Raw genomic sequence first — 72,089 nt, 5'->3', positions numbered from 1 at the left:
GGGGCTCAGACTTTCCCTGGCAGCCCCGCCCTCTCCCGAGCACCCCCCCCCCCCCCAGCTCCTCTTTCAGTGCGTTCCAGCCGGAGCTCTGTCTTCTCCATCAACGCGGCTTTTCTACCCCCCGCGCGCCCCTCCTTTTGTCCAGTGCATGCTTCTCATCTCCGAAGCTTGAAAGGGAGGTTTCTACCCAGTACTGCTGGACTCCACCTTTGTCCTTGCGTTATTGCAGATTGAGGACAGAAGGAAGTATTGAATCTGTAAATGGCATGACGTTGGGAAAATGAGCAGATGTGGGTGACGGGGTCAAGAAGAAAATGCTCACAACAAGCTGTAAGGAAAGACTGAAATCAATATGATTAAATTTAATAGGAATGTATTTGTGCATTAAGATAAAAATGCTAGATGTTACAATGCTAGATTATTCCATTTATATGAATTTCAAAAACAAACTTGTTTTTGCAATACTATTCCACAGAGCTAGAAATAAAAACAGTAGTTACTTCCAGGACTTCACGGAGGACACTGGCTGGAAATGGGCTGAGAGACCTCTAGAGTGAGAGCCATGTTCTATGTTATGATTGTTGTGTTGGTTGCAGTAGTGTATTCATTTTTAGGACTTATCATTTGACAGTTGAGATCTGTGCATTTTATAGTACGTAATTCTAAATCATATGGGTCATAAGGTGACTTCACATTTAATCATTTGAAGACGGGCCAGGCTGTTTTCCACAGCGGCACCATATTTCATTGCCACCAGGGGTGTACGCGGGTTCCGACTTCTCTGCTTCCTCACCAACACTAATCTGTGTTGTTGTTTTTTTAAATTATGCCTACTTTCCTTCTTTTTAAAAAAAAAAAAAATATATATATATATATATATATATATTTTTTTTATCCTCACCCGAGGATATTTTTCCATTTTTTTGTACAGATAGAGTGGGAGGGAGAGAGAGGAAGGAAGAGAGAGAGAGAAACATCGACGTGAAGGGACACATCGAGTGGCTGCCACCCGCACGACCAACCAGGGCCAGGGACAAATTGCAACCGAAGTACGTGCCCTTAGCGGGAACCGAACCCAGGTCTCTCCGGACCGCAGGCCGACGCTCTAACCGCTGAGCCAAACAGGCCAGGGCTAAAAAAATATTTTTATTCTTTATTGATTTTAGAGACAGAGAGGAAGGGAGAGAAAGAGAGTTAGAAACATCGATGAGAGACAACATTAATTGGCCACCTCCTGCATGATCCCCACTGAGGATTTGTCCCACAACCTGGGCATATGTCCTGATCGGGAATTGAACCTGTGACATCTTGGTGCATGGATCGATGTTCAACCACTGAGCCACACTAGCTGGACTAATCTGTGTTTTTGATGATAGCCATCCTAGTGGGTATAAAGTTATATCTCATTGTGGTTTTGATGTGCATTTCTTTAGTGGCTAATGATGTGGAGTATCTGTTAATGTGTTTAGTGACCATTTGCATATCTTCTTTGGAAACATGTCTATTCAGAGGCTCTATTTTTTTTTTTTTTAATCCGCACCTGAGAACATTTTTCCATTTTTTGTTCAGATAGAGTGGGAGGGAGAGGGAGGGAGAGAGAGAGAGAAACATCGACATGAAAGGGACACATCGAGCAGCTGCCACCCACACCACCCAACCAGAGCCGGGAACAAACTGCCACCGAGGTACATGCCCTTAGCAGGAACTGAACCTGGGTCTCTCTGGACTGCAGGCCGACGCTCTAACCACTGAGCCAAACCGGCCAGGGCCTCGGTCTATTTTTAAAGTGGGTTATTTTTCTTTTATTAGTGAGTTATAATACTTTATATATTCTAGATAAAAATATCTTATCAGATATAAGATTGCAAATTTTTCTTCCATTCTGTGGATTGTCAATTTGCTTTCTTGTTGGTGTCCTTTGAAACACAAAAGTTTTTTATTTTAATAGAGAATAAGTCCAGATTATCTATTTTTGTCTTTTGCTGCTTTTGCTTTTGGTGTTATATCCAGGTAACCATCACCTACCAAGATCATAAAGATGTACACCTATGTTCTAAGAGTTTTACAGTTTTCGCTCTTACATTTAGTTCTCTAATTTAATTTACCTTTTACATTTAGGTCTTTAATTCATGTTGAGTACATTTTTGTATGTGGTGTGAGGTCATGGTCCAGCTTCATTTTTTTCTCATGTTGCTATGCAGGTGAGGCATAGTTTGCTGAAGACTCTTTAATCCCATTGAATTCTCTAAATACTCTTGTCAAAAATCAATTTACCATAAATTTGAGTCTTTATTTCTGGATTATCATTTCTATTACATTGATCTATTGTCTATTTTTATGCCAGTACACACTGTCTTGATTACTGTGGTTTTGTAGTAAGTATTGAAATCAAGAAGCATCAGTCCTCCAACTTTGCCCTTCTTTTTCGTGACTGTTTTGACCTTTCTGGGTTCTTTGAATTTCCATAGGAAGTTTAGGATCAGTTTGTAAGTTTCTGCAAAGAAATCAGAGGGGATGTTGATAGAGATTGTGCTGTCTCTGTATTGCTACTTTAATATTAAGTCTTCCATTTCATGAACATGGGTGACCTTTCTGTTATTTAAGGACTTCTTTAATTTCTTTCAATAATGTTTTGTAGTCTTCAGAGTGTAAGTTTTGTACTTCTTTTGCTAATTTATTCCACTGTATTTTATTCTTTTTTATTGCTTTCCCTATTTTATTTTTGTTTACTTTTACTTTTTAAAATGGAGCTATACTAGGGACTTCTGGTCAAGATGGTGGCGTAGGTAAATGCAGTATCGCGTCCTCCCATAACCACATCAAAGTTACAAGTAAACTACAGAACAACCATCATTCAAAACCGCCTGAAATCAAGCTGAATGGAAGTCCTACAACTATGGAATTAAAGCAGCAGCTCTATCCAGACTGGTAGGAGGGGCAGAGGCAGGGGCAGAGGCAGAGGCAGACGGGCTGGTCCCACACCCACGTGTGGCGGATAAAAATCAGGAGGACAGCCCTGGCCGGTATGGCTCAGCAGTTAGAGCGTCGGCCTGCGGTCCGGAGAGTCCCGGGTTCGGTTCCCGCTAAGGGCACATACTTCGGTTGCAGTTTCTCCCCGGACCTGGTTGGTCGTCCTGGTTGGTCGTGCGGTGGCAGCCACTCGATGTGTCCCTTTCACATCGATGTTTCTCTCTATCTCTTCCTCTCTCTCCCTCCCACTCTATCTGTACAAAAAATGGAAAAATGTCCTCGGGTGAGGATTAAAAAAAAAAAAAAAATCAGGAGGACACCTCAGCTGGGAAGGTCCTCCCTGAGGACTGAGGGGTCCCTGTCCCACACCAGGTGGCCCGCTCATGGTTCCAGTGCCAGGAAGAGAAGTCCCATAACTTCTGGCTGGAAAAACCAGCGGGAACTGAGGCTCAGGGAGGCTGAGGTGGCTGGAGCCCCAGGCAGCTCCTTAAAGGGCCTGTGCACGGACTTGTTGGACTCTCTCCCTCTAAGCTTGGAGGGGAGGCAGCTTGAGGGGCACCAGAGACACACAGGGAAGAACTGAGCTGTTTGGCACTGGAGCGAGGGCTGGAGAGGGGGCTTTCTCTGGGACAAACGTGCTGTCAGAGGCCTCTGTTCCTTTGGTGAGCCCTTCCCTGGGGCGGCAGACAGTCACCATATCTGGGACTCCAGCAACCTGGCTCACACTGGTAGCCCCGCCCAGGTGACTCCCTGAGGCCCCGCCCCACCCCACCCCACTTTCAAGCCCACCCAAGCTGTTGCCACTTGCTTAACCATAGGATTGGCCGGTCTTGGATCCTGCTTCAGGTTTTTCCTAAATTCTTTCAAACGAGCAGCATCTGGTCTCAGCGAGCCCCATACCTCGTGTTAAGTAATACACAGAAACAAACACAGGGAGGCAGCCAAAATGAGGAGACAAAGAAACAGGTCCCAAATGAAAGAACAGAATAAAACCCCAAGAAAAGAGCTAAGCGATATGGAGATAAGCAACCTAACAGATGCTGAGTTCAAAATACTGCTTATAAGGATGCTCAATGAACTTAGTGAGAACCTCAGTGAAGTTAGTGAGGGCCTCAAGAGCATAAAAAAGGACCAGTCAGAAATGAAGGAGGCACTAACTGAAATAAAGAATAATTTACACAGCTTCAATAATGGAGAATGTAAATCCAAGGAGCAAACCATCGATTTGGAATATAAGGAAGCAAAAAACGCCCAATCAGAACAGCAAAAAGACAAAAGAATCCAAAAAAATGAGGATAGTGTAAGGAGCCTCTGGGACAACTTCAAGCGTGCCAACATTCACATCTTGGGGGTGCCAGAAGGAGAAGAGCGAGAACAAGAAATCGAAAACCTGTTTGAAATGATAGTGGCAGAAAACTTTCCTAACTTGGTGAAGGAAACAGACATACAAGTCCAGGAAGCACAGAGACTCCCAAACAAGATGAACCCCAAGAGGCCCACACCAAGACACATCATCATCAAAATGCAACAGGTTCAAGACAGAGAGAATCTTAAAAGCAGCAAGAGAAAGGCAGCTAGTTACCTACAAGGGAGTTCCCATAAGGCTGTCAGCTGATTTCTCAAAAGAAACTTTGCAGGCCAGAAGGGAGTGGCAAGAAATATTTAGAGTGATGAAAAGCAAGAACCTACAACCAAGATTACTCTATCCTGCAAAGCTGTCATTTAGAATCGATGGCCATATAAAGACTTTCCCAGACAAGAAAAAGTTAAAGGAGTTCATCACCACCAAACCGTTATTATATGAAATGATGAAGGGTCTTTTTGAAGAAAAAGATAAAATATATGAACAAACAAAATGGCAATAAATACATATCTATCAACAATGGAATCTACAAACAAAATGAACAGGTAGAACACAAACATTCTCATAGATACAGAGAACATTTTGTTGGTTGCCAGTTGGGAGGGGGGTTGGGGGAATGGGTGAAAAAGGTGAAGAGATTAAGAAGTATAAATTCATTGCTAGACTGACAAACCTCAAAGGGAAAGGGGTTGGGGGGGAGAAATAAACCAAAGAACTTATATGCATAACCAATGGACACAGACAATAGTGTGGGAAAAGGCGGGAGGGGGGCGGGAGTGGGGAGGAGGGGATCAATGGGGGAAAAATGTGGAACATCTGTAATACATTCTACATTCAACAATAAAGATGAAAAAAATAAAATAAAATGGAGCTACTAGAAAATTTAACATCACATAAGTGACTCACATTATATTTCTAATGGACAGTGCTGTTTTAGAATAAAAAGGCTGAGATTAGAGGCAACAAAGGAATATAAAACAATGGGAGATATCCAGGCTGCTCATGGCATTATGACTATATTTGTGAAACCTTGTCTAAAATTTTGGGTTATTACGGAAATTACAAGTCTTGACGAACTTCTGACCACCCTCAGAGATAACGTGTAGCCACTTGTCCCTGTTCTACATAGAGGGAATTTACTCAGATCAAACCGTCAGAGTCTTCTATGACTTCGCAGCCCTTGGGCCTGCAGGGTAGTAAAAATGACACTGCTTGAACTCAGGCATGAAAAACCAGGTGAAAGATAAGAAGAAACAGCTCTTGATCTCCAGATCTCAAAGAGCATTGCCACTGACCCTGGGCTGGAGTGGACTCATTTCTCACCACTTGTGCCCCACTGGTCAGCACCCTCCCAGGGAAATCTTCCCGATCCTCAGAATGGGCAGTACATGGGTTTGCAGGTGCCCGTTTACTCTTTTCCTTCCCTATAGACTGTAAGATTGTCAGGCAGGAAAAATACCTTGTTAACCATTGAACCACCTATACTGAAGTGACTGGAATGATACATATTGAGTGAGGGAATGAATGAATGAGTACTATGCTCCTTCTTTCTGTCATGTATATAGATGGAGGCACTTTAAAATGGAGTTGGAGCTGCCATCCCAGAGGGTTGAACCACCTTGGGCCTCTTAGGCCTCAACCCTTTGGAATACTGAAACAGCAAAATCACCCTTGGACTGGGCCTGAGGCAACACTGTGTCCCAAAGAGCTGTTTGCAAGGATAACAGGAAAGCAGATACAGCTCCTGGGCTGATGGCTACTGTACCGAAAATTGAAAACATTGTTTGAATTGGTGTCACTATGCAAGCTTATCCACACCAATGGAAACGCCTTCCTTCAGCTGATGTAATTGTTCACCTTCCTTTTCTCATAAATACCCCTTGTCTTTGTCTCCTAATCTGAGGAGTTTGGATTTGCATGTCTGCCCAAATCTGTTTGGGTTTCTACCTGAATCAGTGCTCTTGGAACAGCCATTCTTCTTTAAAAATCTCAAATAACTGCCTTTTGCCCCTTACTTTGGCCTTTTATTTTTAAGTTAATGTTTCTTTAGAAGAGAATAATTTCATAGCGTTACATTTTTTAAAAGACGGATGTGTTAAGGGTGTGTCAATTCAGGGGAAGGAGTATTACGTCTGTTGTCAGAAAATTGATATGAGTTCCATTTCTGGCTTTGTTACTTACTAGCTGTGTGACCTTGAGAAAGTCACTTACCTTCTTTGGACTTGATCCTTCATCTGTAAGCTGAGCGAGATTCAGGATTCCTTCCAGCTATGACATTCCGTGAAATGTTGAAAACAAGGCACATCTAGCTTTCAAACGTAGGCTCGCTTCCAGAAAAGCAATTCCACGGAACAGCTGCAATCTCCACCCTTTTGCAGGAGCCTCTACCTCCTCCCCCTCCTCCATGTCTGAGCAAATATTAATAGCCAAGGGCCTCAGTGAGTGTGGTTTTTAATAGAATCCAATTTCAGTCCATTTAGAGTGGGACTTTTCATGCTGACTCGGTAATTTGAACTCTGTCAGGCCTGAGGGACTGAATGCATTTTCCTCGTCTCTGCGGCCAGTCCTGGGCTGGTGGGGAGAGAGGGTGCAGGCATTGGGAGTGGGAAGCAGGGGCACCTTAGTCAAAGTGGCTGCAGATGAGCTATTTGACCTCACATCCAGTCTTGTCTTTCCAACTCTGAGGCAAGGGTTGAGGATCCCAGGGCATTGGAAGGAGACCAGACAATGACTCCTCTCTTTTCTGACCATCACCTTCACCTTGGAGCTCAGAAGTCATTGGCCTCTGCCTGGAACCGCAGGAGAAAACTGTGTTGATCTTTGGCTGTGACTTAAAGACAACTGGTTCTGGAAAGCACCAGAATTATTCCAGTTGATTGCTATAGATTCTCTGGTATGCTTGGAGAGAGCATGAGGTGGAATGGGTGTCCTCAGCCCCCTCCATCACCCAAGTACGGGTCCTGTTTGATCAGAGTAATCCAAGGGCCTGTTGAAAGCTCTCTTCCCTCTGGAGTTCAGTGTGGGAATATGGAGGACAAACATACAGGTATTAGCAGCCACATTACAAATGGGAAAACTGAGGCTGAGGATGGGGAAAACTGAGGCTGAATGTTTATTTCATGCTTGCTTTGTGCTGGGCACTGAGCTAGGAGACAGGTCTTTCTTCATCCTCCCACCACCCTTTTAAGGGATACGCGACATTACCCTTGTTTCAGTGAGGCTCGAAAGGATCTGAAAAGTCAGGCAACTGTCCCAAGGTCACAGCTAGTAGATGTCAAAGCTGGTATTCGAACAAAGTTCCATCTGTCCACGGCCAGGTCACATGATTTGAAATAGTGGAGCCAGGAGCTCTGATTTACCTGCTGGTCTTCCTCAGCAGCAGTTTTTTAACCTGGCTGGTCATCAGAAACACCTCAGGACTTATTTTTAAAATTACAGTGTCTTGAGCATGTTATCATTGAGTCTGATTCAACGGGTCAAAGGAAGAACCTGAGATTATGCATTTTTAAAAAGCCACTTCAAGTGACTCTGGCGTTCTGGAAAGCACAGCAGTGGAGCACATGGCTTCTCCTATAATCTCCTAGGATTTCCTCAGTTCTCACAAGCACGGATCCAGTCCAGCCCTGCATTTACCTCAAGTAACATCTGCCACTGAATTCATTATTCATTCATTCCAGGCTCAATGCTCAACATTTATTACTATGTGCAGGCATCGTGCTAGACATTTTGGCTGCAAAAATGAACAAACCACAATGTCTGCCTCGAATATCCAGGTAGTGGGGAAGACAAACATAAACAGGAAAGAACTAGCAATTCACCGTAGCAAATGCTAGCCAGAGGTAGGCTCGTGTTGCTTTAGGAGTGCAGACTAAGGGGTCGAGGAGTGATGCTTAAAGCCCTAAAGGAGTTAGCAAGGCAGGAGGGAGTTGGACGGTAGGCATGGGCAGCCAGGCAGAGGGAACCGCGCAGAAAGGCCCGGAGACCCAGAGCCGTGGCCCAGGGAATGACCAGAAGCTGTGCGGCAGTGGAACGTAGGGTACCTTGAGAAGACAAGGGTGAGCCTGGAAGAGTCAGTGGGAAAAATCAAAGGAAAGGCCCTGGCCGGTTTGGCTCAGCAGTTAGAGAGTCGACCCATGGACCAAAGAGACCGGGTTCGATTCTGGCCAAGGGCACTACCTAGTTGTGGTTTGTTCCCAGCCCTGGTTGTGCGGGTAGCAGCCAGTTGATGTGTCTCTTCACATCGCTGTCTCTCTCTCCCCTTCCCGCTCGGTCAGGAGATTAAAAAATCAAATGAAACCTTTGTGTGTTATGCTAAGGAGTTTGTATTTTAAGGTGATGAGGAGCCACTACAGATGTCGAAGCTATGGAGTGACATCATCAGTTGTGTTTTTCAAGGGCCATTCTGACAGGAATGGGTGAGCCACAGGCGGAAGAAGCTGGCCACAGAGGAACAAATAATTTGCAGAATTAAGAGTTTATGTATGTCCAAAAAGCACCATAAACAAAATGAGAAAGCAAAGCACTTGGAAAGCACATTTGCAATGTTTCTTGACAAAAATAATATTCTTAGTAAAATTACATGTTGATAATAAAGGTAAACATACCAACATCAAATAAATAGAAATGTCACAAAGAAATAAGTACAAATGACCAATAAGCATATGAAGATGTTCATCAGTAATCATCAAAGAAATGCAAGCTCGAACAACATTGACATCCTGTTATTTTCCTATCAAATTGGTGAAGATTTGATAGGTGCCGACACCCACCACGGTGAGGGCGCAGGGGACAGGGCACTCCCCAGGCTGCCAGCAAGAGTGTGCTTGGGCACACGCTCTCTGGAGAACAGTTGGCAATATACACAGAAATTCTTAAAGATAGACAAGCAATTTTTCTTTCGATCTTTATCCTAAGGAAAGAGTCATAGATATGTGCAAACTTCAGCTACAAGAATGTCTGTTGCAACCTTATTTACAATGAAGGTTGGGAACAAATAAAATAATCACTATTAGGAGATTGGTGACCACGTGAGGGTCCATCTATATGATGGGGATGCTACTGAAAAAGTTTGAGAGACATGCAAAAAATGTGGTGTTCCTGATATAGTAAGTAAAGTAGCACAAGGTGCAAAAAGGCATGTCCATATGCTGCCATTTGTGTGTGAGAAAAGAATATAGATACACATGTTTGAAAATGCTTAAATGTCTCTGGAAGGATAGACAGGCCATGGGAACGAAACTAGTTGCTGGTAGACGGGGTGGGAAGGAGATTTACTTCTTACGATAGAGATTTTTTGTAATTTTTAAATTTTGTGTCTGTGTATGTATTACATATTCTAAAATATAAATACACATTTAAAAAAGTAAGTTATTAAAGAGTATATATATATCTACAGTGTGAGCTAGTTTTTGTTGAAAACAACAAACAGTCTATCTGCATGTGTACATTTACCCCACAGAGAACCAACAGATACATGCGAAAGGGTTATAGTATTTGTCTTGGGTGGTAGGACTGTGAATTGGAGTTTGTCTTTTTCCTTTGTCCCCCGACAATTCTACATTACACATGTGAGGCTTTTATAATAATTACAAGAAAAGTATAATGTTTTTCCCCGAAGAATCTATCCCCAAAGTCCAAGCAGGAGATGACAAGCTCAGATCCGGGTTTAGTGCTCCAAGTAGTGTTCAGCTGCGACATCCACAAACACAGTGTGTAATTAAATGACAGTCCCTGTTTGGGGCAGGGATGGAGAGAAAGAAGACGAAGGGAAGGTGAACACACCTGATTTTGCTTAACAGCTTTCTGAGGTCTGTTAGACAAATGAACAGAAAATTCACCACTCACCCCAAACATCAGCTAATACCTCCCGACAGGTTTTTCCGCTGGGACCATTTAACTTTGGGGCATAGTGAATGGAGTTCCAATGGAGCATGAGGATCTGAGCCACCACCAGACAAGCAGACAGCCTGTGCACATGTACTATGAGGTCCCACGACATTGTCCTCACCTACTTCTGGTTTTCAACCTTTCTGTTTGGAAGGATGGCAACAATTTTATCCCCATCCTCCAGTCCTGCCGCAACTCACTCTTTGAGACAAGACCTCTCCCCTGATTCATGGGATGGTTACTCTGAACCCTTCCTGAATGCAGATCACAGGAAGACCCTGCCCGTTGGGACAGGTTCTCCGGGCCACTCTGACGCCCTCTTATCCTTCAGGGTCTAACAAGCAGACTTTCTGGGCTGGAGGCTTGGGGACGGGAATGTGCATGGTTGCCTATGCAGGGTGGTTTTGAAATGGGGTCATGTGAAACCATTTTTAATTAAAATTTTTTTTTCTTAATATGTTTTTATTGATTTTTAGAGAGAGAGAAAGGGAGAGGGAGAGAGAGATAGCTACATCGATTGATGGCCTCCTGCACACCTCCCTCCGGGGATCAAGCCCACAACCCAGGCATGCATCCTGACTGGGAATCGAACCGGTGACCTCTTGGTCCATGGGTCATTGCTCAACCACTGAGCCACACCGGCTGTGCACGGGAAACCATTTTGGATGAAGAGGGCAAAGAGAAGAATATGGTAGGGGCCGGGGGAATGTGGCAGCTCCAACAGCTTCCTCCTTTTCCTCTTCTCCGGAGGCTGACTGTAGGCAGCACCGGTGGCCCTCGGACATCCCCAGCACTGCCTTCCAGTCCCAGTTAGAAGCCTTCGAGGAGCGATGTGAATATGTGAATATAACCTGTGCTGCTGGCTTCTGGCCCCTCAGCAGTGATTAGATCCTGCAGTGGTGGAGCGACTGATTAAACAAATAACCTATAATTAACTTTGTATTCCCTTTCAACCTCTGACTATAATTGCGACTCTTCCCCAATGCTGGGGATGAGGTGAGGAAAGCTAGGTAGGTCGTTTGACGTGCTGGCCCTTCAGCAAGCAGAACGAAAACAGAAATAACTGCTGGGTCTCAGCTATCCTCTCCTGGCCTGTCACCTTCCTGTCCACTAGAGAATCTAGTGTTAGGGACCTTTTTTTTTTTTTTCTTTTGCCTTGGCCATTTTACTAATCCTCACCTGAGGATATTTTTCCATTGATTTTTTTAGATAGAGTGGAAGGGAGAGAGGGGGAGAGAGAGAAACATCGATGTGAGAGAGACACATCCATTGATTGCCTCCTGTATGACCCCCAGCAGAGCCAAGAATTGAACCTACAACCCAGGTATGTGCCCTTGACCCTTCGGTCCGAGGGCTGAAGCTCTAACTGCCAAGTCAAACCAGCCAGGGCTGCTCTGGGCACTTTAAATACAAGAGGCAGCTTATGTACCATCATTGACATAGTCAAAGCTTTTCAGCGTATTACACACGGTCCTGCTCTTGAATGTTGTAACAGCTCAATACACTTTGTAGAGAAGCAACTCACTTTTGAGCAGTTCATAGCTAGAGCTCTGGAGTCAGACAGACCTGGTTCAAATCCCAGCTATTCCACTCAAGGCCATGCAACCCTGGGATAGTTCATTTTTCTGCTTTTCAGTTTTCTCATCCATCAAATAGAAATGCTATCTCATAAGGTAATTGCATGAAAGAAATGAGATTATACATGTAAAGATCTGAGGATAGTGCATTTAATAAATGCTAACTATTAACATTATTGCATCTGTATATATTTTAATTTGTACAATACCGTCTCTTTCACTAATCACACGAAAAATACATGAAAGTGCTTTGAAAAACGTTAAAGCGTCATATAAATTAAAGGTGTCATTGGTAACCATCTCACATGAGTATTTCTCACTCTTCCATAGGACTCCGTCTTGTGTCCCACAGAGTATTGCACAATGATAGGCAAACGATAAGCCCTCGGGAAATGTTTCTCACTGGACTGAAGCAACATGGCATAAAGAGCATAGATATCATGAGACTAGGCTGGGATAAAATTAGCTTAAGGCAGGAGAGCCAGTCTGCAGTCATAATTTATTCATTCAACAAATATTTGTTGAACACATTCTCTGTGCTAGATATTGAGTCCAGCTAATGTCATCAAACAGAGGCAGTTCAAGGCCCACGAAGTCCCGCGAAGCCAAGTCCCTGGGCAGCCGCCCCATCCCCAGCCTACTCGAGAAGCACAACGGCAGCAGCCTACATTGCGCACCTTGGACAAACGGCCCACTGCTTTGGGGAACCCCATCCTGCCTGGCCTTCAGTAGCTCTGAGCACGTTGGGGGAGGGAGTAAAAGTGGGGAAGTGGGCTGCTTCCAACAGAAATGACAGGAACGGCTGCCCATTCATTTATTTTTATTTACACTTAATTAGTCCACAGTTTAGTCCTCGTCTCTCCAATGCTCTCTCCTCTAGACGTCATCTCTCCCTCCCCACATCGCCCACATGGTCAACCCTTGGCCCACTTTGCCCTGCCCTTCTGCTGTCCCAGCTGCCTGCTAGGGAGAATGGCATGTGTGGTCACCAGAGGGCACTGAGAGTGGGCTTCAGTGGCATGTGAATCCTGGCACAGTCTCAGATCCCCAGCGGGAGAGAAGAAAGCACAAGCCAAGACAACAAGGGAGGGAGGGGCTGAGGTTACTGCGGGTAGGGGTGGGGAGTCCAGTGCACAAATTCACAGTCTCTCTCCTGGCTTAGCCAATGATTCAGGTGTTTGTCTCATCCCTGGATTGGTCACAGTTGTCTCGAGATGCCCCGGTCCATCAGAAAGGTGCGGAAGGGTCCAGCCGTGGGCTCCGTGCCTGCTGCCTCTGGGGGTACACCTGCCTCTGTCAGCAGCCAGGCATTGCTGGCCTGGGAGAGTCCTCCCCAGCTGTCCCCGAAGAAGTTAGGGCCCTCTCAGTGGCTGACCTCCTAGAGAAGAGGGTATCACCATTGTCGGGGCAACCCACCAGATCCCAAATTTGCATCTCCTTTCACACTAGGAGGAGACAGCGTTGAGGGGCAATAGAGGAAGAGATGAGGGGGGCTGAGGAAGAAGTTGGGAGGAAGGACTAGAGCCCAGGGAGGGGCTCTCCACCAGGGGATGCCTGCAAGTCCAGGGCTGGGCGCCAGTCTTCTCGAGAGGTGCTGCAGTTACATGGCTTCCTTCTCTCTCTGGGAGCATCGGCTGAGCTTCATCTCTGTCAGCTGGATGTACCGAACCACGTTGGTGTCTGAGGAGAGAAACACACCTTAGGGACCACTGGGTGAGGGCAACTCCCAGGTCTCTGCAGATCCTGGACAGACGGGTCAGACGCACTCGGCCAAGGTCCGTGGCGGCCGAGGGGAACCAGGACGTCGGCGTTCTCCTCCAGGGCCTCTCCCTAGCTAATGTGGACGGGTCACCCCGACCCAGGGACAGACAGGAAGGAGAGAAGAGGAGGATGTGTTCTCCCTCCATTTCTGGGAAACGGCGTACCCCAGTGCTCCTGAGGCAGCACAGTTAGTTGAGGCTCTGTTTAGAGTTTAACCCCAGGCACGTCACCAACTTCTCTGAGTCTCCTGTCTTGTCTGCAAGGAACAACCTCCAGCCCTGGTCAATTTGGCTCAGCAGTTAGAGCACCGGCCAGCGGACCAATGAGTCGTGGGTTCGATTCCGGTCAAGGGCGCGAACCTCGGTTGCGGTTTGTACCGGCCCTGGTCGGGGTTGTGCAGGAGGCAACCAGCAATGTGTCCCTCTCACATCGATGTTTCTCTCTCTCTCCCTCCCTTCCTCCTACTCTACCTGAAGCTAAATAGAAAAATATCCTCTGGTGAGGATTATAAAAAAAAAAAAGAAACAATCTCCATTTCTGAATGCCTACTTTTTGTGCCATGTTAGCTCATTTAACCCTCATTAAAATCCTGCAAGGTAGCCCTGGCCGGTTTGGCTCAGTGGGTTAGAGCATCGGCCTGCGGTCCAGAGAGACCCGGGTTCGGTTCCCACTAAGGGCACGTACCTCGGTTGCAGTTTGTCCCCGGCCTTGGTTGGGTCGTGCGGGAGGCAGCCACTCGATGTGTCCCTTTCACGTCGATGTTTCTCTCTCTCTCTTTCCCACTCTATCTGAACAAAAAATGGAAAAATGTCCTCGGGTGAAGATTAAAAAAAAAAATCCTGCGAGGTATGTAGCATCACCCTCACTGTGCCGCCAGGGAAAACTGGGCCCCAGAGAGGTGGAGTGCGCTGGCCAGGGAGACACGCGGTGACTGACTCCAAAGCCCGCCTGTCCTGGGCTCACAGTACCTTCCTCATGAAACTGCTGTGAGGGCCAACAGTCGAAAAGAGCTTAATCTAATGCTAAATAAATATTGGTTGATTGTAATTTTTAAATTGAAGAGTTTAAAATGACTTTTGCTTCATTGTCTTATTTTTGTCCTTATAAGTAGAGTCAGACCACCTCACCTCAAACTGGGGAATTCTCCCCAATCCCAGTTCTTAAACGAGTGAGCGGGTGTGACACGGAACAGCGGCCCCGCTCTGCACGGACCAGCGTGCACGTTACAGGGCTGCCTGCGGTGTCTACTTCCGGAAGTAGACATGAGTGCTGGGGAATACTCAAAAATGCCAGCATGGCATGCAGAACAGGGTGGCATATAGTAGGTGTTCAAGAAAATTCTGTTGAATGAGTCCGGTTCTTAGTCCTCAAGTGGGTTACAGTACTGTTGGGGGAGCACAAGTGATATACAGAAAACTCATCAACATATAAAAATAAAGATATTTGTATTCTTACAAAAAGGAAGAAAAAGGTGCACATTTGGAGATTTGCAAATTGATCCTAAAGTTCTTAAAGACTTCTTGAAAGAAGTGCATTTAAAAAATTGGCTCCACGAACAACCATATCAAGGCAAAGTCACCGCTGAAATGTCACCTCTTCGAGATGCTCTGTCGTACCGCCAGGACTACAATAGCATCCCATTTACTCTCCGTCCTTTTACTCTGCTTTATTTTCTTCACAGCACTGAACACACCGAATATTACGTTATCTGTTTGTCCATCTTCCTCTGTTATAACATAAACTCCTTGAAGGTCACAGCTTTCTTTTGTTCAGTGTTATCTACGCAGCACCTAGAATAGCTCCTGGGCCATTGTAACTGCTTAATAAGTATCTGTGGAACGACAGAATGGCTGAGCGAGTGGACATGAATTTAAGTGAATAGTACAGATAATGCAGCCTTAAGGACTGGGACCTGACTGCAGAAGTCAGAGCATGCTTCTTGGAAGATACTGGGCTCCACACCCAAATGATTCCTCTGTATGCTGCCTTGTCAACCAGAGTGTGAGCTCCTCAACAGGAGGGGCCACATTTTCTCATCCACATCCCTGGTGCCCAGCACAAATCTTGGTTTATCATGAGAATTCAGTATGGCCTGGCCAGTGTGGCTCAGGGGACTGAGCATCGTCCCATGGACTGAGAGGTCCTGGTTTGGTTCCGTCAGGGCACATGCCGGGATGGGGGCTCAACGCCCAGTGAGGGGCGTGCAGAAGGCAGCTGGTGGATGTTTCTCTCATGTCAATGTTTCTATCTCTCTCTCTCTCTCAAAAAAAACAACAACAATAAAAGCATATTTTAAAAAAAGAATTCAGTATGTATTTATCGAATAAGAAAGCTGAATCCTGGGTTAGAAAAGACAAAGAATTCCATATTCTATTTGAAGAGAAGAGGTGCCCAAGCTGTCTGGAATCCAGACCCCCAGATGCATGGGCTGTGTGCTCTCCCCACTCCAGGTCCTAGCACCCAACTGAGCCCTGTGCTGTCTGTCTCAATGGGAAGGCCCCCACGCTGCCAGAAGAGCTGACGATGAGAAGAGATCAGCCTTGGCCTTACCTGTTGGCTGTCGGGTCCTTGCTTCTTTCAGGTAGTACAGTGCTTTGTCATAGTCCCCAAGGTGGTAGAAGGCCACACCAGACCGGTAAAGGGCCTTGAAGTTCTCCCCTTCCTTCTTCAGGACTTTGAGGCAATACTCCTTGACTCGTTCATAGTTCACCAGCTCAGCCTGGAGCAGGCAGGCTGCAGAGAGAGCAAGAAGGGAAAAGCCATCAACCCAGCAGCAGCAGCAGCAGCAGCAGCAGCAGCAGCAGCAGCAGCTCTGAATGTCTCTGTGGGCCTTTCTCTCCATCCAGAGAAGGGTTAGGAGTGTTGGGGCTCTACATGGGGGTTCATGCCATAAAATGTGTCATCACATAATCCTGGGATCTAGGACCCAGTTTCATCACCAACAAGCCGTGTGACCTTGAACATGTTCCTTAGTCTTGTATTATGGGTTAAATTGTGCCATCTACCTCTGCTGAAGATATGTTGGATTCTGAACCCTCAAACACCTCAGAATGCGACCTAATTCAGAAATAGGGTCTTTACAAAAGTAATCAAGTGAAAAAGGGGTCATTAGAGTGAGTTCTAAGCCTTATGAAAAGGGTGCTATAGGTTGAATGTTTGTGTCCCCTCAAAATTCATATGTTGAAAATTAATTTCCAATTTGGAGGGTCCTTTGGAGGTGACTAAGTCATGAGGGTGAGGTTTTCATGATTGGAATTAGTACTCTTATAAAAGAGACCCCAGAGAGCTCCCCACCACCTCTGCCTGGTGAGGGCGTCCCCTTGGGAGGCAACGCTGCTCCTTCCTGCGCAGACCTGGCTGGGTGGCGGGGTGCGGGCACACTGCCCCTCTGTGCCCCTCTTCCACGCCGGGAGAACTGTCTTCGGATAGAGGCAGGTCACTGATTTTAATCGTCAGATGTTTTGATCCCTTAAATTACTTCCTAGGGATCATAGTTCAGGGAAAGCAGGAGAGGGGTGGGAGCAGGGAGGAGGGGGTCAACAAGGGGAAAAGGTGCAAGTGTGGGAGAAACATCTGTGATACTTTCAACAATAAAGATAAAAAATAAAAACTACATTAAAAAACAAAAAGAACTTCCTGGGGATCAGAATGGCTGATTAAGAGACCAGACTTTTCATTGTGGACAAGACAAGACAAAACAAAACAAAACAAAACAAAACAAAACAAACATCCTTTTGCAGAGTTGGGGGGAGGTGCACCACAGTTTTTCAAGTTGAAGGTGTGAGAACCAGGAAGTGGAAGAGAATCGGCCCAGATCTAGAAACTGACCCATCAGGTTTCACTGGCCACAGGGCAGAAAGCCAAACAAGTCAACAAAGCAACAGGCTGCTAGCCCCATGGGCCTGGGCGTGGGCGGCTGTCGTCACAGAGGATCTCTATCCGCGGACATGCAGGGGGCTGATCCTGAGCTGAGCCACCAGCTCCCTTCCCTCTCCTCCCCCAGCTGTGTGTCTGCCCCCCCCCCCCCCCCCCCCCCCCCCGTGGGTCTGCCATGGTGCTCACACAGCTCTGCACAGGGAGGGTTTCTGTCAGGAGGTCCTGCGTGTGGACCTCTGGCTGCCACCTGTGGGGGCCTGGGCTCCCCAGAGCTAACAGACTTCCCGTCTGTAGCTTCCCCGTGCCCCATCTGATGTGATATCGGTCTTCTTCCGGTCCAGCTTTCCACCCAGACGCACTTGTTTGCTGACCTGAGCAGTGGAGGAAATGGACCTTCTTCTTTTGTTTTTTATTTTTTAAGTTTGTGAACATCTAAAATGGTGGGGCAGTGGGGAGCAAAGAGGCCTGGAAATGGAAAAGATCCCCCCCCTCCCAGGCAAAATGAATGATAGCAATCAGTTTCTGGGACTCATTCCATGGAAATGTCATGAATTCCCCTACAGATCCGGTGGGAAGTGTGATCCCGGCTATGGACTAGGGCTTAGGCCCGGTGGGAGGTGGGCCCGGTGGCACAGGGTGTGGCGTGCCAGGGGCAGAGCCCAGGGATCTAGAGTCGGCTGGGCTGCCACCCAGATAAGGAACCAGGGGAGCCAGGGTGCCAGGCCAGAGCGCTTCAGAGGGTCTGGGTAGAGGAGGTAAGAGAGGGTCTGGAAAGCTGCCCCTGCCCTGCTTACATGTGATTTTGGGGCACCTCTCTAGTTTGGCTTGAGAGCTATTTGGGGTCCATGTAACAAGCCCATGGGATAGATAAGCTGGGATGTTTTAAGGCACATTTTAGAGCTGAGGAGGAGAGGTTGATCAGTAGTTTTCTGATGTTCCTTCCAGGTTCCTGTGCCCATTATCCAAGGTGTGGGGGCTGCAGTGGACCCTTAGAATAGGTTGGGTCATCCACTGCCCTTCCTTTATCTCAGTTTTAATCCCTTACCCTGTGTCGGAGGTGGCACTCAATGCCGTACATATGCCATGTCTTTTAATCGTCACAATAACTCTATGAAACAGGTTCTCCTTATGGTTCTTTTACAGATGACAAAACCCAGTTCCATAGAAATTAAGTCACCTGCTGAAGGTCACTTGGCTAGGATGTGGCAGAGTTATGACATCTACCCACTCCTGCCAGGCTCCTAAGACTGCTCTTGACCATGGGTACCTGTGAGTCTGTATCTGGAGCCTTTGGAACCCACCAAACCCCTGGGAAAGAACAGGTCACCGCTGTAAACTGCCTCCCCGTGTTCCAGTCCTCAAGGCCAAAAGGGCTCCCTGACCTCACTGGGCACCGCACAGGCCGCTGGGAGCAGGTGAACCAAACTCCATCTCGGAGCTGATGGCCTGTGGGGTGAAGAAGCAGATGTTACACTATCTTAGATACTCCAGCGCCAAGGCTGTGAAGGAGAAGGGACGAGTGGAGGGAGGGGCCCTCGACCAGTATCAAGTACCATGAGAGGGCTTTTGGGAAAAAGTGGTATTCAGGGGAGTTCCAGAGATTGTTTCTCAACCTCAGCGATAAACATTTTAAGCTGGATAATTTCTTGTTGTGGGGGGATGTTCTGTGCATTGTAGAGTGTTCAGTAATGCCCCAGGCTTCTATCCACTAGATGCCGGTGCAGCAACCAAAAATAGTCTCCGAAATACTGCCAAATGTTTCCTAGGGGGTAGGATCCCCTGTTTGAGAACCACCGAGGTAGATGGGAGAAAATGTTCTCTAGGCAGAGCGGAGAGAGAGAAGCTGGGAAAGCAAGATAAAACCAGAGCACAGACTCTTCCAGTCCTGCTGAGAACCTGGGGTTTTGTTCTGAGGGCATGAGTGGATTTGGATGATAAAATGATGGTGACTACACTGACTCAAGTGGAGGCAGGAGAAAGGGAGTGATTTAAGTGGCATCCAGAGATGGGCTGATGTGCATTAGGGAACCCCTGAAATACTTGGCGTCTGTTGTTACATTCATGGGGGTAGAGCCCTTCATCCGGGATTATCACTGTGGACTCACCAATGAGCCAGGACTCCACCCCCATCGCTGTGACCTGGTCTCTGTTGGAACTGGAGTCTGTAACAGGGCTGTCTCTGTGCTCTGCCAGACAGCATGGATCAAGGTCTCAAAGAGCAACGGGCTGGGCACCAGGAGAGCTGGATGCTAGCCCCACCTTTGCCACCTGCCAGCACCGGAAGAGCACTTGCCCGTCCTGGGCCTCCGTTTCCTGTCTACAGAACAAGGGCCTGCACCTCCCTGAGTAATTTCTACATCCGTTTCGCTCTAACAGCCTATCGATACAACAATGTTCGCCACTTCCTAGAAGGACAAAATCGGTTCACACGTTTCTTCTAAAGGAATCCTGTTGTCCCTGCTACTTACGGGGAGGCGTCTTCTGTGGGAACGCAGTCCGCACTGGTAGAGTGGGCATCAAAAGGGCTTCGAAGGTAAGACAATTCTGCTATGGAGAGTTTTTATTTCGGCATAGAGATTGGGTTATATGTTCTGATGTGGTCTCCCCGAGACAAGGCTCTGGGGCAGGGCCTTCCCGGACGGGAGTGAGCACTAACGTGGGGGTCGGTCTCAGCAGAGGGGACTGTGGATTGGGAAGGCCAGTCTTGGGCTGGATGGAGAGAGAGCCTGCTCCCGTCTATGACCTTGACTCTGAGTGTACACTTGGATTCAAAGATGCAATCATGGAGCCACAGAAGGGGTGCAGGGTGGGGAGACACACCCACCGTGGACATGGAAGATGGGCCTGAGTTTCCAGACAACTATATCTAGAAGCTCTTTGGAAAGAAACGTTATTAACCTTCTGGTCTTTGGGTCTTTTGACACGATTGAATAAATGTTGCAGCTTCGAATGAGCTAAGCTGTGGAGAATTAAGGCAAGCTTCTCTTCCTTGCTTGGGAAGAAGGGCTAGGAGAGACACAGCCTTCCCTGAGCCTGATGTGGTGACAGTGGTGGTGGCCGGTGCAACTTACAAGAGAAAGGTGGATCTGGGGGACAAGGAATGAGGCTGTAAGTCTCCACCCACCTCTCCTTGGTGGAGGTCACCCTTCCAGTGCCCCCCCTGGGTGGTTAGGGTGTGTTTCTATGAAAAGGGCAGTCTTTCTTAAGGGGGTCTGTGGAGGGAAAAGTTCGAGAACAGCGACTTAAAGAACCCCAATGCACATTCATGCACTCAGACAAGGGAAATCATTTGATGTTCCCCAAAGCAACCACACTGAGACCTCAGGCTAACACATGTCAGATCCGCCTGGCTCTGGCACCTGTGTTTTTCCCGGTGCATGCAGGGCATAGTGACTGCCCGGGCAAAGTGCCACGCATTGGCACGAGATGAAGGGAAGCGGGATGAGAGGAGGAAGAACAAGTTCATGTAGTCATTGGTTGTCAGCTGATTCACTGTAGTTTGCCCTTCCCTGCTGAACAGAAGGGAAGATGGGCAGGATGGGAGGGAAGCAAAGAGCCACCCGGGGCCAGGAGTGAGGGGAAGGAACCTGCTCTATGAGGCTGCCTCATTGTTACGGGTTGAATTGTGTCCTCCCAGAAAGATATGTTGGAGTCTCAGGATATGATCCTATTTGGTGAGAGGGTCTTTACTCGAGTCAAAATGAGGTCATTAGGGTGGACCCTGGTTCAAAATGGCTACTGTCCTTCTAAAGAACAGAAATTTGGACACGGATAGACACACACACAGGAAAGGCAATGTGAAAAGACACAGGGAGAAGACAGCCATGTACACACCAAGGACGGGGAGGCTGCCAGAAGGTAGGGGGGAAGCAGGGAACGGGTTCTCCCTCCAAGTCAGGGAAAAACCACTCCTGCCAACACCTCGATCTTAGAATCCCAGCCTCCAGAACTGCGAGGCCCCCAGGCTGTGGGCCTTGATTCCAGCAGCCTTGGAATATTCACACACCTTGCTGGGCATTCCTTTGGGAGGTGGGACCAAGAAGGGACTCTTACATTAGTGGGAGAAATTTTCCCCAAAGTTAACCAAATTATTTGATTCGTTTCCTAATTTATTTCAAAGGGCAATGGTGCAGTAGTAAAGTGGAAGGAGCCTGGATCGGTCAGAGGTGGCATTCAGAATATTTAACAGCGGGTATGGGTTACAACCAAGCTGAATAGGCACCTAGCCCTGTGCCAGTTCTGGGGTGTTTGGCTGGACATCGATGGTGGATCTGGAGACACAGTCCTGGGCTGGAATCCAAGCTCTGCCACCTACTAGCCCAGGCCCTTGGCCCTGTCACTTGATCTCCCTCGGTCTCATTCTTCTCATGTGTTAAATGGAGGTAACACCTACTTCGTGGGAACTCTGGTGATGATAAAATGAGATCATGAATGTGTTATACGTGTCACGCAGCGCTGCACCCTCGAACCGATTCTCATGGATGCTAGTTCTTTAGGAAGCCACCTGTCCAATATGGTTTGTCCAGCAACATGTTCCTTCGTCAGAGAAAATGTCCCTTTTGGGTCCTACACACAACATATGATACACACATGAAGCTACAACTTAATTTAAAGCAAATTTTCAAGAACAGGTCAGGTACCTTTTGGAGGGTGGTTTAAAGGCTCTTTCTCCGGCAGAGCAATGGGAATACAGAGTATGCAGTGAAATGATGGTAACATATTCTCAGGCCCTGGCCGGTCTGGCTCAGCGGTAGAGCGTTGGCCGGCGGACCAATGAGTCGCGGGTTCAATTTCGGCCAAGGGCACACACCTCGGTTGCGGTTTGTCCCCGGCCCTGGTCGGGGTCATGCAGGAGGCGACCAGTCAATGTGTCCTTCTCACATGGATTTCTCTCTCTCTCCCTTTCTCTTCCTCTTTCTCCCTCCCACTCTATCTGAAGATAAAGAGAAAAATATCCTCAGGTGAGGATTAAAAAATAAATAAATAAAAAGCAATAAAACACAGCAGTATTTAAAAAGAACAGCAATAACAAAAAAAACATTTACTTAGGAGGCTCTGCCACAGGACTGCAGTGACCACCCAACTTCATTTTTCCATGAACGCGCTGATGGTCTCCTCTGCACACACAAGTGCTTACATTCAGAGCCCTGCAAAGAACTCTCTTCTTTTTTTTTCCTTTATTGATTTTTAGAGAGAGGAAGGGAGAAGGGGAGAGAGAGAGAGAGAAACATCGATGAGAGAGAACATCGATTGGCCACCTCCTGCAGGCCCCCCCTGGGGATGGGCCCACAACCTGGGCATGTGCCCTGACCGGGAATCGAACTGGTGACCTCTTGGTGCAGGGGTCAATGCTCAACCACTGAGCCACACTGGCCGGACCACAATTCTCTGCTTTTGACCTCTCATTTTGGTTTCATGGTCTAGGATGTACATAAACTCACACTTGCCACAAATGTTTCCCAAACCTAGTTTGCTGCTTGGTTTTACTTACCTATTTTCCTTTCAAAGGTGTGTTTGCCCTGTTGGGGACGGGAGGGTACATGCAAAAACCATTACCAAACAGCTTCGCAGCCAGAAAAGGGGGCTTGAGGAGAAGAGTGGGGTGGGGTTCTGGGCCTATTTTCTTTTCTTTTTTTTAATCCTCACCTGAGGATATTTTTCCATTGATTTTTTTCAGAGTGGGAAGGAGGGAGGGAGAAACACCGACGTGATAAAGACACATCAACTGGTTGCCTCCCACAGGACCCCAACCAGGGCTGGGGATCTTACTGCAACCAAGTGCATGCCCTTGACTTGAATCAAACCCACGACTCATTGGTCCACGGGCTGATGCTCTAACCGCTGAGCAAAACCGGCCTATTTTCTTCTCATAGGTTAGATAGCTTCTGTGTCAACAGCTGGTTCTGCCCCCGCCCCTCCACACCCCAAACATTAGCGGTCTGCTCTCTGCTCCTTCCCTTCCCACGAACGGATGAGTGGATTCTTTTTTTTTTTTTTTCATCCTTACCCGAGGACATTTTGCCATTTTCTTTTTTTTTTGTTCAGATAGAGTGGGAGAGAGGGAGAGGAAGAGAGAGAGAGCAACATCTCAATGTGAAAGGGACACATCGAGTGGCTGCCACCCACACGACCAACCAGGGCCGGGGACAAACTGCAACCGAGGTACATGCCCTTAGCGGGAATCGAACCCAGGTCTCTCCGGACCGCAGGCTGACGCTCTAACCGCTGAGCCAAACTGGCCAGGGCAGGATGAGTGGATTCTACAGTCAGTGTCTGGCTGACAGCTTTACGGATGGGACCCAAAAGTACTGGATTCCTCTGGAGCCCTAATATGCAGGAAGCCAGGAGCTCCAACAGCCAGTGCGGCAGGAAAATTAATAGGCCTGGGTACCGAGTGTGCAGGGCACGAGAACGCTTTTGAGGGAAGAGGGAAATATTTTTAGTGAAGAAGTTGGTGCCTCAGAGCTAGTGGACTCAATGTCCCCAGCACTGGCATCCGCTCACGTGTCCTTGAGTTAAAACACCTGGCCTCCCAGGGTCTGAAGTAGGTGAAAACGAAGGTAATTATGGTTGCTATCTACCTTTCCCCTGAAGGCTACTGGCAGGATGGAAAAGGTCAGTGCTTCCCAAGCTCCAGACCCTGACACCAGACGAGAAGCCCACAAACAAGTTTCTTATTAAATCATCTGTGGAAGCTTCTATAACATGGAGATTCCCAGACCCCATGCCCGGCAGTGGAGATTTGCAGATTCCCAAGGTTTAAGGTGAAGGCCAGTAATCCACATTTTTAATAAGTCCTCAGTGGGCACCTGTAGGTGGGCCTCCTTGCCTCCTGAGCTGGTACGTTCTAGCATTTTGGATGTTTCTTAAGGACCGTCCAAGTAGTTGAACTATGAGAACCCAGGACAGCCATGGGGAGCTTGAGGGTTACCTACGAGGCAAATAGGTCCCAGATGGCCAAGTTCAAGTGCATATGTGGACAAACATTTGTTCTCAGACAGTCAACTTGGGACACTTTAGGCTTTTCTCTTCTTAGTGATGGGAGACTCCTCACTGGAGAAGAGGAGCCCAGGCCAGGGGATGGAAGCAGAAGGCTGAGATGTTCCATGATGAGCTCAAGAGAACATAGCCCGGCCCTGTAGGCATCCTCTCTGAAGGGTAATAAGGGTAAGAGCAGATAACTTTTCTTTTTTATCCTCACCAGAGGATATTTTTGCATTTATCTTTCAGATAGAGCAGGAGGGAGAGAGGGAGGAAGAGAGAGAGAGAAACATCAACGTGAGAGAGACATATCCAGTGGCTGCCACCTGCATGGCCCAACCAGGGCCGGGGACAAACTGCAACCGAGGTACATGCCCTTAGCGGGAATTGAACCCAGGTCTCTCTGGTCCACAGGCCGACGCTCTAACTGCTGAGCTAGACAGGCCAGGGCACCTACAGTGAAGTTTAGCTCAGTTCCTTCATTAGGTAGATTTGAGGCCCGAGGTCTGGTTCTTGTGAGGCTTATATGTGAGACCAGATGGTGCCAAACTGTGCTCACTTTATATGTATACTTCTCATCTGGAAGCTTCCGATAGAATGCTCCAGAACCCTCTAGCCACTTGCGTCTCTGCATTCAAAGAGAAACCAAGTGCAGAGGGTACACCAAGATCTCCAATTTCATTGAGAGTCTACTGTTACCCTAATAGAGCTGACACAACACATCTCTGGTTTCTTCCTGAAACAGCTCCTCTTTTACCTGGTGCTTGCAAACTAACCCCACATTATCATTCTTAATTGAAATTTTTTATTGAGATAGCTATAACTTCACACACAGTTGTAAAAAATAATTCAGAGAGATCCCCTGTACCCTTTACCCGGTTTTCTCCCTGTGGTATTATCTTAAAAAACCATAGTGCAATATATTGACTATAATATTGACAGATACAATCCACCGATCTTATTCAGGTTTCCCTAGCTTTACTTGAACTGGAGTGTGTATGTGTTTAATTATACACTATTGTATCACATATGTAGGTTCCTCTACTTCCAAAGTTAAGTTCCAGCAAAATAGGATCCCTCCTGTTGCCCTTTCATAACTGCAGTCCCATCCTTCTTGTATCCCACCTCCTCTTTAACCCCTGACAACCACTAATCTCTTCTTCACTTCTTAAATTTTAACATTCAGAGTGTTACATAAATGGAATCATATAGTTTGAAGTCTTTTGGAATTATCTTTTTCTTTTTCACTAAGCATAATCCCTTTGAGATGCATCCCAAGTTGTTGCATGGATCAGTAGCTTATTCCTTTTCATTGCTGAGTAGTAGTCCACAGTGTGGATGGACCATGGTTTGTTTGACCATTCATCTAATGGAGGACATCTGGGCTGTTCTGGGTTATTGTGACTAACATTTCTATGAACATTCATAGACAGCTTCCATTTCTCTAGGACGAATGGCCAAGAGTGCAATTCCTAGGTCATGCAGGAAAGTATTCAGTCTCACCATTAAGTATGATTTAGCCGGCGTATGCACTTTATCAACATCAGGTTCTTTTCCTCTATTTCTAACTTGCTGAGAAATTATTATTTTTCTATTCCCTGTGGATTATAGCACACCCCACCCAATGGTGATGCTTCCACACAACATGTTGGATAGTCTTTTTCTATTGATTTTTTTTTTTTGGTACGTGCCCCTAGCGGGAACTGAACCCAGGACTCTCTGGTCCACAGGTCGACGCTCCAACTGCTGAACCAAACCGGCCAGGGCAAAATTTTATTGATTCTTTTTTTTTTTTTTTATCCTCACCCAAGGACATTTTCCCATTTATTTTCAGATAGAGTGGGAAGGAGAGAGAGAGGGGGAGAGAGAGAGAGAAACATCAATGTGAGAGAGACACATCAACTGGTTGCCACCCACATGACCCCAACTGGGACTGGGGACAAACTGCAACCTAGGTATGTGCCCTTAGCGGGAACCGAACCCAGGTCTCTCTAGTCCACAGGCCGATGCTCTAACCACTGAGCCAAATCGGCCAGGGCGGTCTTTTTCTAATGATGTCAGGTCTACAGGTATGATCACCCAGTGCATCCTTTAGCCTTCCAAAGAAGAAAATTGCTTTTCAGTCATAGGCTAGGATCAGGAGAGGCCCGTCACTGCAGTTATTAATGACACATGTCTTCTTTGCCCTTCCAGACAAGCACTGGCAGGGATCTGTACATCCCCTCACAGCAAAACCACATCGTAGCGGTTTGCACATGTTGTGTGCTCCATAAGTAGCAATATTTAACATCTGTATGGGGTTTTACAACGTGCTTGACCCTCACAGTGGCTCTGGGAGATAGGTAGTAGCCCGGCTTCCAGCAGCTTCCAGAGGCCTGGGGACGCTGTGACTTGCTGAGGGGTTATCTGAGTGCAAGTCCCATGTTGGTTCCACGCCTGCAGAGCTGGTGGCAGAGTGGAAACCTGGACTCGCTGACCTCCACAGGTCTCTTCCAAGCCTAAGGCCCTGAGCTGTGACAGAGGAGGCTGGCGGTGTCCTTCTCCGCGCCGTCTGCCCTGCCGGGCGCCCACACAGAGTTCTCCCACTGCTGGTGTGGCTGCTCGCGCTGCCAGGAGTCCTTTGGCTTCAGGGCCGAATCTCCCCCAATTCCATTCACTTTCATTTCTGACCTTCTATTCGTTCCAGTCTAGCACAGCTCACACTCGATTCATGCAAACACTGCCAAGTGTTTCTTTTGTTTTCTCTGTTTTAGCAACACTGTCCTTGGAGGTCTCTTCTTTTCACCATTCCCAGGTTGCTCTTTGTTTCCCAGCCTCTGGATTCTTCCCTGGGATGCCCCGCCCCCGCGCCCCGTTCCAGGGCTGCTGCACCCCTCTCACCATCTCCGCACAGTCCCGGGCACAGGCTCCCAGTGAACATATTCAATAGGGGTTCATTCATCATGGCCTGTGCCCAGAGCTTTGGGAGGAAAAGGAAAAGCATTCAAAAGATATTGATCTTTTTAAAGACTTTATATTCTTATTCACCTTTTGTTGGCCAGTACTTAGCTGTCTAAGTGGCAGGTAAAAGAGCTAAAGTGAAAAAAAAAACACCTACAAATCTTAAAAGCTGAAGGCGTATGTTGATAGTCCTTTAAGGAATATTGGAATCTGCTCAAGAGAGTTGTAACGCTGAAGCCTGAGGTCAGCTCAGGGTGTCGGTGCCTGTCGCCTGCCACACCGTTCGTGAAGGCACAGGCTTGGTGCTGAGGCAGCACCCTTACAAGCCATCCCCGCTGTGGCTCCCTCGCCCTTGGTCTCAGTGCCGCACAGAGAGACGGGAGTAGCAGGACAGGGTTATTTTTGTTGGAGTCTTCATTAATACCCCCTTCTTGGGTTGGAAGTGAGACTTTATTTTATTTATTTATTTATTTATTTATTTATCCTCACCCAAGGACATTTTTCCATTTTTTGTTCAGATAGAGGAGGGAGAGAGAGAAACATCGACGTGAAAGGGACACATCGAGTGGCTGCCACCTGCACGACCCAACCAGGACCAGGGACAAACTGCAACCGAGGTACATGCCCTTAGTGGGAACCGAACCGGGGTCTCTCTGGTCCGCAGGCCAGCACTCTAACCGCTGAGCCAAATCGGCCAGGGCAGAAGTGGGACTTTAAAGGGACCAGCTGGGTCATTTGGAATGTAATAATGAGTATATATGCCCAGAAATATTCAGAAGAAATTCGTTGCCCTATATGACCTTTTCCTTGTTGGCTCTGCCAAGGACACACATCACTCCCACTGGCAGGAATTCTGAGCCAGGATTGGGGGTACGGGGGGGGTCTCAGAAGCCAAAATTCCATCCTGTTCTCTTTTTGGACTCTAAAGAATGCCTCCCTGTCCTTATCACCTCGCCTGCCATTTCTCTGTGCCCCCAGCAACGGCTCTCCTGTCCCCACTGCCTCCCCCACCATCCCTCCACCACACCAGAGCAACCACCCTGCCACCAGTTATGTGTGAGGAACAGTTAGTTAACGGGTAGCGGAGAGAGCACTTCTCTGTGGCAGCACTGTGTGTTGATAGCACAGTGCTGGAAGTAACCTAAATACTGGTTAAATAAATAACAGGACATTGGTATAATGGAACATGACACAGACATTAAAATCGTGCTGCAGAAAAACACATTAATGACACTGAAAACATGTTTTTGGTGGAAAAAATGAGGGTTGTAAAAGTGTGTGCAGTAGAACCGAAATCTTATGGAAAATTGTGTGTGTGTGTGTGTGTGTGTGTGTGTATGTGTGTGTAGCATTTTGTAGCATTTGTAATAGCAGGCAACAGAATTTTTAGGAAAGAAATTACCTTATTTTTAGAATACCCTCATCAACTGCTTCAGTGAGGTAAGTGGAGCTTTGAGTTCAGTGGGAGGGAAATTAGGTAGATGAAAAGTTGGCCAATCTGCTCTGCATAAGAAAGGTCAGGAATTTGAGAGAGCGAGAACCTAGGAGGTGGAGAGGGGCCGGAGTGGGGGAAAGGGTCTGAGAAGCGTGGTGCACAGTTGGAACCTGCCAAACACGGTGAGAAGTCAGTAAGAAATTCCTGGTAGCCTGATGGGCAAATTCGTTTTAGGGAAAAGAATTTTAAATACTCAGTTTCTGGGATGTGAACTCCTTCTGTATCCTGTAACCTTCGGTGAACTCTGGTATGTCTCTGCAGCCTGATATGGTACCAGGGGGCAGGAAAGGGAAGAAGCAACAAGGGAAGGAGAACTGGTCCTTGGCAGACACACAGGTTGAGTGAGCAGCGTCTTGTGGGGGCCGAGGGGAAAAAGGAGATGGGGGTTCCCAGCAGTGGCCCCAGCACAGGTGAGACAAACACCTTCTTTTATATATAAGCTGGAGAAAGGCAGACCTTGAAGTGGGCTGGCTGACGTCTGGTTTACATATATACACGTGTTTCACACACGCAGTGGGAAGACTGGAGAAGAAAAACCCAAACAAGAAAGAGTGGGCATCTTGGCGGATGACAAGTTGAGTTTTATTTTCTTCTTTGAATTCCATTTATCTTCACTTATCTTCTCCGGTTACGATGTTTTTTTTTATCCTCATCCGAGGACATTTTTCCATTTTTTTTGTTCAGGTAGAGTGGGAGGGAGAGAGAGGAACAGAGAGAGAGAGAGAAACATCGATGTGAAAGGGACACATCGAGTGGCTGCCACCCGCACGACCCAACCAGGGCCGGGGACAAACTGCAACCGAGGTACGTGCCCTTAGCGGGAACCGAACCCGGGTCTCTCAGGACCGCAGGCCGATGCTCTAACCGCTGAGCCAAACCGGCCAGGGCCGGTTACGATGTTTTACTTTTGTAATTAGAACACTGTTTTTAAAACTCACCCCTGCTCATTTGTCTTCAGAGAGAGCAGGGAGGAGAGGGGCCAGCAAGGCTTCTGCAGGTGTCGGTAGCAGAAAGCGCTGCCCGGGGACCCTGGGCTCCTGAGAGGACCCTGGGCAGTAGGGTGGAGGAGAGCCTGGAGACGGGGGTAAAAGGGAGGCCCAGGGACACACTAGCTAGTGCTTTCCTGTGCAGGACCCCTGGTCAAGCCAGAAGCTTTCCTTATTCGACAACAAGGAGCTCAGTGAGCTGGCACAAGGCACATGGGGCAGGCGGAGGACCCAGGAGGCTGCCGGCCTTCAGCCTCTCCCTGGTGTCTCCCTCTCTCGCTGCCCTTGTTCCCCCTTCCCACCCGCAAGCTGCTTGCTTGTGAAGCTCCCCAGGGAACTCGATTGATCACAGCATGTATCTTCCCTTCCCGATTCTCTGCTCTGGGCTGACTTGAGGGGAGCCCCAGGTCCTTCCACTGCTAGTTCAGTTCAAAGAAAGGGTCAGAGAACCGGGGCAGGGCGGAAAGTGGCAGAGAGCAGACGCCGTCTAACTGAGGCTTATTCGCTTGCACAGTCTCAGGCCAGAGACATGTCTGCCTAGAACCCAGCAGTTTCTAAGCATTCCCTGGACCGACCTGTACCCTGAGCAGCTGGAAGTAGGCACAGACCGCCTGGCCCATGAGCCCTTGGTTCTGCTGGAGCTCAGATGCCCTTAAGCCTGATGGGTCACTTGTTCACTCGGCCTCCCGGCCCAGGAATGCACCGGGCAGGAAATACCCACACTGAAAGCCGTCGGTTCACACCTTGCACACCTTCCCTATCCTGTAGCCACTTAGGGAGGTGAAATTTCCCTGACCCCTCTTTGCCCTCCTGTGTGCTCACTTGCTTCCCATATTCCTTCCTAGCTTCCTTTCTAAGTCCTTTTTGCCTCCCCTCTCACATACTTCCCTGCCTTACTACCTACTGGAGTAGGAGTTATAATTATATCTAGCCATCACTTAGTAAGCATTTGTCATATGCCAGCCACTGTGCTACGCAAGTGTGTGCGCCTCATTTAATTTTACTCACCATCGCAATCCTTTGGGGTGCATGCCATAATGGAAACTGAGTCTTGTAGAGGTTGGAACCTGTCCAAGGTTAACGGAGGAGTTGATAGGAAGTCAGGATTCAAACCCAGACCCTCTTACGCTAACTGAAGTTCTTTTCCATTGGGACACATTGCCCCGCACGTTTCCCGGGGTCTAGGTGTGCTGCCTGTCTGTTCCTCTGGGTCCTCTCTCTTCCCTCCTGTCCTCACTGGTATACACAGGGGCGCAGTCCTCTCCTTATACAGATACAGGGAAAAGTCCACACAACTCCCAAGACCCAGTGGCCTCCACAACCTGGGGCTGCAGGTCCACTTGAGAAAGGAGCTCAGTTCTGACTCAGCCTGAGCACTGGGCCCAGAATCACATCCTCAAATGCTCACTTCTCAGGGACTCCCAGCCTTGGGCCAAGGGCAACTGCTGAGATGCTGTTACTTAGCTAGCAACTGTTCACTGAAACTCCTGGTCCTGCCAGCCCATTTCTTAAAAGCTTGTTTTTTTCTCGCCACTAGGATTTCTTGGTCTAATGTAGCCAGTATTGCCAGGTTTCTGATGGCAAATGACTGCCTACTCACAGTCAAAGTCTGAATTTTGGCATAATCTGGGAATATATAGCAGCAATAGGTAATATTGGGTGCCACTGATTTTGATCCTGGGACCCAGATAATATTGTATATAGGCTCCCAGCCCCTACCCTGGTATCTCTCAGAGACCCTGGGAGGCTGCAACCTTACTTTGGTCTACCCCCAAATTTGCAAGAGTTGCCTTGGAAATCTTAGTTGAGTTCTTTTACTGATTATTTGTCAGCACATACCAATAAACCGGAATAAAAGAGAGCTTGCTTCCTGTTTCCTTCCCAAATCTGGCTGCTACCAGAGAAAGGCCAAGGTGGAAGGGGGCTAGAGGGCCTTCAAAATCCTAGACAGTTTAACTCTTCTAAAGGGAGACCTGGAGGGATCGGACCCAAGCCGCACTGTTCACATAGGCGAACCTGAAGCTCAGAGGATGCCACGGAGCAAGTCAGCAGCAGGGTCTGGGCCCGAGCCCTGGTTCCCATCACCCCACGCCACGTTTTGAGAACAGAAAGGATTTACATTTGCCTGTGAAGAGTCATGGCAAGCATCCAGTCAAGTTTCTACGAATGGGTGAGTTTCCTTCCCATGTTCTCTGGCTGCTATGTCTGAGCCACTGATGGGCAGGATTTCCTAGACTCGGGGGACGAGAATCCTGGACATGGAGCACCCATACCATCCTCCATTCACACCAGAGACACACCACTAATGTTCAGGACCAGGTTAGATCACAAGCTCTGACCCAACTCTCTTCCCTGACTCAGTAGCAGATTCAAACTGTCACTAACATGTGACGGAGCTCAGAAGGGCGTCCCCTACCTTGGGGCACCAAGCTGCCAGGATCTAACACCGTGTGGACTGGGACTGGGCTGGTGGCCACTGCAGAAAAGGGCATGAGTCCCATTATGGGATATTAAGAGAAAGTTTGGGATAATTTTGCTTGACATCTTTGGCGTTACTATTAGACAAGTATAGACAAGGCATAGGTAATATCCAGAATGGCATTAAAAATGATGTTTATAAGGTGGGTTTTCTTCAGGAAAATAAAAAGAAAGCAAAACTGTAATTTCTCTACACAGATAATTCTGTCATCATGTTTTCTTAAAACATAAAAGCAATACTGCATATAAGAAGAAAAGTCAAACACTAGAGAAAGATTTAAAATAAAAAGTTAAAAGACATGGAGGAAACTGAAGTGCACATCACTAAATGAAAGAAGCACTTCTGAGAAGGCTACATACTGTATGATTCCAGCTACACGACATTCTGGAAAAGGCGAAACTGTAGAGAACAGTAAAAAGAAAAACCACTGTTTGCCAGGGGTTGGGGTGGGGGGGGGGTGGGATAAGAGATGAGCAGACAGAGCACGGAGGATTCTTAGGGCAGTGAAAACACTATGCCACCACATTGACGGACGCACGTCTAAACCCACAGAGTGTCCAATGCGAAAGCAACCCTTAATGCTAGCCATGGACTTTGAGTGATGATGATGGGTCAATGCTGGTTCATCAGTTTCAACAAATGGGTCACTCTGGTGGGGCATGTTGATAAAGGAGAAGGCTATGTATGTGTGGAGTTAGGGGGAAAATAAGAAATAGCTGTACCTTCTCAACTTTATTGTGAATCTTAAAAATGCCCTAAAAACAATAAACTCTTAATAATAGTAAAGTTAGTCTCTGTCCACAATTCCTCTGCCCAGACCCTTTTTCAAGTGAAGTTAACAGCTTCACTTGTAGGATTTCAGATCCCCCACCCCCCACCCCTGCAAAAAGCTTTATTGTTTCCATTTGGTCCAGGGCATGTCAAAGGGCTCCAGGTGGTGGGAAGGCTGCCTTATGGATTCAGGGAGAGGCTCAGGCAGAAGCCAGACACCAGGGGATGCAGAGGGGCCCCTCAAAGGCCTCTGAACTCCAAAGGCTCCTGGTTGTGCTTGAGGCTGAGCCTTTTTTAAATCCTTACCCGAGGACATTTTTCTATTTATCTTCAGATAGAGTGGGAGGGAGGGAGAGAGAGGGAGAGAAACATCAATGTGAGAGAGACACATTGACTAGTTGCCTCTCGCAGGACCCCGACCAGGGCCAGGGATGAACCTCAACCGAAGTAGGTGCCCTTGACCAGAATTGAACCTGCGACTCTTGGGTTCATGGGCTGACACTCTAACCGCTGAGTCAAACCAGCCAGGGTGAGGCTGAGCTTTTTAAGAAATACTCTCCCAGCCCAGCCTGGGGACCAGCCAGCCTGCAGAGGTGAGTCAGGTGGTCTCCCATCTTCTTGATGAGTTTCACCTGCTCATCCAGGAAGTGGTTCTCCAGGAAGTCACAGAGCTGAGGGTCTGTGCTGGTAGAACCCGGGCACGCAGATCCAAAAGGGCCTGGTTCAGGTTCTTCTACAGGACCATGGTGGCTTCCATGGCATCCTGAGTTTTACCCCACTCACCTAGGGTTGTCCTTGGCCAACTCACAAAGAAGTGGCCCACACCTCCAGAGCCACATCGTCATGGTCGAAATAGAAGCCCAGAGAGAGGTAGGTGTAGGAGGCCCGCAGATGCAGGTAGACCAGGCAGCCTCCATGTCAGTGGAATAATTCTGACAAATTTGGGAGCTCATGGTTGTTCAGCAATAAGGAGTTAAGCTAAAAAAACAAAAACACACACAAAAAAAACGGTGTTGGCTGGTCTCGGAGGCTGAGATGATTCTGAAGGTAATGACTGGAAAAGAGGTTGGAGGGTGGGGTGTCCCTGGGTCAGTTCCGTCCAAACACTGTTGAAGCAAGAGACAGAACCAGGGACAGCCGAGGGCACTGTTCAAATAATCTTGAATGCAAACACTGTACTATCGTATATACTTATGCTAGTTTATGTCTTTTTTTTATTTTTACACAAAGGGAATCATATTAAACATTGTTCTCCATTTTTGCCTTTTCAAGAAATTGATTACTTGAAATCCATGGCACCAAATATTACCTATTGCTATTATATATTCCCAGATTATTCCAAAGTCAAGTACTAACAGATTTTGGAGACTGGTCCATATCTGCACACACAGAACTACCCCATTCTGTGTAAGGGCCACAGCGTCCATAAAGACAGGCAGGCTGCCACGTGCGGCGCCTCACTTGGATGTGTCTGGAGTCTTGGAAGCTTGACTACCCTATGTTCTCCTACAGATGGACCTGAGAGATTGCCTGGAGGTTCTAGCAGGGGAGCACAGCTACTCGTATACCTTTGACTGAAGGACGATCCTCCTCCAGCTGGGAAGGGCTTCCTCTTGGACCCAGTGTGTGGCTTCAGGAGGGATGCATGGAGCAGTGAGGGAGGAAGCTGACACCGGCCGCGTCAGCCAGATTGGCCTAATCAACCCTGGTGATAAATGGCGTGACAGGTGTCGCTGCCAGACTGCCTTCACATCTAGAGAGAAATTTTCTTTCAAGAGCTGGAAAGGACCTTTGGGATCCTGGAATCCAACCCTGGGTTTTTATAAATCAGAAAACCATGACCCAAGAGGTCAAATTCCTTGAAGCAAGGCACCCGGCACATTAGAGACAGAACATGTAATTCAAGTTCCTGGTCACCAAGTCACACCTCCTCTATGTTAATTAGGAAATTGTTGTTGAAACATTTGGTTTTTATCCGAGCTGCTTGGAGTAGGCACAGCCTGGGGGTGACAGAGAACAGCTGGAAGGGGAAAACGGCGTGGCCTTCGGGTCCGTGCTGCAGCCAAGCGGCTTGCCTTGGACGGGCCCTCTCATGTATTTGGCTGTAGAACTCTGACTTCAAGATTCCCCAACAAGTTTCTGGCTAAGAGCCATCCAACACATTTCTTTTGGAGGTAAACTAAGGAGCTTCAGAATCCGCTTTAGAAACTCAGCCCAAAGTCTACATTCAGAATGTTCTTTCCTTGAAAGCATCCTACAAGTTTCAGTTCTCACCGTTCTTTTTGTTTTGTTTTTGAAGATGTCTTAGAAGCCACATTTAGAGGCTTAAGATTTATTGGTTAGGGTGCTGCCCAGGGAACAGCCTCAAATAACAATGGTTTAGCCAGTCAGGTTCTCCCACTGAGACGGCAAGATATCGCCTGAGTATCTTAGCATAAAGCCCCTCTTTCCTCTTCGTTTGACCAATTCTTTTCCAACAACTCATCTTCTGGCTACCAGGTTACCATTTATCTCTAGCTCTTGACCTCCTTTTCACCACTGAGTTTTTGCATTTGTAATTCATCAATCTTGATGCTTGGTTCTTTGGTTCCACAACAATTTCTGTTGAGTACCCTGTGTCTTAGAATCTGCCTCAGAGTCTATCTCTAATTTTGCCCACTTTAACTGTATCTACCCAGTCATTTTCTAGTGTCCCATTGAGGGCTGTCTTCAAGGGTGGGTGACTTATGCAGTCACATAGGACCCATACACAGAAGGGCCCTGAATTTGGCTTAGTGCTCTGTTGTTGCCTTGTTAAAACTCTTAATAACTTTATCTTTGAAACTGTGTTTTGTAAGTGAAGTCCGATGGGACAATGGAGCGTGGATGAGAGCAGAAGAGATAGGCACACCTTTCTTTGCAGCCCCACTCGCATTAGCAGTCACGATGCCCCACGAGCAGAGTTCCAGTGGATCCACAATGCGTGGAGGTTCAGGAAGACCCGACTCGAGCACAAGGTAAGAGTGCTAGCTCTATAAGCAAGCAGACCCGCTGACAGCCCCAAGAGGCTATGCTCTCCATTCAATCCAGAAATTGCTTCAAATGTAGAAAGAAGGTAACAGTGTTCCGGGAAACACAAATGACTTAGAAACCCCATAATATCCTTTCCTATTCTGTTACTTCCCCTACTAGCCAACCACTCAGGCTGAAAATAATGACATAGAAAGAAAGAGTAAAGTAACCTACAGTTCTTTTTCCTTTTCTTACTGATCAGAAAGCCAAGCTTGGTAGAAAGTGTGTCCATAAAGTATGCATATAAAGAAGTGAAATTAAAAGAACTGAGTTTGTTTTGTCAGCATTTCTACTGTTCTAATAAGAATAAACTACATATGCACATATAAGCTACAAAATATAAATTGTGTAATTTATATGATTTCATATACAAGTGCTCTTGTATTTCCATTTAAAAGTGGCATTACACAGTATACAGATGAACATTAAAATTCATGCCAATAATTAAAATTTTTAATTTTATTATATTAACATTAAATAGCAAATAAAAACATGTCAAGTCAAGGGAGAGAGACGGCATGAGATAAAGAAATAAAGCTTTATCTTTTAAGAACTTTAATAGCAATTCTCCCCTGTCTGTTTTTGGCTGTTGTTAATCCTCACCCAAAGATATTTTTTCCATTGATTTTTTTTTTTTTTTTATAAGAGAGTGGAAAGAAGGGAGGAGGTGGAGAGAGAGAGAGTGAGATAGAGATAGAGAGAGAGAGAGAGAGAGAGAGAGAGAGAGAGAAACACATCAATGTGAGACACATTGATTGGTTACCTCTCAAACATGCCTGAATGGGGCCGGGGATCTAACATGCAACTCAGGTATGTGACCGGGAATCAAACCCATGACCCTTTGATGGGGAAGGGGGAGAGAGGTGACGCTCTAATCATTGACCCACAATGGCCAGGGTTCTCCTCTGCTTTTTGAACAAGGAGCCCCACAGTTTCATTCTGCACTGGGCCCCACAAATTACATAACTGGTCTTGGTCCCATCGCTTCAAGTCATGTCCAAGCACTGATAAAGCTGGTTCCCGTCTCAGGTCCCTTCCCAGTGTGACTTCTCAAGGTTCTGTCATGGGTTTCAATTGAGACCAATGGATTATCTGCCCCTTTGGTAAAATAAACAAAAAATCTCCCAAGCATAGCTCTAACTGGATGGGGAAGTGGAGGTAAAATGACATGGTAGGGGCTTACTCAGAGTCGCAAGGTATGCCACTGACACATAAGCTGACTCGCATCTTGCCTTTAGATCCAATGCCATGGCCTGTCTGCACCCATTTCTACTGACATTTTAGTCTCAAACATCATTTGAAAAATACCAACAAAGTTATTATGTATTGAAACCTTCTGATCACACCCCAGGGACACCACCACAGCCCCATAGGAACAGATAGAGCAAAAGGCTCCAGCCCTCAAGACGTTCTGCACAGAACGTTCCAAGGCCCCAGAGGAGCCCTGTTTTGTTCAAGGTTAAGAGGAGTTGATTAACAGGCCAATATATATGCTGCCTTTGCAGCCTTGGTAAGGATTAGATTCCTGTATCTCCCCATGCAAGTCAGAATATCTTTTCTAATCATTGTATCAGTCATTAGAAATTGTTAAGGAAGGAGATGCTTCCCATCTCTTTCCTTGAATTTCCTTAAATAAAACATGTGGGCCCAGCCAGTGTGGCTCAGTAGTTGAGCGTCCACTCATGCACTAAGAGGTCACTGGTTCGATTCCCTTTCAGGACACATGCCCAGGTTGTGGGCCAAATCTGGGCGGGGGGGCGGGGGACATGCAGGAGGCAGCCAATCGATGTTCTCTCTCATCGATGTTCTTATCTCTCTCTCCCTCTCCCTTCCTCTCTCTCTAAAATCAATTGAGAGAGAGAGAGAGAGAGAGAGAGAGAGAGAGAATAAAACATGCAAAATTAAGTCCAGGCATCTTGTATCACTTGTGTCACGTAGATCCCTACTAATCAGAAGAAACTCCAGTCCAGAACAGACCACAACCATGGGCACTTTGCAACGTGCCTGCACACCCTTTTTGTGGTCCCCTGAAGTCATCCAAATCCATTTTTCAGACTAACATCTCTTGGTACATTCTCAGCTGCCCCCTTGCTATTGTCTGGGAGCCTACCAGGCATAGTACAAGGGTCCACTGAACCTAGCTTTCCTCTAGAAGCTTCACAAAAGCCTTTTGTTCAGCGTTGAGATGCCTTTAGCAACACAGCCAATACCTGCAGGCACTTCTGGGCTAGTCCAAATTCCTTCTAACCTCTCAAACCTCAAATTACTCCAAACCTCTCCCTCTATGCACAGCTGTATAGAGGAGGGTAGATCCTTGAGAGAACATCTTCAGAATGCTCCTGCCTGGAGCCTGCTGGCGTGCTCAGCACTGCAGCCCCGATGGAAAGGTCAGTTGCCTTTTTGTCAAATGAACTTGCAGTAACTGTCTGCTTCCTTTTGGCAGACACGAAAGGGAAAAGATATCTTATGGGCCACAATGCACTTTTCTGACTCGAACAACAATAACAGAGATCGTCTTTCCTTCCCTTTCCATTAAATAATAATTGTAAGAACACATTTAAAATTTTTGTCACTACTTAAAACAATCTTCATGAAATTATTTTAATGAGATGTAAAATGCTTCTGACATAACGGTAAATGGAAATAAAAGCAGGATACCAGAGTTCCTTTGCTTTATGAACAGTTTACATTTATGTGTAGAAAAAAATACAGGAAGGAAATATATCACAATGGATTCCTTGAGGTGGTGGGGGTTAACGGTATAATTTTCTGTTTTCTTCCTTTAACTTTTTTGGTATTTTCTAAAAGACAATACTTTTTTTTTTTTTTTTTATCCTCACCCGAGGACATTTTTCCATTTTTTGTTCAGGTAGAGTGGGAGGGAGAGAGAGGAACAGAGAGAGAGAGAAACATCGATGTGAAAGGAACACATTGAGTGGCCGCCACCCGCACGACTGACTGACCAGAGCCGGGGACAAACTGAAACCGAGGTACGTGCCCTTAGCGGGAACCGAACCCGGGTCTCTCAGGACCGCAGGCTGACGCGCCAACCGCTGAGCCAAACCGGCCAGGGCAAAAGACAATACATTTTTATAATCTAACAAGTTTTGCTAGGATTTCTGCCGTAGTAGTAACCGATTCTATGCATTGTTCAAAAGGAAACCAACATCAGGCTTCTACTTCTCCAGGTGACTTCTATGTGGGTCCTTTCTCTCAGTTGAATTTTTTATACAGGATGCCTATTGTGGCTTTGACAAGACTGCTCAGCTTGTAATACCTTCTTTTCTTTTTTATGTGAAACTTGACAATATTTGGAAATAGCCCTGTCAGAACCTTGAATCAAGGCACTGTATCTCTTTCTCCTGGTTACCAGGGCTGAGAGCTCCCAACAGAATTTTTCAAGTGTAAGGACTCTGGAGTCTAAGACTGGACTCCAGGGAGACAGAAATCTAGAGGATACTGACTTTGTGCAGGAAGGTGTGATGACAAGAACATTGATTTTGGAGTTATATGGCTCCAGAAACATAGGGATTTTTTCCTCTGCAAAACTGATGATCATATTTCTTTTATTGAGTTGTTTTAAAGATTAAAAAAGACAATGTATATAGAGGGCCTAGCATAGTGCACCCAATAAATTATTAATATTAATGGTGAGACCGGGAGAAGACAGCAGAGTGGACAGCTCCTCCACTTCTGCCCCTACCCCCAACACAATGAAGTTTTCCAAAGTGGGGGTGGGTGTGGGGGTGGGGAAGGTGGGGAATGGGAAAGTGGAGGAGCTGTCCAGATCTTAACCCCACCCTGACTGGGCTTGTTTGACCAAGGACAAACATATCTTTGGTTTCACCACGAAAATATAACCACCACTTCCAGGGTGGAAGATCGGCAGTGCTAGCCACAGGCCAGCAGCCAAAAGCATGGGGTGAGGGGCAACCCTAGAATGCCCATGGATAATACTAAATATAAGACTCCATTACCATTCTGAAATCACTACATTAGCGGTCCAGAACCGCCTCTTCCTCCACCCATAGCCACTCTGCCCTTTAACTATTCATCAGGCAGAGCAAGTGTGCCAGGGACTTACAGGAACTAAAGGGAATCATGCTGTACCTTGTGAGGGATTGAAATATTCCACCTTTGCTGTATTTCTTTATCTGCTGCTGTTTTTACTAGAACTGCTATCAGCACTACCATTTCTACAACAACAACTACTATTACTATTAATTAAGTTTGAAAACTACAGTTTTTAAAGTGCCTGGGTTTTGCCGGATGAAAGATAATACTGGACATGGCATTATGGGAAGGCAGGCTGGCACTAGAAACTGCAAAGGGAACAGAGCAGATTTGCACTTAGGAACAGAGCAGAATTTTATATATATATATATATATATATATATATTTTTTTTTTTTTTCCCAATCCCCCAACTGCTTTCGCCCCCAGACACATCCCCAGCCACACCCAGTCCCTCTCCCAACCCTACTCAGCTCCAACTGTCTGTAGCTAATTTAGGCAATTTCAAGGGTTAGGGACTAGGAGTAATTGACTTTTGTTTGGTCAGAGGAGCTGGACCATGCCAAAATCCCACCACTTGAGGTGGGGAAGAAGAGAGAATGCTTTTAATATATGAGGTCATTGCCTGTCAGCATCTCCCACCTTGTAACAGGATGGTCCTTAGAAAGACCCAGACTCTTCCTTTTTTAGGGACTTCAAATTTTCCTGTGCCAAAGTTACACTTTAAGAAATGTCTGACTCTGCCCTCAATCCCCAAAGTGAACTGGGGAATGCACACCTCACCTCTCATCCCAGCTGGGTGAGGACCAGGACTGCACAGAGCGACAATGAGGCAGGGGGAGAGGGAGGGTGCAGCACAGCTCTAGCCCAGCCATGAACTAGGCTCCCTTTGAGATCACTCTCTTCACCTGGCAACGGGGCCCCAGCATAGCTCGGAGAGAAGAAAGTGGCATTTTGGAAACCATTTTGCTCAAGATGCTGAAGGTATCTTGGCAAACTGCCCTTTGCTATTGGGGCCAAGTGAACTTAGGGAAGGGCCTCACCCATAGGGATGCGGTCATTTGCCGGGAAGGTGTGGGCCAGCTCTAGAGCCAATGGTACCTGCCCAGCAAGAGCAGTCACCGGGCATGCAGTGGGTGCGGGTGGCCCACCCTGGCGCTGTTTCCCACATTGGACCCCGGTCCACTGCGGAGCCACAGTAGCTGCAGTCACAGCCAGGCCAGCTGGGTCCCCGTCTGGCTCTGTCCTATTATTTATAGGTGAGATTTACAATGGATGCGGGGAAGGGACACGGGATGACAATGAGTTTTGGAAGGTACAATGCTAAAAGTCACACTTTTCCCAAGGCGCTCCCCCTCCCAGAGCAGCATGGTCTCAGCGGAGGAGTGTGCATTGCGGGCGGCCGCAGTGGTCGGCGGCGACCTGGCGGCCGGGGCCGCGGAACTGGGACCGCGCGGGCGGGAGGCCGCGGCGCGCGGCGCGGCGCAGCTCACCTGCCAGGCTGTTGTAGCAGTCGATCTCGATGGCTTCCACTGTCTTGCTCTGCTCCTCGGAGAGACGGCCGGGGTTGGGGGCCCCGGCCAGAGAGGCCGCACACGAGTCCCGCTCCCGTTCCCCGGGGGCCGGTAGCAGCCCCTTCAGCTCCAGCAACGCCCGGTGGTATTTGCCGATGGCTTCGCGGAATTTCTTGTCCTTGTAGCACTGCGAGCCTTGGCTCTTGAACTCGTGGGCGCGCCGGATGAACTCAGCGGGCTCGGCCGCCGCTCCAGCCTGGCCCCGCGCCGGAGCCCCTCCGCCGCCCGGGACGCACAGAGGCGGCGGCGGCCGCTGCACCTCGCCGGCCACCGGCGGGCTCGGGGTCCCTTTGGTCCCGGCCGCCGAGCCCTTCCTCTCCATTCGGCCGCCGCCCGGTGCCCCACGCGCCGTGATCAGCCCGCTGCTGCCGCGCCTTCCCGGGTTTAAAAGAGGCGGGCGCCTGCCCTGCGTCTGGCAAGCTTGGCCGCAGCCGTGACACCCCGCGGTGGCCTGTCGCCCCACACTCCCATTCTCCCAGCCAGCTGAGGGAGGCTGCTCTCTCCTCCTCCTCCTCCTCCTCCTCCTCCTCCTCCTCCTCCTCCTCCTCCTCCTCCTCCTCCTCCTCCTCCTCCTCCTCGGATTGCCTTCCCCTCCGTCCCTCCCTCCTCCCTCCCCCACTCCCGCGCCTCCCGCCTTCCTCCTTGCCCTCCTCCCCTCCCGAAACCTTCCGGGGGTGGGCACCTGGACCTCGCACACTCTGGGGCTAGCGGGATGGGGGACCGCGGGCCTGCCTGGGGTGGCGGGGACTGTCGCTGACCCGGAAGAAGCTTGGCTCGCCTGAAAGAGGGGAGGATTAATGACAAAGACTGCCCCGTTCTTTCCCATTCAATCCGGTCCTCTGAGACGTATCTCGTGTGAGGGACGAAAGGGGGAAAGGGGGAAATGGGGGAAGAGGGGTGTGTGTGTGTGTGTGTGTGTGTGTAGGGGGGGAAACGCCCGCGACGAAACGCATGCAGACTCACCCTCAACAGATTTCTTACAAGCTAAAAAGAGAGGTGTGGTGAGGAGCAAGGGGCGTAGGCACAAACCATTGCAGTGTTTTTTTTTTCTGTAAGGCATTAATATTTTAGGGTGGCATGGCCTTTTTTGTGTGGATCCAGGTTGTCGCCGAGGTGTGTCTCCGCGTGTGGCCGCCAGAGCGCCCAAGACGCTGCACTTCAGCCTGTGGGGCGTTGTACTCCAGAAGCCGCCGTGTGCTGACACCTCAGTGTGCAGGCAACTGTGCAGAATGAGTCACGGATATCAGAGATGGAAAACACCTGTTACTGTTGATCGTCGGGCTTGGCATGCAGACGTTTTAGTTTCCATTTACAGGACTGTTCGTGCCCCTCCCCAGGATGCCATTTCTTACTTCATTCATTCCTACCTTAGCCCTGCGTGTTGTCTCTCTGCGGAGATTTGTTGAGACCAAGAGGCAAAAATAGGCAAGTGACTGGCCTCTCCAGTTACCTCCCAGTCTACTGGGGGAGAGAGACACCACCCACCCTTAGTCTACAATAAAGGTCGGTAGGTATTACCAGAGAGGCAGGTATTACCAGGGAGGAACAGAAAGTGCTGTGGAGCTCCGATAAGGAGAGAGAGGGATGGCTTTTTAAGTAGTGAGGATCAGAAGGCTTTATGGAGGAAATGGCATTGGAGGATGGGTAGTAAAATTTGGGTATGAGGAAGTAGAAGGAAGTGACATATCATCCAGAGTGAGGAAATAGAGCAGCAGTTATGATGTTTGAAATCTTTTTTTTTTTTTTTTGGTTTGTGCCCCCAGCGGGAACTGAACCTGGGACTCTGATCCGCAGGCCAACGTTCCAACCGCTGAGGCAAAACGGCCAGAGCTGATGTTTGAAATCTTGAGCGTGTTTAGGACAAGGTGGTTTGATTTTGTGGCCTAAACAGAAGTAGTGAGAAATGACTGGGTTAAATTATGGAGGCATTTGGATGAAGAGTGTGGATTTTATTTTGTAAGCAATGGAGAAGCCTGAACTTTTTTTTTTTTTTTTTTTTTTTTTTTTTAGTACTTACACCCTCCTTTATGATGCTAAGATATGTGTGTGTGTGTGTGTGTGTGTGTGTGTGTGTTTTCAAAGTGTGGTTTCCACATCTGCCGCATCAATATCATCTGGAAATCTGTTACAAATGTACATCCTAGGGTCCTGCTCCAGCTCTATTAAAACCAGAAACTCTAGGGGTGGAGCCCAGCACCTGTCCTTTAACAACCCTCTGGTTGGTTCAGATGCACACACAAGTTTGAGAATCCCTGCTGCTCCCAAACCTTGCTGCTCAAAGTGAAGGCCGTGGGCCAGTAGCATCAACACCACCCAGGAGTCTGTTAGAGAAGCAGAATCAGTAAAATCCCAGACCTACTGACCCAGAATCTTTGTTTTAACAAGATCACCAGTTGCTTCTTATGCCTATTTGAGTGTGAGAAGCACTTGAAAGGATTTGCAAAGTACAGAAGCAAACAAAACCCCCAACCTTATACCATCACCCAGATATTCCTTGTTAATATTTTGATGTAATTCTTACAGATTGTTTTCTGCATATCTATATTTGTATCAAGACCTCTTTTAATAAGCATGAGTGGTATGAAACAATACGTACAATTTTCTGTTATTACTTTTTTTTCTTTATTGATTTTTAGAGAGAGAGGAAGGGAGAGGGAGAGAGAGAGAGAAACATCGATGAGAGAGAACATCAATTAGCCACCTCCTGCATGCCCCCCACTGGGGATCAGGCCCACAACCTGGGCATGTGTCCCGACTGGGGATGGAAGCTGTGACCTCTTGGTGCATGGGACGATGCTCAACCATCGAGCCACACTGGGCTGGGCTACTCTTCATTACTTTATATTATATGATTAGTTTTTTAGAGCCTCATTATTAATGGCATTATAATATTCATTTTATATCTGTATTATAGTGTCCTTAACCATTTTCCTATTGAATCCAATTATTTGCTATTATATAGAATACTGAGATAATAAAAATAATAGATACCATTTCTATATAGTGCTTACTTTGTGCCAGGCACTAGATTAAGCACTACATATACAAATTCATGCCCGGCCAGTGTGGCACAGTGGTTGAGCATCGACCCATGCACCCAGAGGTCACTGGTTCAATTTCCAGTCAGGGTACATGCCCAGGTTGTGGGCCAGATCCCCAGTGGGGGGCATGCAGGAGGCAACCAATTGATGTTCTCTCTCATCGATGTTTCTATCTCTCTCTCCTTCTCCCTTCCTCTCTTTCTAAAAATCAATAAAGAAAAATAAAATAAAATAAAAAAGAATTCATTTAATTCTCATAACAACCCAGTGAAATAGGTACTATTATTATCCCCATTTTCAATACCAGTTCATAGAGACTTGCCCAAGATCTCACTGCTAATAAGTAATGGAGCTGGATTTAAATTCAAGCAATTTGCTTTCAGAATCTATACTCTTAACTGTATTTATACTTAACTTTTTGTCCTAATTTATTTTTCCTTATCAGAAATTCTGATGTCAATTTTTTTTTTTTAAATCCGCACCCGAGGACATTTTTCTATTTATCTTCAGATAGAGTGGGAGGGAGGGAGAGAGAGAGAAACATCGGTATGAGAGAGACACATCTACTGGTTGCCTCCCGCATGACTGGACCAGGGCCAGGGATAAACCGCAACTGAGATATGTGCCCTTGACTGGAATCGAACCCAAGACTTTATGGTTTGCAGGCCAATGCTCTAACCGCTAAGCCAAACCGGCCAGGGCCTGATGTCAATTTTTAAAAATGTCTTGAAACATATTGTCAGCCCTGGCTGGTTTGGCTCAGCTGTTGGAGCATCGGCCTGCAGACCAGAGAGTCCCGGGTTCGGTTCCCACTAGGGGCATGTACCAAAAAAAAGAATTGACGAAAGCTACCACCCCGTGAAAAAAATATTTGTTAAAATAAATAAAGAAAAGAAAAGAAACATATTGTCAGTTTGCTTTTCAGAAAGGTTGTACTAACTTGTGCTTCCACCAGCAATGTACTAGTTTCACAACATCCTTGCCAACATTAAGGGTTAAACTTAAAAAAATATTTTCTAATTTAATAAATGAGAACTCTATGATGAATGAACTGGGATCTCTTTAATTATAAGAGTGAACATTTTTCACACGTGTAATGGCCATTTATATAATACAGAGGGCCTTTATTTGGACACAGTCTTAATGTCCTAAATGATACCTTATATGTCACGGTACCTTACTTTTCTGAGTACTTGAACATCTTTAATCTCATTTAATCCTCACCTGAGCCCCAGAGGAGGAAAATGATTTTCTATTCACACAATGGTTTCTGACCAGTGAGACATCATATTAATTTAGTCGTCAAAAGGCGTTGGGCTCAGATAGATGTGGGCTGGAATTCTATCTCTGCTGCTTCCTGGGCAAGTTCTTCAACTTCTGAAAATTTCAAATTTTCTCACTCATTAAACAGGGATACTATTTACTTCATAGAGTTGTTGTGAAGCACACTCTAAGTGCTGAATAGATGGTAAGTTTAATCATTACTCATTAAGTCCTGTCGTTATTGGATCCCATAAACACGTTATGGCAGCTTGGGCTGGTGTTGCTCAGTTGGTTGGAGTGTTGTCCGCACCAAAGGGTCGCAGGTTTGATTCCTGGTCAGGGCACATATCTAGGTTGCAGGTTGTATTCCAGGTCAGGCCGTGGACGGGAGGCAACCAATTTGTCTCTCTCTCTCTCTCTCCTCTCCCTCTCTCCCTTTCTCTCTCTATCTCAACAACAACAAAAAAATCAATTAAAAAAAAAACATACCCTCAGATGAGGATAAAAAAATGTCATGGCAGACTCTGTTAATTCATATTTGCCAACCCCTGGCCTTTTTTACTGTAAGGTATTAGTCAGGTAGAGGAAAGAGAAGACACTGGGAGTTGAGCACTCTGAGTATTTATCATTCACTTCCTACTCAGGGAGGAAGACCTACTGAAGGTAAATATTGGATGAAGATCCAGGCCTGGGATTTGGCTACTGTCAGAAATAAGACATGGGTCATGACGGTCATAACTGTTTAAAGGTGAGAAATACTGATGTTCCAAGTTGCTTTCTGTTTTTCTGCTCTGTCCTGACTTAATGGTACAGTATCTCAGGCTTAGAGTTGGAGTTTCAGGACAGGACTGCAAGAGACATGTAATCCATGTGGTACTCTCCTGTGTATGAAACAGCTTAGCATGACAGCCTAATACTGGCTTGGGTAAAGGAGAGCTTGAGTGAGGAAGGGAGGGAATACTATGGGCGGGGGGATGGAGTGAGAGGAGACTTACTATGCCCATCTGTCTCTCTCAGCAGAGCTGTGTGTGTATGTCTAGAACTGTTTTATTTGCTTGTTTTTAGTATGTTTCTGTCTCTGTCTAAGCCATTCATTGGTAAATGTGTGCTGGTTTCTCAGAAATTGTTTTCTCTCTTCAAATGTAATTAGATAGGTGCCAAAGAGAATTTCTCAAATATCCTGTCATTAACTATTGACCATATGCAAAGTACTATTTTTGGAAGTGAGCAAAGATCCAAATGACAGACAATATGGGCATGGATTTAGGGTTCATAAACTCAGTGCTTCTCAAACTTTAACAGGCATATGAATCTCTATCTTATTACATGCAATTTCCTGATTTCCATTAATCTAGGTTTGGACCCAAGATTGTGCATTTCTTTTTTTTGTTTTAAATTCTCACGCAAGATATTTTTCCATTTATTTTCAGATAGTGGGAAGTAGAGGTAGAAAGAGAGAGAGAGAGAGAGAGAGAGAGAGAGAAACACTGATTGCCTCCTTCATGACCCGGACCAGGGTAGGGGACAAACCGAAACTGAGGTACCTACCCTTGACTGGCATCAAACCCGAGACTCTTTGGTCTGTGGGCTGATGCTCTAACCACTTAGCCAAACTAGCCAGGGCGAGATTGTGCATTTCTTTTTTTTTTTTAATCCTCACCCGAGGACATTTTTCCATATTTTGTTCAGATAGAGTGGAGGGAGAGAGAGAGAGAGAGAGAGAAACATCGACGTGAAAGGGATACACACACATGAACCAACCAGGGCCGGGGACAAACTGCAACCGAGGTACGTGCCCTTAGCAGGAACCGAACCCCGGTCTCTCTGGACCACGGGCTGACGCTCTAACCGCTGAGCCAAACCAGCCAGGGTGAGATTGTGCATTTCTAACAAACCACCAGGTGATGGTGATACTGCTGGTTTATGGCCCACATCTGAAGAGACGCTCCAACCGCTGAGCAAGTATTTAGATAAAGGAGAAGTTCCCTCTCTCCCCTTCTCTCCTGACTTTTGCTTTTCCCCAGAGAGGACTTGTTCTTTTTTAAAAATCCTCACCAGAACACCCCAACCCGTGACCACCAACACGGGAGCATGGGATGTGGGTCTGCAGAGGTTGCTCTATAGTCACTGTACACAGGACTGAAGACCAGGTGTGGACAGGGCCGGGTCTGGGAATCCAAGCCACTGGGCCACAAGTCTGGTCTTCCACACATGCTCGGCCTTTGACTAAATTTAGAATAAAGAAAGATTTTTCTATCAGTTACTCCACCTGGAGGACCAGCAGGCAGAGTCTCCTGGACCATCATTTGAATTAGGGGTGGCTGAGGGGCTGTTTACACCAGAGAGAGGGAAAGATAGAAAGAGTGATGTCAGAGAGAAATATTGATCGGCTGCCTTCTGCATGCCCCCTGCTAGGGATCGAGCCTGCAACCTGGGGATGTGCCCTGACCAGGAATTGAACCGGGACCTCTCAGTCCATGGGATGACGCTCAGTCCACTCAGTCACACCAGCCAGAACTGTTTGTGTGATGACTACCATTCAGAGCCTGCCCATTCCCAGGAGTTATGATCCAGCACCAGTACGTGAGGCTCAATCCATTCTTCACTCCTTAGGTGGAGGTACCACCTAACTTCTAGTGAAACCTGAGCTGCTAGCCCTGGGGGATGACTCCTGCTGCCCTCCAAAGTTTGGATCTGGCATAATTTACCCCACAAAGATGTGACATGAATGGCTTTCCCTGCACAGTCCCATCTAAAGCCAGGCACAGCCTGTTTACTTTTGTGGAACTTCTTTATTGGAATTCCACCTCACCTTGCCACGACTATCTGGCTCTTCATGGCCAAGAGAGTGAGCCCTGAATAATATATTCATAACATTTTACAAAAGACAATACACACATGTAGTGCATGAAATCTTTGCAGTCACCCAGTCCAAAACAATTAATTATTTAACAGGATTAAGAAGCATGGATTTCCTCCTATGTTCTGATTATCGGTAGTTACTTAGCTTTTTAGCTTCTGCAATAAAATGCCCTCCTTCTTAGCATTCCTAAAAAAAAAAAAAAAAAAAAATTCACCAGAGGTTATTTTCCCATTGATATTTATTTATTTATTTATTTATTTATTTATTATTTTTTTAATCCTCACCCGAGGACATTTTTCCATTTTTTGTACAGATAGAGTCGGAGGGAGAGAGAGGTAGAGAGAGAGAGGGAAACATCGATGTGAAAGGGACTCATCGAGTGGCTGCCACCCGCACGACCAACCAGGGCCGGGGACCAACTGCAACCGAGGTACGTGCCCTTAGCGGGAACCGAACCCGGGTCTCTCCAGACCGCAGGCAGACGCTCCAACCGCTGAGCCAAACCGGCCAGGGCTATTTTCCCACTGAGTTTTAGATAGAGTGGGAGGGATGGAGGGAGGGTGGAAGGGAGAGTGGGAGAGAGAAAGACAAAGAGAAACAAAGAGGGAGAGAAATATTGTGAAAGAGACACATTGATTGGTTGCCTCCTGCATGGCCCTGGTGGCTGAGGATTGAACTCTTCGCTCCACAGGCTGATGTTCTTACTGCTGAGCCAAACCAGCCAGGGCAGGACTTGTTCTTTAGATTGGGCAGATTCCAGAAAGTTAATCCATCTACATTTAAAGGTCAGGAGTATGGTCGGGCCAGTGTGGCTCAGTGGTTAAGCGTCAACCCATGCACCAAGAGGTCGCAGGTTTGATTACCAGTCAGGGCACATGCCCAGGTGGTAGGCCCGATCCCCAGTGGGGTGCATGCAGGAGGCAGCCAGTCGATGTTCTCTCTCATCAATGTTTCTATCTCTCTCTCCCTCTCCCTTCCTCTCTCTCTCAAATCAATAAAGGAAAAAGAAAAATACATACATACATACATACATAAAGAGCAGGGGTATGAACCCGCAGGCAGCTTTGTCTTCTACTTCATGCAGTGGGAATAGGTACATTATGCCAGGGTCTCCTCTTGGGAGCTGGCCATCTTGTTTTCTCGTCCTCAAATGCATCATCAAGCATACTTTTTATTGCTTCCATTTCTGGTTCAAATGTGGCAGAAGAGAGCATAGGAAGGTTTTGTTATGTGGGGGGAGGCTCATGTGGGTCTTTACTATAGGCTGCTTGCTCCAACCTTGTTTTTACAAGGGAACTCTGCACTAAAAAATTGGACATCTATTCAGGTGAAAATAAAGCAGTATTGCTTATTTATGAACGTCACCAGGGAGAAAGATGATTGAGTTAGAGTAGGTTTTAGGACTCATGGGCCTCTGGTCTAATGTCACCAAAACCTCTCCTTTCATTCATCATGGGCAGGCACTGGTTACAGCCCAATTAATCCATCCTATGGATGACCATACCACTAATGGAGTAACTCATTACTGCTGAGATATGCTGGGAGGTTCCTTAGAGAAGATATATGTGGAGCTATTTTGATGGAAAGAACTTGGCGTGGCACACAGCAGAAGGCACAGTGCTCCTGCTGGCTTTATGGGTCTCAGGATCCATGGCTTCCCTGGGTTCTGACCTTGTTTCTGCTTCTCTGAGTCTCTGCCTTTCTTATTGGCTTAGAAGACAGAAGCCTCCTTCCTTTCCAAAATCACTGTGGAGCTTGCATACCTCCCAAACAGATGGCATACGCTGCTTTTTCTCTTCTGCATTTCAGTTTCTTAAGCAAATGCGAAAGACATATATTTGAATCTCTTTTATACTAATCGGAGTTGTTCAGAGTTTGGTCACATGTCAACCAAAACAAGACTATTTTGAGGATGTTTTTCTAATTGCATTCAGCTTCACAGTTTACCTGAGGAAATTACAGAATTTCCATCATCAGATTTTTTTGTTTGGTTTTAAAGTATGTTTTTATTAATTTTTAGAGAGAGAGAGAGAGAGGAAAGGAGAGGAAGATAAAAACGGCTGCCTTCTGCATGCCCCCCACTGGGGATCAAGCCTGCAACCCAGGCATGTGCCCTGACTGGGAATCGAACTGGCAACCTCTTGGTGCATGGGTCAGTGCTCAACCACTGAGCTACACCTGCTGGGCCATCGCCAGTTTTTATCCCTACTCAATTTTCAATCATCTTTCTTTAGAAAAGTGGAAGATTTTAAACTATTTCATGCCCAGATGTACCATTAGGTATATGAGGCTAATGTGAGCTTCATATTTTCATTCATCTTACCATTTGACCCCTCACCCTTATCCCAACAACAAATTTCTTTATAATTCCAGAGTCTAGCTCATTCTGGCCTTATTTAGAAAAATAAGGCCTCTCTGCTTATTCCTACTTACCTACTACTCAATCTACTCTGCACTCCCTAACCTTCCCACCTCCAATATCGATTGCAGCCCTTCACTGGGGCCATGATGTCAGTTATTTGGATCTTCTGGCATTCTTTCATAGGAGGTTCTTCCTTTCCTCATTCATGTGGTCCTGATGGAGCTGTCAATCATGGTGTCTGAGCCCGAGCCTCCCACTTGCATTATTCCAGTCTTGGCCAATCATATTATTCCATCTCCCTACCCCACAGTGATTGGTTCAGGGAGGGACAAATGATCTAAGTAGAGACAATGAGAAATTTCCATGAGATTTATATATGGACATTGGGAAGGAAAAGTTCTTTAAGTTGGGAGTATTTGAGGTGAAGACTATTTTTTTTTTATCCTCACCTGAGGACATTTTTGAATTTATCTTCAGATAGGGTGGGAGGGAGAGAGGGAGGAAGAGAGAGAGAGAAACATCGATGTAAGAGAGACACATTAAGTGGTTGCCACCCACACGATCGCAACTGGGGCTGGGGCAAACTGCAACCAAGGTACATGCCCTTGGCTGGAACCGAACCCGGGACTCTCTGGTTCATGGGCCAATGCTCTAACCGCTGAGCCAAACCAGCCAGGGTGAGTTGAAGACTATTGATGGTTATCTTGCTTACCACCTGAAGAAGGCCTATCTGAAAAATGAAATTGAACAGAGGCAAAAAGGATAGGAGGAAGAGACAGCACTAGTAGTATCAATTAAGTTCTTAAATCCAGCAGTTTTTAATGCCAACTACACCTTCAGACTTCCTAGCGTGCAAATCAATGAATTTCCTTTTATATTTGAGCTAGGTTGAGTTATCATTTATAAATGAAAAACGATTGACTTATCTATTCCTTCTCAGGTATTTACCCTCTTTGCCTTCCACCTACTGCCACTTTATTATTTTTGTTTGTTTTTTTATCCTCACCCGAGGACATTTTTCCATTTTTTGTTCAGACAGAGTGGGAGGGAGAGAGAGGAAAAGAGAAAGAGAAAGAAACATCGATGTGAAAGGGACACATCGAGTGACTGCCACCCACACGACCCAACCAGGGCTGGGGACAAACTGCAACTGAAGTACATGCCCTTAGTGGGAACCGAACCCTGGTCTCTCTGGACCACAGGGTGACGCTCTAACTGCTGAGCCAAACCGGCCAGGGCTACTTTGGTTTGCCTGATGTTACATGTATCTGGTAACTATAGCCATGCCCCGCCCCCACTCCCTGAAAATATTCCTTTTTCAACTTCTTTTACTTGCTCTGGCCAGGTGGTTCAGTTGGTTGGAGTGTCCTCCGATATACCAAAATGTTGCAGGTCCAACCCAGTCAGGGCACATACCTAGGTTGCAGGTTTGATTCCCTCATCAGGGCGTTTACCCCTGTTGGGGTACGTGTAGGAGGCAACTGATCGATGTTAGTCTCACATAGATGTCTCTCTCTCTGTGTCTCTGTCTCTCTCTAAAAATCAATAAAATATATCCTAGGGTGAGACTTAAAAAATAGTTTACTTATTAATTTATTCTTAACTTTGTGTTATAGAAAAATTTAAACAGACACAAAAGAATAGTGTAACAAATCTTCAAGAACTCATCACCCAGTCAGCAAAAACAATTGGCAGCAACCAATATTATTGCCATATATTCAGTTTTCCATATGTGCTGTATTCTTTCTTAGATCTCAGTGCCTTTGGACTTATGCTTCCCTGTGTGTTTCATCATTCTGTATTTCTCATATGCTTACTCTTAGAACATTTGGCCTTTCAGCCCAAGTCACCTAGATTTGCTTCAAGATTTAGTACAAATGTCATCTCTTCTGTGAACCCTTATTGACCTCCATTCACAAGTTTGGTGTTTCTTCTGCTGTGTTCTGGTAGCTTCTTTCCATGCTGAACTAAGTCAACAGCTCCCCATGGGTAGGAGGTCAGTCTCCCCCCTCTGCATATATATTTAATTTCATCACAGCCCCATGAGGTTGTTATGATGCTCACATTACAAAGAAGAAACCTGAGGTTTACAGAAGTTAGGAAAATTGCCCAAGGTCACACGGTTTGGAAGCAGGGAGCAGACCTGCCTGATTCCAAAGACCACGCTTTTTTGCCACACTGAAGTTTTTGGTACTTCCGCCAGGGATGAAATAAAGAGGATTTACACAGAGGGCCTGCCGAACTGTCTTAGATGATTTTTAAGATTCTTTAAGAATATGGAAGTGTTCTAAACACTGTGCCAGCCCCCACCATCTCTCTGCCCTTTTCTGTCTGGTTTTGTGCCTTAGGAGACTGACCCCTGAACCAAATGGGCTCCTCTGCCCTCTTTGCTTCAAGGGAAGCATCAACGTGAGGTTGGAGGGTGGGGTGTGTGTGAGAGAGTAATGTATTTTTTTCTCATCCCTCCCTGTTTTGGCACCATGGTTTTGGGCGTGTCTAAATCCTGTCATTATAATAGTTATGGTTGGGCCCTGGCCGGTTTGGCTCAGTGGTTAGAGCATCGGCCTGCGGTCCGGAGAGACCCGGGTTCGGTTCCCGCTAAGGGCACATACTTCGGTTGCAGTTTGTCCCCGGCCCTGGTTGGTCGTGCGGGTGGCAGCCACTCGATGTGTCCCTTTCACGTCGATGTTTCTCTCTCTCTCCCTTCCTCTCTCTCCCTCCCACTCTATCTGTACAAAAAATGGAAAAATGTCCTCGGGTGAGGATAAAAAAAAAAATAGTTATGGTTGGGTGCCCCCTCCTGCCTGGGTCTACCTGGTAACACAATTTCTGCCTTTTGCCCAAATATCCTCCCTCTCTTGTTAGTCTCTGGATGCTTCAACATTTGGTTCCTATACCCATGCCCGTGCTTTTCTAAATAGTTTTTGTATTAAAAGTCTCTTCAGATGACCCATTACAGTTAGAGTATATTTCCTGTCATGACCCTATTATAAATACTATTTTAAAATGTTATTTCTTTTAGGAGATGTTTAAAGACCTGATACTAAAAGACTCAATGAAATTTATCTCTAATGAAATTTTTCAGTTAGTGGATGAGCTATTCAGAGCTAATCTGTACTTTTTTACTCTCAATTTCTGTCTCCTTGGCAGCAGCCCTACTTAGCCCAGTGCTGATATCTGCTCTGCTATTGCTGTGTAAGGTTGTGAATACATGGATTTGTTTGTCACTGCTATTGATTATGTTTTTATATATGTATTCCCATTAACATAGATTTATTGTTATTTTTAATGATTTTTGTCATTTAAACCCTATGTACCAAAATTATAATAGTATAGGTTACTATATTTGTCCATGTCCATTTATAACAAGTATGAAAACATAAAATTCTCTGGTAAAGGTAAATATAGGAACATATTGGAGTTAAATTGTTATCAGTTTAAAACAGAATGCTATCATTTAATTGCAATGGTGGCTTGAAAAACTCTTTTTAATAATTCTTGTAGAGTAGGTCTAGTGGTAATAAATTCCATCAACTTTTGTTTATCTGGAAAAGTATTAATTTTTCCTTAATTTTTTGAAGTATAGTTTTGCTGAATACAATATTCTTGGTTGACAGATTTGTTTTTTTCTTTCCTTTCAGCACTTTCTTACTCTGCACTGACCTGCAAAGCATCTGCTGAGAAACCCACTGATAATCTTATAGAAACTTCCTATATGTTAGAAATTACTTTTCTGTTGCTGCTTTCAAGATTCTTTTTTTTTATCTTTGACTTTAGACAGTTTAATTGTAATGTGTCTAAGTGTGGTTGTCTTTGGACTTATCCTAGTTGGAATTTTTTAAGCTTCTTGAATCCATTTGTCCATTTATTTCCTCAGATTTTGGAAGTTTTGGATACTATTTCTTCAAATAAACTCTCAATCCCTTTCTCTCTCTCTTTGTCTGTGACTCCGTAATATGTATATTAGTCCTCTTGATAGAGTCCCATAAGTACCTTATGTTCCCTTTGCTTTTTGCTTTTTTCTTTTTACTCCAGAGACTCAATGATTTCAAATGACTCATATTCAAGTTCACAACTCTTTCTTCTGCCTTTTAAGTCTTATGTTGAACACCTGTAGTAAAATTTTCAGTATTGTTATTATTATATTTTTAAGCTCTGGAGTTTCTGTTTGGTTCTTTTCTATAGTTTACATCTCTTTGTTGACATTTTCATTTTGTTCATGCATTGTTTTCCTCATTTTGTTTAGTTATCTATTTGTGTTTTCTTTTAGTTCATTGAACATCTTTATGACAGTTTAAATTCTTTGTCAGATAGCTAGCTCATAGATCTGTGTTTCTTTAGAATCAGTTTCTGAAGTTTTATTTTGATCCCTTGATTGGTCCATGTTTCTATGTTTCTTTCATTGCCATGAAATCTTTTGATGGGGTTTGGACATTTGAAAAATGAATCATTGCTCCCAGTCTTTGCATATTGGCTTTGTGCTGGGGAAGACCTTTACCAATCAACTCAGCAGCAGATTCTAGGATATCTCAAACCTTTTTTGATCTATTTCTCCCCCTGCTGTCTACCTGTGGTTCTGCAGCTCTAACATGCTACTTGCCTGTTTTCAGTGGCTTCCAAACTCTGGTGTCAGTCCTTTCAGTGGTCCAAATCAGGCAAAATAAAAACAAACCCCCTAGGTTGCCCCCAAACAAGCTAGAATGTTGAACACATGATCTGCTGTTTTGTTTCCATCCTGAGGAGGAGCCTTGGTATGAAGGATTTCCTCCTGGTTGCTCAGCACTACACTGCATAAGGGAAGAACAGGGATGGGTGCAACAAATGCTGCAAATTTTCACACCTCTTTTGTTGGAATCCCTTCTTTGTTTTACAGTGACTGGGTGCTGTAGCTCCTTTTTTTTTTTTATCCTCGCCCGAGGACGTTTTTCCATTTTTTGTTCAGATAGAGTGGGAGGGATAGAGAGGCAGAGAGAGAGAGAGAAACATCGACGTGAAAGGGACACATAGAGTGGCTGCCACCCGCATGACCAACTAGGGCCGGGGACAAACTGCAACTGAGGTACACGCCCTTAGCGGGAACCGAACCCGGGTCTCTCCGGACCGCAGGCCAACGCTCTGACTGCTGAGCCAAACTGGCAAGGGCTGCTGTAGCTTCTTGAATGGTCTCTAGATTTCTCACAGAGGTATTCTGGTCTGCATATTGTTAAGTTGGTATCTCTGTGTGGAAGGAGGGCCTGTAGGTTCTTAGTCCACAGTTTTGCTGATATCACTTCTGCCCCATAGCCTTTTAACCAATTCCTTTTCTACTCAAATCAGTCAAATTTTAGTACCTGACTGGTAAATATGGTTCCCCTGGTGTCATGATAATGGATCTTGGAAACCATAAAGTTTTAATGAATGAATGGGACATTTCAGACCCAGTGAGAGAGAGAGCCTTTTCTGAGCAGGTGGCTGTTCTTATGCACCTTAATTCACACTCTTGACCATGACAAATGTTTGGACTGTGTGGGACCACTCTGGTTGCCTGTGATAACTGAAGTGTGGGTTCATAATCATGGAGTTGCTGAATATGGCCAGTTTTTCTTTCTCTTCTGTGCTCAGATCTCTTTAGATCTGTAGAATTGCATCTAAACTTCTGCAGATTCTGCTGCTGTCACGACAATCTGTCACCAGCCAAGCTTATCATCCATTATTTATTTCCTTCCCTTACATTCTGCCCCAACCCTCCCCCACACAGGCTATGGAATCTTTGTCAGTAAATTCAGGGTTGAAATGTGGGCCTGGGAGGGATGTATTTGGACATAAAGGGGGTAGGACAGAGAAAAAAATTAAAATGAGCATGTAGCTTCATTTATATTTATTTCTATTACATGTACCAGATAATCTTATAGTGGGGGTGTAAAATATCTGATCTTGAAACCCAGGGCTCTCTGAACTTTCTCAATAAGTCAAAGTTCAAGCTCATTGGTAGGGATTAATGAGACTGTTTAAGGCTAAAAATAAAAGAGAAACATGTGACAGCACATATTACACCATCAAAATGGAGTTTATTAACAATCCCCCACACACACTTTTTTAACCTCTTTCCTTTTTCTCTCCTTTCAGTCTTCCTTTACTTCTATTTTCTAGCAACTAAGTTTGCATTATAGTTGATAGATTTGTTCCATATCCATCAAGTACCATTCTGTGCTGAGAAGGTACTACATTGTTTTGAGTTGCCTATTATTTAATTCACAAAGTACTGGTTTTATCAGGGCCACCTTAGCATCTGGAAGATGGGGAAAATCTGGAGAAGAGCTCAGAATGAAAACAGCTAGACCTGAATGGGGGCTGGAAGGGCAGTACAAAGGCATTGCAGGAGTTGAAGGCTATCAGAAAGCTAGGAAGCAAAAGTACAAAAAAGGAAGCCAGTGTTCATTTCCACGTTTTGCACATTAGCTAAAGACTTTGGGAAGCACCAGGCTCAGGATTTGGGTGGTGCTGGGAGACTGGATGAAAAAAGTGAAGGAATTAAAAAGTACAAATTAGCAGATCCAAAATTGTCATGGGGACGTAAAGTAGAGGATAGAAAATATAGTCAATAATATTATAATAACTATGTATGGTGTCAGGTGGGTACTAGACTTATTGGGGGAATCATTTCATTGTTATATAAATGTCTAACCACTATTCTGTACACCCGAAACTAGTATAATATCGAATGTCAATTGTAAAAAATTTTTAAAATTATAGTCGCTTATGTTACCAATGCTCTTCCAGTTAAAAGAAACCAAGCCAGGGGGAAATTAAGTGTTGTTTTATGTTCTTTTTCATCCTGGTAAATCTGGGCTCTATAGTTCCTTTGATTGCTAAGAAGGAAATCCAGCCAACCTCATGTTTTCAGGGTCAGGAAGAACCAGTAGGCTATTGCTTGCTGAAGCAGAGACTCCTGCTGGCAAAGATGGCTCTGCTCTCTGGGGAGATGCTAGGCCCTCCCAAGCTGTGCAGTGGGAAGCTAAGACTCAGTCCTTTCCCTGAACCTTCAGGATTGAAAAATAAATTTCTCTGCCTCGGCTTGGCCCTGGACCAACCTGTGAATGGCTCTTCCTTTCAATGCTTAGGCTAGACAAAAATTTGTTAAACTGGATAAACTCAACACAACCATTCAAAACCATAATTTTAAGGATATCATGTACGTGAAATAAAATGTGATAAGGCTCCATTGTACAGGAATAAGTCACTGAATCTTTGAAACAGGTGGCAGCAGGGGTTTGGGTAGTGATAGAAGGACCTCAGAGGTAATCCCAAACACAATGTAGTGATAACAGTGAGGATTCTGAAGTCAGGCTTTGGTGTTTGAATCCTGGCCTTGCCACTTAACACTTAGCAAGTGGCAACTTTTCTAGGTTTCAGAATCCCCATCTTTAAAATGGAGACAATAGTACTTACTTCATAAAACTGTTGGGAGAATTAAAAGCCAATATCCATGTCAATTATTTCAGCGAGTTTCTGGGGCATAATAAATGCTCAGCACATGTTAATTATTTTTGTGATAATTATTGTCACCATCAAGATTAAGATAATAGATACAAAATGAAATTCAGGCCTTAGACTCTAGTATACTCCTGGTGGGAATGCAGACTGGTGCAGCCACTATGGAAAACAATATGGTGTTTCCTCAAAAAATTAAAAATGGACCTGCCATTTGACCCAGTGATCCCATTTCTAGGAATATAGCCTAAGAAGCCGGAAATACCAATCAGAAAGAATATATGTACCCCCATGTTTATAGCAGCACTATTTATAGTTGCTAAGATCTGGAAACAGTCTAAGTGTCCATCAATAGATGATTAGATTAAAAAGTTGTGGTATGCCCTGGCCGGTTTGGCTCAGCGGTTAGAGCTTCGGCCTGTGGTCCGGAGAGACCCAGGTTTGGTTCCTGCTGAGGGTGTGTACCTTGGTTGCAGTTTGTCCTGGGCCCTGGATGGGTCGTGTGGATGGCAGCCACTTGATGTGTCCCTTTCACGTCAATGTTCCTCTCTCTCTCTCTCCCTCCCGCTCTATCTGAAAAAATATCGAAAAATGTCCTCCGGTGAGGATAAAAAAAAAAAAAGCTGTGGTACATATATGCAATGGAACACTATGCAGCTGTAAGAAAGAAAGATCTCTTATCCTTTGAGACAACATGGAGGGACCTGGAGAGTATTATACTAAGTGAAATAAGCTAATCAGAGAAAGACAAATACCACATGATCTCACTTATTTGTAGAATATAATGAACAAAAGAAGCGATGAACAAAATAGACCCAGAGACAAAGAAATAGGGTTCAGACTGACAAACCTCAGAGGAGGAGGGCTAGGGGCAGGATGAGATAAACCAAAGAACTTATATGCATGTATGCGTAACCAATATGTAGACAACAATTCTTTGATGGGGAGGTCTAGAGCAGGGTTTCTAGGGGGAAAAAAGGAGAAACATCTGTAACAAAAATAAATTAATAAAAATTGCAACCCAAAAAAAGTGACTCTGTGACCTTGAGAAAGCTATTTTAACCTCTGTAAACCCCAGCATCCTCTAATTGGATTATTATGAGGTTCGCATGAAAAAAGTTTTTCTACTTAGCTCAATATCTGACCAATGGTAGTGGTCATTATTTAGTCTAACTGAGATATAGAGAGGTTTAGTGCCAGCCTACGAAAACACTTCAGCACTCTCTTTATAAAGGGGAGATGTGGAGGGGTTTATTGTTTTGTTTTGTTTTTTTGTTTTTTTTAATCATCCTCACCTGAGGACATTTTTCTATTCTTTGTTCAGATAGAGTGGGAGGGAGAGAGAGAGAGAAACATCGATGTGAAAGGGACACATCGAGTGGTCGCCACCCTCACAACCAACCAGGGCCGGGGACAAACTGCAACTGAGGTACATGCCCTTAGCGGGAACCGAACCCGGGTCTCTCCGGACCGCAGGCCGATGCTCTAACCGCTGAGCCAAACCGGCCAGGGCTGGAGGGGTTTATTGTTAAAAGAAGCTCATTAAAGCATGAATTCAAAGTTCTAGTATCTTTTTTAAACCATAGAGGTCAACCTAACTTATGTTTAGGCAAGGGCTACCATCATTCTGGTAGGCTGACCTCTTCCCTGAGAGAATGGCAAAGTTTTTGCAGTGAATTAGGATTAGAGGAGATAGTGAGACTGTTTATGTGTCTGCCATAAAGGGCCATTAGGCAGTCCCCTGTTCCAGTCACTTAAAAAGTCAGTTGTTATGGTTTGTCTTGTTTCCAATAAACAACATGACCTCTATTACCACCCTCTTTGAGTCACCCCTCTCAAATGTAGCCCAGGTAGAAAAGGATCTGGAACAGTTTAGTAGATAAGATCTGTTTCATAACAAACTGGTTTTTAGAGGTCCTTATTCAACAAGTAAGGCCATGAAACCAGAACAGAATGTTAAATAAACTCAAGCTCATGATGAAGCAATAAAAAAATATCCATTAAATCTGTTTCCTTTAATATTTTTGACACAGCCCCAGTGTTCTACTAGACACTCAGTGGCTGCTAGAGTGCATGTGAGATTCATGGATTTTCCTTAGTTTTATCTGCCTAGTAGACATCTTCATTTGGATAATCCACTGGCACTTCAAACACAACTAAAACAAAATACAACTATCCTATTCCTTCTTCTAAACTGCTCTTCAATCTGCCTCCTGCCTCACTAAATCATTCACTCAACTGCCAAGCTAGATATCTTGAATTCTTCCTCTCCTTACCCCAGGCTCATCACCATTTTCTATCAATTCCACCTCCTAAAATATTTACCATTTTAGTTCACTTATCGTCACTTCTTTAGTATAGGTCATCATCATTCAGGCTCAGACTTTGGCGACACATTTCTAAATTCAAATCTGAACTTGTCATTTGCTTCCTTAAAATCTTTATTATCCTACTGCTTTCAATTCCTTGATGTAGTTTACAATGACCTTGCCCCTGATTTCTACTTTAGTCTTATCTCTCCCAATCTCCTCATATATTCTATGCTTCAGTTATTCCGAACATTTTTCACTTTCTTATTCTCTCTTACCTTTTGTCTTTGGTTCATACTCTTCATTCTGCCTTGCATTTCTTTTTTCTTTTTTTTTTATCCTCACCCAAGGACATTTTTTCATTTTTTATTCAGATAGAGTGGAAGGGAGAGAGAGGAAGAGAGAGAGAGAGAGAGACACCGATGTGAAAGGGACACATCGAGTGGCCGCCACCCACACGACCCAACCAGGGCCGGGGACAAACTGCAGCCAAGGTACATGCCCTTAGCGGGAACCGAACCCAGGTCTCTGTGGACCGCAGGCTGACGCTCTAACCACTGAGCCAAACTGGCCAGGGCTGCCTTGCATTTCTTAACTCTCCCGTTCAGTGGGTAAACTCCTCTGCTTAAACATCCCTTCCTCCAGAAAGTCTTCCCCCATCTCCCTCATGTGTTTTGTAACTTTTTCTCATTCCCACTTTCCCAGTAAATAAGATTAAAGAGCCAACCTTGTTATGGTTCTGATGCAGTCAAGCTTAGCAGTTAAGAGAGTGAGTCTTGCCTGGCCAGTGTGGCTCAGTGGTTGAGTGTTAACCCATGCACCAAGAGGTCACCGGTTTGATTCCCGGCCAGGGTACATGCCCAGGTTGTGGGCCAGATCCCCAGTGTGGGGCATGCAGGAGGCAGCCAATCGACGTTCTCTCTCATTGATGTTTCCATTTCTCTCTCTCTCAAATCAATAAAGAAAAAAATATTAAAAAAAAAAAAGAGTGTGAGTCTTGTAGTTAATTAGCTTTTGAGTCAAATGTGCCTTTTCAACTATGTGACTTTGGGCACTCTAACCTTGCTAAACCTCAGTTTTCTATTTTGTCAAATGGGAATAACAATAACATCCATTTTACAGACTTATTATGAGTTAAATGAGATCATTTGTATAGTACTTAGCCCAGTGCCTGATATTTGATTAAGTGGTCAATAATAGCTATATTTAAAAGATGAGAATTCAATACCAATCTTTTTTTTTTTTACTTTGCTTATAGTATAATTTATCAGGCCTTGTGGATTTCTCTTCAGAGAAAGACAGGCAGTGTATCTGGAAGTGGAGGCAAGGAAAGGAACTCCCTGAACATGCTTTCATCTTGGACCGTCATGCCAACACTCTAGGGGGCTTCTAAGATGTATTAGAAATGGAGCTACTTGGATATGCCCACTGTTAGGGAGTGAACATTAATGTATGTCTTCAGTCAAGACATACAAAAGGGGCCCATTTAGATAATTTTTTAAAAATCTGGTTCATAGTACTTGATGGAATTAAAAAATACAAAGTGAATATAAGAAAACATTAGACAGAGCATTATGAAAGATGAAATAATAAACTCAACAAAGGAATTACCTTTTTGAGAATCTGATTAATGTTACGGACTCTTGTCCTAGAAAAATATACATAGGCAATAATATACAAATTTTACATTCAATTCCAGGGACTTCACAGTCTCCCCAAAGCTCTTCTATCAGCATTCTAGATTCTTCATGCCTTCTAAATATAGGGTTCTCTATTGGGAGAGCAACAAGGAGCCAGGAAGACATAGTAGTAGCACAGCATGGAGGCTTAGGGAGGGAGTGACTTTTAATAAGAACAGTTTCTCAAAGCTATATCTGACAGAACATGGGAAACCTTAATAAATACATTCTTACACATTCATGAAAATACTAAACATTTGTATAGCTTTTTTTTTTTTTTATCAGATAGAGTGGGAGGGAGAGAGAGAGAAACATCGACGTGAAAGGGACACATCGAGTGGTTGCCACGCACACAACCCAACCAGTGCCGGGGACAAACTGCAACCGAGGTACATGCCCTTAGCGGGAACTGAACTCGGGTTTCTCTGAACCGCAGGCCGACGCTCTAGCTGCTGAACCAAACTGGCCAGGGCTGTATAGCTTTTTATATTATCATGTGGCAATCTGTCTTAAAGAAATAGTGGTACGTGCCCCTAGCGGGAACCGAACCCAGGACTCTCTGGTCCTCAGGCCGACGCTCAACCACTGAGCCAAACTGGCCAGGGCCATACCTGATATGTTTTATGCCAGGTAACACAATACATAGATGCATGATATTGAAATGCACATTATTGGCAGCATTTATTAAATATCTTTACATTGATGGATGTGGCTCCTTTGATGATGTCTAGTTCATCTATTTTGTCATAATACTAACATAAGTTTGTAATATTGGCGAGCCTTAGTTGCATGCTCATTGTGATTCTGTACAAGTTCATTCTCTATGAATTCATCTGGGAGTTCACATTCTGTAGTCTACTTAACTTATAAGCACCAAGATATCTTATAAGCTTCTGTTGGTGTTCTTAAATAACCAATTCTGACCCTTGGGAAATGTTGAGTGGGGTGGATGCTGTGATGCACCAGCCAGATGCTCCTTCAGGAATGAAGGGCTTATGCTCAACTGTTGGGACAACTCTGAAGGGCTATTTCAGCTCCAGAGCTTCTTGTAGGATTGCCTAAACCCATTATTAAAGCCTGTGTCACAGTTCAACTTTGCCTCTGCTTATTCCTGCTTCCTTCCCCTCTTGTCCACAGAAGTTGATTCTAAGAACACTTCCTAATAAAAGCCATGCTTGCTAACCACCTTGGAGTCTGTTTTCCTGAGAATTTACCCTGCAACACTGAGTTAGACAGTTATATGCTCTGGAAGTCTCTAGTGGTCTCAGGCAACCCAGATTTTAGGAGACAGTGTTTCCTGCAGGGCAGCTAAGATTCCTGATTCCCATAAGGTGTGCCTGCCTCAACTCCTTTTCTCAGCCCAACTGCTGTTAGAGACCAGGCTCTGGGTAGCAATACTAAGTCTAGATTTAATCTATGATAGAGGCGAGGCCCATAGGATACTGCCTGGTTTGGGTAGAATCAACCCAGGAACTGTTCAGGCTAAATGGGGATGATCTGCCATTGCAGATGTTGTGGCTGAGACTGACGATGAAACTAGTGTCTTGGTCCAAGGCAGTATTTCTCAATTTTTAAAATTTTTGGCCCCTTAAGGAGACCTTTTAGATATTCTTCCTAACCACCCCCACTCCATGATTTTTTTTTAAGGAGGGAAGTTTTTTTTTCCCCTTAAAAAATCTTTATGAGATATAATTCATATACCATCCTATTCACCCATTTATTTTATTTTTTTTATTATTTTTTTATCCTCACCTGAGGACATTTTGTTTTTGTTTTTGTTCGGATAGAGTGGGAGGGAGAGAGAAGAAGAGACAGAGAGAGAAACATCGACGTGAAAGGGACACATCGAGTGGTTGCCACCCACATGACCAACCAGGGCCGGGGACAAACTGCAACCAAGATACATGCCCTTAGCGGGAACCAAACCTGGGTATCTCCAGACTGCAGGCGGACGCTCTAACCGCTGAGCCAAACCGTCCAGGGCCTATTCACCCATTTAAAGTGTACAAATTAATGGCTTTTAACATATTCACCGAATTGTGCAATCATCACTGTAAATGTTTGGAACATTTTTCATCAACCTCAAAATAAGTCCTGTACCCATTAGTTATCACCTCCAGTCCCCTAGCTGCATCCCCTCACCTCCCACCCCAGTTCTACATCTACTTCTATATATCCGCCTTCCTGGGAGGTTCCTATAAAAGGAATCATATAACATGGAGTCCCAGTGATGTTTTAATAAGATAAATATACTGTACAGTTGTTTATGCACCACATTTATATCTATGCTTTATACAAAAAATATTTTTACACACCCCCAAAGAATTCATTTTCATCACCCCATTGAGAATGCATCAGCCAAGGTGACATGTGGATTCTCCACAGAACTTTCCTAACCAGCTGCAGATACCAAAACTGTGAGTCATTTGTTGACAATACGCGACTATCAAAAGGAGGTGTTTGTGTAATTGGTTATAATTGCTACCACCACCCCCAGAAACTGGGTACAAGGGAATAACTCTCCATGAGCTTAAATAGAAATGAATGCAATTTTCCTAACTAGGCCCAAATATGACTTTACAAATGAAAAAACCTGACCTTAAAATCTGGCCTCTTTTATCTGCATCTACCTTTGAACGGACCTACTGAATAGCTTTGAGTGTTCTGCCTGTTCCATTGCTATTTCCCTATTCAGGCCCATATTCTTTTTTACTTAGACTAGAGACAGTAGATTATCCAGTCATACCCTTCCAACCATGTAACTGCCAGATTGGGCTTTCTAAAACAAAAATCTAACCTTTCATTACCTTAAGTAAAAAATTATCTATTGGTTCCCCCAATGCTTACAGGATAAAGTCCAAATTACTTATCATGGAATACAAGCCCTCCAGTCATGGGGCTTCAATTTGCCTCTTGCTGTATATTATACACACTCATCTCCCTCATTCTTGTCCCCAATATCCAGACATACGGAAATGTTTATAAAACTTGAGTATGCCAAGATGTTTCATTTCTATATATTTCTGTTTCCCTTCCTTTCTCCCTTCTTCTCTCTCTTCTCCCCTTCCTATCCTATCGGGAAAAACTCCTCATCTTCGTATCAGCTCAAACATCATCCCAAATATACACCTGTGGACTCTGAGGGGGAAAAAAAGACACCTACTAAGAAGGGCTCCTGGTGGCTAACTAGGCTTAAAAAAAAAAAAAAAAAAGAGTCTAGCAGCCATTTCTACACAGGGGCCTCTCACACAAACCACTTCATGGAGAAGTCTGCACTGAACTGTCTGCCTGCATTGTTTCTGCTAGCTGAGCCAGTCCTTATACCAGGCCTTGAGTTCCTGGTATCCTGGTATCCTATTTCTTTCTTTTTTTTTTTAGTCCTCACTGGAGGATATTTTTTCACTTATCTTCAGTTAGAGTGGGAGGGAGAAAGAGAGAGAAACATTGATGTAAGAGAGAAACATTGACTGGTTGCCCCGACCAGGGCCAGGGATCAAACTGCAACAAAGGCATGTGCCCTTGACCAGAATTGAACCTGTGATGCTTTGGTCTGTGGGCTGCTCTAACTACTGAGACAAACTGGCCAGGACATGGTATCCTATTTCAATAAGAGTGAGGCTTCCCCCTTCCAATTGGAGCTGTGCAGCTCTGACCAATCAGAGTGGCTCTATTATGACCAATCAGGACAATGTCTTTTGAACCAATCAAACTGTGAGAATTTGGAGTCTTATTTGCATGAGGATGGACCAATCAGGAACCAGGGGCAGGAACTCCTAGTCCCAGGGCTATTCTATAGGTACTGTTTTCACAGACCTGATGTATCACAATTGAGCTGTTTTGCACTGAATAAAGTTTCCTTCTTTACCACATCCCAAATTGGGGATTCCTGTTGGCATTGAATTGGTGCCAATGATCATCCATTAACAAGTCCTTTGCTGAAAGCTTGACCCCATTGTTTCTTGGGTAGAATTTCTTAATTGCTAGAGTGTAGTAACAATATAATAATAAATATTCATAATCATTTTGAATAAGTGATAAAATGGGTGTGTACTCTTTCCCTAGTTCATTAGAAGAGTTTGTTGGTAGTTGTTATATTTTTAATACTACATCACTATCTTGGAGAGCTTGTTCATTCCCATGAGCTTCAATTACCAACTCTCCACAATTAATTTCCAAAGAAGCTCCATTTCTGTGTCTCTTATTGCTTCCAGATATTCCAGTGGAAAAAATAAACCAGAGGCGAAGACAGTAATCAGAAGTCTATTAGGATAATCTAAGTGAGAGGCTTCTAAGATATGACTTGCATCCAGGCCAGACAGGAAGACTCTTGCCAGAGCTCTGAAATTCCGCAATATGTGCTGATGCCTATGTCCCCTATGGTGAAGGCTGACACAGTCAGTGCTCACAGGACTCAGAAAAGTCAAATGTTTTTGGAGCACTACTCCTTTCCCCTTCCCTTCCCTTCCCTTCCCTTCTCAAAGTCAGCAGAGTTCAGAAGCAGAAAGGAAAATTCCAGTTCTCTTCTCCCTATCCAAGCTCTAGATCTAATCTTTGGTCTTGGATTTCCAAGACATAATATACATAAAATCAAGACTGCCAACTATCCTTAGTGATTGCATGTCAGGTAAAAAAATTCCCTTTATGCCTTCTATTCACAATTTATTACTTTTGACAGACTGTCACGCTGGACACCTAAAACCACATTAATTTATTACCCGATCTGAGTTCTTCTGCATTTCTAGTAAAGAACATGGCTCCAAAACAAGAACAAGGCTCCAAAAGGCACAACAGCCAAATTGGAAAGAGTAAGGGTACTGGGGACTTGGGCTCCACCATTAAGCACTATAACCTTGAGTACTTGTTTAACTTCCTTAAGCTTCTGTTTCCTCATGTGTAAGTTGGAGAGTTTTTCCTCCCAGCTTTATTGAAGTATGACTGACAAATAAAGATCATCTATTTAAAAATATATTGATGCGCTGGCTCAGCGGTTGGAGTGTCGGCCTGTGGACCATAGAGTCTTGGGTTCGGTTCCCGCTAGGGGCACGTACCAAAAACAAAACAAAAAAAAGAAAGAAAGAAAACTTAAAAATATATTGATGTAAAATGTGATGATTTTAATATATGTGTACATTGTGAAATGATTACCACAATCAAGGTAACAGCCATCACTTCACATAGTTACCATTGTGTGTGTGTGTTTGTGGTGAAAACACTTTACATCTACTCTCTTAGCAAGTTTCAACAATGCAATAGAGTATTATTAACTCTAATCACCATACTGCACCTTAGATTCCCAGAACTTATGCATCTTATAACCGAATATTTACACCCTTTGACCAACATCTCCCCATTTTCTTCAGCTCCTAACAACCACTGTTTCAGTTCCTGGTTTTATAAGCTGGAATTTTAATAGTAACTAATGCTTACAGAACAGTCATGGGAATGTAAAGTACAACATAGGGGATATAGTCAATAATATTGCAATGACTATGTATGGAGGCAAGCGGGTACTGGAAATATCAGAGGAACAGTTTGTAAAGTATATATGATTGTCTAATCACTATGCTATACACCTGAAACCAATACAAAATAATATGGAAAGTAGACTGTAATTGAAAAAATTTTTTTTAAAATGAAAAAGTGAGGTTGTTGATAAAATTAAACGCAGCAATCTTTTTAAAGTGCTCAGCACTGTGCCTGGCATAGCAGAAGTACTTAACATGTAAATGTTTATTATTTCTATTTTTGCTGACATTTTCTCCAACTCTGTTATATTGGAATTTTTTCTGTTTTAGCTTTTATGCTTAGAATTATATTAGTTTGGGTGAGTTGAATGACCAAAGTTAACAATCATTACCAACTCTAGTTTGTTTATTCCTTAATATTTACCACAACTGTATCCCTTGAGAGTATGGTTGAATAAATCATATTGAACTGCCATGTGATGATGACACTTGTATGTGCAATTCTATCAACAACTATTAAGCAAGGATCAAGCTTTTGTATTTTGGGGATTCTTGGAGTTCAGTCAGGTATTTTTAGTGTTTTGCTTTAATAATAAACAACATCAACATAAAACAATTTAAAGATTCTACCTTTGTCAAATCTTTCTATGTTCACTATATCTGTATTGAGAAAAATATTTTTGAATTTCTATAAAAAGTGATTTTTTTAATACAACTTTAAACTTACTCTTATTTCAAATTTGATTTATTTCCATTTTAACTACACATTAAAGTAAATTTATTTCCATTCTATATCAAAATGCCACAGAAAGAATTGTAATTTCTAATATAGCTTTTGAGATCTGACACTCTTATATGTAAAAACAGTTTTCTGGTAAGAGGGGGTAACAGAATTTAAAATAAAAATTAATTATGAATTACTTGCTTCATTTTTTTAGTGTATACAGAAGTACAACTATGTCTTACTCATCTAAAAATAGAAATTCAAACATGTTAGGAATAGAAGTCTTCCCCCATTATTCCATAGTTCCTTAAGAGCTGACTTATTGTCTGTAAACCTATAACATCTATTATATCACTTTTCACTTTGTTTTACAATATTGGTTCATATAGCCTTTCTGTATCCACCCGCAACTAACAGCTGAATAGATAAATAAAAATGAAGAGATGAATGAGTACTGAGAAGACAAATTGTTTTTCTGAGTGATTTGTCTATGAAGCAGACAGATAGTCTTAGGTTTATATATGGCATATTAAAAAACAGAGCCCTGAATGCTAGCACATATACAATATGGCTTTACATTTTATTTATTTATTTATTTATTTATTATTTTTTTTATCCTCACCCGAGGACATTTTTCCATTTTTTGTTCAGATAGAGTGGGAGGGAGAGAGAGAGAGAGAAACATCGATGTTAAAGGGACACATCAAGTGGCTGCCACCGGCACGACCAACCAGTGCCGGGGACAAACTGCAACCGAGTATGCGCCCTTAGTGGGAACCGAACCCGGGGCTCTCTGGACCACAGGCCGACGTTCTAACCGCTGAGCCAAACCGGCCAGGGCAGCTTTACATTTCACATGGGTACACTGTATATCCAATATATGCAGTGATAATCTTCATTTGCATATAACTTGGGAATAATTTATGGCATGGACTGGTGACATGAGAAAAGATGCTGTATTACAAAGTCGATCATTTCACACTTTTTTTCTGTTTCTAGTTTTATTTGGTTGTTCTTAAGGTTTTTAATCTTCTCTTAATCTGAGTCTATGAAATGACTTTGAATATTACACTTCAACACCCACAAGAAAGTAAAGACTTAGCTCACATTGTATGTCAGGTTCATAGAAAGCCATGCTCACAAGGTCAGAGATCTATGAAGAAGAGGGTCACTTTATCTAGCAGGAAATGGAATATAAACCCAGAAATTTTCTTCCTACCAACACATATTTGGTAAATGTTCTTATATAAATATATTTAAAAAATGGTCCTAAGAAAATAAAATTATTTCTTTTTTTTTTTATCAGCACCCGAGGACATTTTTGCATTTATCTTCAGATGGAGTGGGTGGGAGAGAGGAAGGAAGAGAGAGAGAGAAACATCAATGTGAGAGAGACACATCAACTGGCTGTCACCCACACGACCCTAACCAGGGCCGGGGACAAACTGCAACCGAGGTACGTGCCCTTAGTGGGAACCGAACCCGGGTCTCTCCGGACCGCAGGCCGACACTCTAACCGCTGAGCCAAACTGGCCAGGGGCAAAATTATTTCTTTATGTTCACATATTTGAGATTTAGAAATAAATAAATGTAAACTGTAGGAAAACTCAGCAGAAGATAATTATTGTGTGTGTGTGCGTGCACATACAAATTTGCTCTCCAGTGTACTGGGCTGAGGATGTGAGTGAGGGAAGAGAGAGAAGGGCACTCAAAGTTTCCAGGCAGAACCAATTCCAAGGGTTCGAAGATATAAACATCCTGTGTAGTTCCAAATACATGAGAAACTCAATGTTGGGGGGTTTCAATATGTGGAGGGACTACTTACATTTCATCCTGTGGGTAGAAAATAGAAAGTCAGTAGAGATTTTAGAACAAGAAAGCACATTCTAAAGAGAGGTTTCCCTAGTGACCATGATCAGGCAAGACAGAATGAGTGTGGGGATTAAAAGAGCAGAAGTGGAAATGCAGAGGAGAAGGCTGATACAGGAGAGGGGCCTGAAGAGAATGGACAAGATTTGGTGCTACATTGGATGTGATCAGTAAGAAAAAGGGGAGGCAAGGTTTCTTAGCTAAGATCAAGAATCCAGGCAATACCTCAAGAAATAAGAACATTTTCTAATAAATTATTTAACCATACAACTTAAAGACTTAGAAAGGGAACAAAAAGAAAAACCCAGAGTAAGTAGAAGGAAGGAAATAATAAAGATCAGAGGGGGAAATAAATGACATAGAGACTAAAAAAACCAATACTAAAGATCTGGTTCTTTTTTGAAAAGATAAACAAAACCAATCAACCTTTAGCCAGACTCACCATGAAACAAAGAGAGAGAACACAAATAATTAAAATCAGAAATGAAAGAGGTGAAGTAACAACTGACTGTACAGAAATACAAAGGACTGTAAGAAAATACTATGAACAATTAATTATATGCCAACAAACTGGACAACCTAGGTGAAGTGGACAAATTTCTAGAATCATACAATCTTCCAAAACTCAACCAGGAAGAGTCAGAAAACCTGAACAGACCAATAACAACTAAAGAAATTGAAGCAGTAATCAATAAACTCCCAGCATCCCTGTCCACTTTTGCTCAGTGGTTAGAGCGTTGGCCCATGGACCGGAAAGTCCCAGGTTCGGTTCCCACTGAGAGCATGTGCCTTGGTTGCAGTTTGTCCCCAGCCCTGGTTGGGGTTGTGTGGGTGGCAGCCCCTCAATGGTTCTCTCTTGCATCAATGTTTCTCTCTCTCTCTTACTCCCTCTCTCCTTCCCGCTCTGAGGATATGTGCAAAGATGTCCTCCCCCACCCCCAAATAAATAAATAAACTCCCAGCAAACAAAAGCCCTGGTCCAGACAGCTTCACAGGGGAGTTTTACCAAACATTCAAAGGAGAACACCTATTCTCCTCAAACTATTCCAAAAGATTCAAGAGGAAGGAAGACTTCCAAGCTCTTTTTATGAGGCCAGCATAATCCTAATCCCAAAACCAGATAAAAACCCTACAAATAGCCTGGCCAGTGTGGCTCAGTGCTTGAGCTTCAACCCATGCACCAAGAGTTTGCCGGTTCAATTCCTGTTCAGGGCACATGCCCAGATTGTGGGCCCAATACCTAGTGGGGGGCATGTAGGAGACGACCAATTGATGTTCTCTCTCATCAATGTTTCTCTCTCTCTCTCTCTCCCCCTTCCTCT

General features: G+C 45.0%; 1 protein-coding gene across 1 annotated transcript; it reads right to left on the bottom strand.

The window, feature by feature from the left end:
• Positions 1-11,994: 11,994 nt before the first annotated feature.
• Positions 11,995-42,173, bottom strand: TTC9 (tetratricopeptide repeat domain 9). Its single transcript, XM_036272425.1, has 3 exons — positions 41,642-42,173; positions 16,108-16,290; positions 11,995-13,476 (listed from the first exon to the last, which is right to left on the bottom strand). The coding sequence occupies exons 1-3, from the start codon at positions 42,042-42,044 to the stop codon at positions 13,397-13,399; spliced, it is 666 nt and encodes a 221-aa protein (XP_036128318.1). The 5' UTR covers positions 42,045-42,173; the 3' UTR covers positions 11,995-13,396.
• Between the last annotated feature and the right edge of the window lie 29,916 nt (positions 42,174-72,089).

The sequence above is a fragment of the Molossus molossus genome, unplaced genomic scaffold (assembly GCF_014108415.1).
Source record: "Molossus molossus isolate mMolMol1 unplaced genomic scaffold, mMolMol1.p scaffold_m16_p_1, whole genome shotgun sequence".
Taxonomy (NCBI): Eukaryota; Metazoa; Chordata; class Mammalia; order Chiroptera; family Molossidae; genus Molossus; species Molossus molossus.
The sequence above is the reverse complement of the archived record's forward strand: the minus strand, read 5'-3'. Positions and strand labels throughout refer to the sequence as shown.

Excerpts from the sequence above, each read along its gene's own strand:
- TTC9 (XM_036272425.1), bottom strand. The coding sequence starts at position 42,044 with ATGGAGAGGAAGGGCTCGGCGGCCGGGACCAAAGGGACCCCGAGCCCG. Across the intron at positions 16,291-41,641 it reads CTGCTACAACAGCCTGGCAG|CCTGCCTGCTCCAGGCTGAG; the intron begins GTGAGCTGCGCC and ends CTCTCTCTGCAG. Across the intron at positions 13,477-16,107 it reads AAGGACCCGACAGCCAACAG|ACACCAACGTGGTTCGGTAC; the intron begins GTAAGGCCAAGG and ends TTCTCTCCTCAG.